At 43.2% G+C, this 72,089-nt stretch overlaps 1 protein-coding gene across 1 annotated transcript; it reads right to left on the bottom strand.

Annotated features, from left to right (window-relative positions):
* Positions 1-23,362: 23,362 nt before the first annotated feature.
* Positions 23,363-68,507, bottom strand: SHISA2 (shisa family member 2). Its single transcript, XM_082248553.1, has 2 exons — positions 68,179-68,507; positions 23,363-24,577 (listed from the first exon to the last, which is right to left on the bottom strand). Exons 1-2 carry the CDS (start codon positions 68,489-68,491, stop codon positions 24,018-24,020), a joined length of 873 nt encoding a protein of 290 aa, XP_082104679.1. The 5' UTR covers positions 68,492-68,507; the 3' UTR covers positions 23,363-24,017.
* Positions 68,508-72,089: the final 3,582 nt, after the last annotated feature.

Here is a 72,089-nt window from a genome sequence, read left to right as displayed (position 1 = left end):
TGGACACAAAGGGTGTCCATCATTTTTCTAGCAGTGGCTGCTGATCTGCTGGATGGCCAAATGTCATGCTCAAAAATCACTATGAAGTCCTAGCTTGCCAATATACTACCCTAGCCTGCCCCTATACTACCCTAGACTGCCCCTATACTGTCCTAGCCTGTCTATATACTACCCTAGCCTGTCCTTATACTGTCCTAGCCTGTCTATATACTACCCTAGCCTGTCCTTATACTGACCTAGCCTGTCTATATACTACCCTAGCCTGCCCTTTTACTGACCTAGCCTGCCCATATACTTATCACATATAGGAGGGCCCACTGTACTGACACACACAGCACCAATAGATGCCCTGGGGAATGGGGGAGAGGTAACATGTGGTATGTCATACAATTTTGCATATAGACAAGTTGCTGTTGCATGTAAATCTGACGTCCTAAAAAAATTACATTTTAGCTTTAAATATCATAATATGAAAAAATGGATGTGGGGGCCTTTTGGTGGGCGTGATTTATTATTTTATTTTTTTTGGGGGGGGGGGGGCAGCATTTCATTCTTAGGCCAGCCCTGCCTATTCAGCATAACTCCCAACTGTCCCGGATTTTTAGGGATTTTCCTGATTTGGAACAAAGTCCCTCTTTCCTCCTCATTTGTCCTTCATTTTGGTCTGATCCATATAGTTGTATATAAAGTTCATCCAATTTCTAAATTGCTGCATTTGTACATTTCAAAAGCCAGTAAAAAAAAAAAGTGGGGCGGTATGTATTCAGATTCACATTGCATATGCATACAAACAGCTATTACTAAGGTAGTAATCTGCAACAAAGTTTGTTAAAATCCTTGCAATGTACATTTATAGCCCAGAGGGGGATATTTTTTTCTCAAAAAAAGTGGAGTTACTCTTAATGATAGTCACAGCAGTTATGCACAGACCTGAGGGCTCTCTCCCCACCCCACATGGTAGCGTTGGGTGCCTAAGCTGTGGGAGAAAGGGAATTTCTTTTTGCTCCCAAGGGTCTATCCATGAAATGTTTGAGGGTATTTTTGAAAGATTCATGAATAAGAAATGCAGAGTGTACATCTTTAAAGTTTAGTTGCAGAAGGTAAATATTACCTATTCCGAAATCCACATAAGAAAGACAACATAGAGAATAGGTTTGGCAGGGAAAAGAGAGGCTTCAAAAGTGTGTATAAACATCCTCGGCCAAGAAAGCCCTATTGAACTTTGCAACATTTACATTTTTGGCATCCCAAAATATTTGATGAAGACTGTTCGTGCCAAAGAGCTCCATTACCAATGTAAAAATAGCAGAAGGGAAAATGGACACCCTGGCAAGTTCCATTATTTATCGGAACATCGTTACATAACTAACTTAGTAGTTTCAATTGAGCCATGGGTAACATACAAGCTTATACCTGCAGTAAGGATAGAAATAGATGTACCAAATGAAAACAAAAAAGACAACTAAAGTGCTTTTTGAAACGTCGACACTGCCAGGCCAGACGAGTTGATTTTTGAAAAATAAAAATGAATCCGAACAGTGGCCTCTTATAGGTGAGCTTGAAAGATTAAGGGCCAGGGGATGTTTATGGAGATTATGTTGGTCAATTACAAGTAGGTCTGGTGAGAGAGTTCAAAATAACCGACTCCTGCCATAAAAAATACAGTATAATTAAAATGAGCATTGACTCAATTGAAAGAGGGAAAAAGAGAAAAGGGCACTGGAGCTAAAAGGGGAGGTCAGGAAGAGGGGAAGGGAGATTAGTTGCCTAGAGGGAAATTATATCAGGGAGAGAACAGAAAAAGACAGGGAATAAAATAAAAGGGGGGTGTTAAAAAGATAAAGGATAATTTCTATAGAGAGTTGTTGGACAGGTTGGATCCATTGGGATCACATTATCGTTGAATGAAGTCCTTGGATTCCTGAGATTCTCTGAACACTAGGGATGAGTTTGACTCAAACATCGCTTGTTCGATCGTTCGTCGAATGACGAACAAATGTGCTTCTTTGCGGGAAATTCGAGTTTCCCGCAATGCACTGCACGCGGGCCGCGCGTGCAGCGCGTTATGTGATTGGCCAAAGCATGCACCCTGACCTCATGCTTTGGCCAATAAAATGATCTCTGCCATGATTGGAATAAAGGCAGGCTGCCTTTAGCCAATCATGGCTCAGGGGCCAAATACACGCCCCACACTACATAAAGGCTGGTCGCGCAGCAGCAGCATGTAGTATCATTGTACGGGCGATGTATGAGACAGGGACAGGCACGCGATTGAGGCAGGGAGAAAGTATTTTTTTGGAGTTTGTCAGACAGTGCAGAGACATTGCTAGCAGTGTAGGGAGGGCCAGGTACGTGTGTGAGGTAGGGAGAGATTTCTTTCTTTACATCAGATACCAGTCAGAGTATTGTTCATTGGTCAGTTGTGGAACATTCACTATCATCACAGACCTATAGGATTATAGATCACTTCAGATATCAGTCAGAGTATTCATTGGTCAGTTGTGGAACATTCTATAAGCATCACCGACCTATAGGATTAAAGATCACTTCAGATATCAGTAAGAGTATTAATTGGTCAGTTGTGGAACATTCTATAAGCATCACAGACCTATAGGATTATAGATCACCTCAGATGTTAGTCAGAGTATTCATTGGTCAGTTGTGAAACATTCTATAAGCATCACAGACCTATAGGATTATAGATCACTTCAGATATCAGTCAGAGTATTCATTGGTCAGTTGTGGAACATTCTATAAGCAGCACAGATCATCCATCTATAGAATTATAGATTACATCAGATATCGTGAGAGTATTGTTAATCGGTCACTTGCGTACATTTATAACCACCACAGCTCATCTATAGGGCTTTTAATTAAATCATATCAGGTCATTGAGTATCTATTGGTCTGTTGCGTATACCCTATATTGATCTGTATCAACATCATGCCTGAAAGGCCGACAAGGAGAGGCTGAAGCTCACAGGCCACTAAAACAGGGCAAGCTGCCTCTGTGTCCATTGTGAAAAGTGGTGGTCACAGTCGACATAGTTCATCCTCTGCAGGCGGGGCACGCCTATCCTTTATTTCCAGTGCTGCCCGTGCTATTCATCCACAACATGTGGAAGAGTTGGTGGAGTGAATCAATAACATCCTCATCTTCCTCTTCCTCTGAAACCCACGCTTCCAGTAGTTTGCCTTCCACCGCAGCTGCCAAAGCGGCCCATTCCACAGGCTTCTTCTCCACAGCTACTCCTTCAGTCGCCCCACCATCATGCGTGAAGGAGTCACCTGAACTATTCGATCATAGTGTCAGTGACATGCTCCTAGAGGATGCGCAGCAATTTGAAAGCTGTGATGTTGGTTCCCAGGTTGATGAAGGGAATAACGTGAGCCTAGAGAGAGGGGGTGACAAAGATGGACAAGAAGCCAGCAGTCATGTTGCCACAGCTGAAACATATTGCCAAGTTTGCTCCAGTGACAAAGAGGGAGGGGATGATGAGGTCACTAACTGTACTTGGGTGCTTGACAGGATAAAGGAGGAGGAGGAGGGGGAGGATGAGGAGGACGCACAACTCCAACGAGGCAGGATGTGCTCCAGGGACCGCCATAGCAGTAGCCAACCTATTGTGTCACAGCACAGAGCTACACAGGTGCAGGGTGCTGCAAAAACCCGCGGACTCCAAAAAGTTCATTAGTGTGGGCTTTTTTCAGCATCTGTGCAGTAGACCGCAGTGTTGCTGTTTGCAACATCTGTCTAAAGCAGATCAAGCATGGCCAGAACACCAGCCGCTTGGGCACCACATGCTTGACAAAGCATATGATAACCTGCCATGCAGTCTGTTGGCAACAGCACCTGAAAGAGGCACCAGATCAAAACAAGCATACATCACCTTGCTCCTCATCTGCGATCTCTAATCCTACTATACCTCATGCCTTCTCAAATACCAGCATTGAGAGGGATGATGGTAGAGCAATGAGTGGCACAGAGACTTGCACAAAATCTGCCAGCAGTACACCACCGCTTGATTTGAGCACCAGGCAAATTTCACTACCCCAGTTTTTGAACCGTAGAAAGAAATACTGTCCCAGCCATCCACATGCTCAGCGTCTTAATGCTAGCTTGGCCAAATTGCTAGCATTACAGTTGCTGCCTTTTCATCTGGTAGACTCGGCTCCCTTTTGCAAATTTGTGGAATGTGCTGAGCCACAGTGGCAGGTCCCAAAAAGGCATTTCTTTTCGCGTAAGGCACATTACTGCTGACTCTTGGTCCAGCAGGCATGAACAGGGACATTACATTTTTTTTCTCGACGCACTTGGTAACTCTGCTGGCAGCTTAGAAGGATGCAGGACAGGGTTCGTGTTGCAGCTTGTTTTGCCACCACACCTCCAAAAAGCTGGTGCTGGTTCTGCCACATCTGGCTACTCCACCACCTCCTCCTCCATGTCCTTTTCTGCTTAATTCTCCTCTGCAGCAGCAGTGCTCCCTAAGCGTTCAAGGGACTACGCAAGCAGTCAGGATAAAAGATGCCATGCTGTGCTTCAGTTGGTCTGTCTAGGGGATAGGAGTCACACCGGTGCAGAGATTTTGTCAGCTCTGCAAGGGCAGGCTCAGAGATGGTTGACGCCATGACAGCTTGAGCCAGGAATGGTTGTATGCGATAATGGCACAAACCTTCTCTCCGCCCTCCGACAGGGACACTTGACACATGTTCCCTGCTTGCCACATGTTATGAATCTGGTGGTGCAGCGTTTCTTGAGCAGATACCTGGACTTCCAAGATCTCCTGAGGAAGGCCAGGCTGCCGTTATTTCAATGCCAGTGCTCGCTTATCTGACATTTAATGGGAATTCAACCTGCCCACCAACTGCCTCATTTGTGACATGCCCACCAGGTGGAACTCAACGTTGGCAATGCTGCAGCGGCTGCACAGGCAGCAGAGGGCCATCAATGAGTACCTGTGTGAGTATGGCATAAGCACAGGGTCAGGGGAGCTTGGCTTTTTTTCACCATGTCAATGGCTTTTGATTAAGGATGCGTGCATCGTCCTCTCACCAATTGAGGAGGCCACAAGGATGGTGAGCCGGGATGATGCATGCATCAGTGACACTATCTTGCTAGTCTACCTGCTGGAGCACATGCTTCGTAGAATCATGGACAGGGCACTTGAGGCAAAGAAAGTATGTTTTAAAGCGCTCACAAGGGGTGCTACTCTCTATTGTGGCTGCTAGTAAAGGCAAATAGTCAGGCGGGTGTAAGACAAGGCACTGGTGCTTCCAAAAGCTGTTTAGCTGGAGCAGCCTTGGGGGGATGTGGGATAAATAAGGTTCAGGTGCCTGGAAGCTGAGAGTATTGGGCTGACCTCGGTTATGAGGAGGGAGGGGGGAGGGGGAATCCGGGTGTGAACAATCCACTGTTCTGTAGGTAGAGGGGGAGGGTGAGGGTGGGCGGCACTCCAGGCTGCTCTCCGGGTGAACGAAGCAGCTCAATGTTAACCATGAAAGAGAGGGGGGAAAAAAGCGCCAGTGGAGTGCAGTTTAAAAGAAGTTTTATTAAAAAAAGGACAGGTTATGGTGACTCGGTACTGGACTCACTTCTGTGCAGTCACTGTGGTGCCCTCCGTGATGTTGTCAGGTAGCTCGGTGCCTGCTCTGGGTCCTGGTGCGGTCCAATCGTCCGGGAGAAGTCCGGGGTCTCTCAGGCGACTTCCGGGTCGGATCGGCATAGGAGCTGTAGAGCGCTGTGGAGGCTTCGTCCGGCTGCGTCTGACGTCACGGGAAGTCTGGGCTTTAGTGGGCGTATCCGGGCATCACTACATGTTTCGGAGCATGCGCAACATGCCGCTGGCGGGCATGCGCACTCCTTTGTCAAGTGCTACCAGTGAGTAACTGCGAGGGCTTGGTTATGGTGTTCAGACACCACCTACGGCAAAGGCCCAATTTCGGCACTTGTATAGCACATGCAATTTCAAATTTATATAGAATTCTTACCAGCAGGTCCCCTTCCTGCTCCCAGCAAGAGTAATGGTGAGGGCTTGGTTACGGTGTTCAGGCACCACCTACGGCAAAGGCCCAATTTTTGGCACTTGTATAGCCCATGCAATTTCAAATTTATATGGAATTCTTACCAGCAGGTCCCGTTCCTGCACCCAGCAAGAGTAACTGCGAGGCCTTGGTTAAGGTGTTCAGGCACCACCTACGGCAAAGGCCCAATTTTTGGCACTTGTATAGCACATGCATATTCTAATTTGTATGGAATTCATACCAGCAGGTCCCGTTCCTGCACCCAGCAAGAGTAACTGTGATTCCTTGGTTACGGTGTTTAGGCACTTCCAATGGCAAAGGCCCAATTTTTGGCACTTGTATAACACATGCAATTTCAAATTTGTATGGAATTCTTACCAGCAGGTCCTGTTCCTGCTCCCAGCAAGAGTAAATGTGAAGGCTTGGTTACGGTGTTCAGGCACCACCTACGGCAAAGGCCCAATTTTTGCCACTTGTATAGCACATGCAATTCCAAATTTGTATGGAATTCTTACCAGCAGGTCCTGTTCCTGCAACCAGCAAGAGTAACTGTGAGGCCTTGGTTACGGTGTTCAGGTACCACCAACAGCAAAGGCCCAATTTTTGGCACCTGTATAGCACATACAATTTCAAATTTGTATGGAATTCTTACCAGCAGGTCCTGTTCCTGCACCCAGCAAGAGTAACTGTGAGGCCATGGTTACGGTGTTCAGGTACCACCAACAGCAAAGGCCCAATTTTTGGCACCTGTATGACAACTACATGCAATTTCAAATTTGTATGGATTCTTTAGCAGCAGGGCCCGTTCCTGTGCCCAGCAAGAGTAACTGCGAGGAATTATGGTGTTCAGGCACCACCAACAAACAAGGCCCAATTTTTCTGCACCCGTATGACAAGTACATGCGATTTGAAATTTGTATGTATATTTGTACTGTATATGACATTTTTTGCTGTAGAAATGTCAGTATTGCTGCAGCAGGCTAAATACATCGTAGAGATGCACTACTTTACAGGCACATTCAGGGGACCCCCCAGGCACGATATTTTAAGGAATTTTTCATTTTTATAGTTTCACTTTAAGCCTCATTAAAATCAGTAAATCAGTGCTCCTTTAAAAACTTTTTTTTTCATTGCTACATGTTCCCCAGGTCAGGACCCAGACCACCATACACTTTTTTGGGGCAATAACTTGCATTTAAGCCTTTAAAATGAGGCCGTTTGATTTTCGAGGTTCGAGTCCCATAGACTTCAATGGGGTTCCTTTGTTCGAACAAACTTTTCCTCTGTTCACGGTGTTCTGGTGCGAACCGAACTGGGGGGTGTTCGGCTCATCACTACTGAACACCTTCCAAGACACCCATGCCTGCGTATACTGTTCTTGAGTATCTGTTTCCTGGGCTAAGAGTGACTCCATGCATGCAATGTGATCTAATTCAGTGGCCCATTCCAGTACAGTAGGAACCTATGTTGACCACCAGTGATGTAGAATAATTGCCTGATGAGGTAAAAATGCATTATGAGAGGTAATGTGATGGATAGAATATGGGCACTTGCACCAGCACGAAAGGATTTTGAGGGTGGTCATGTAAGCTCTTTGGCAAAGGAACGTGCACCCCACTAGACTTCAGGAGGAACAAGATCGTCCCCAGTATTGGGCAATGACCCCTTACAAATTTGGTGAAGGCGGTCTGACCATTTGGCAAAGATTTTGGTGAATATTTTAATTTAATTGTTTAGAACTGATATTGTCCTACAGTTTCTAGAATGAAAATTTTCTTTACAGGCTTCAGGAGTACTAAAATATGAGCTCTGAATGTTAGGAGAGATAGCTCTACAGAAAAGAATAGAAAGTCCTTCAAGGTAGAAGACTAACATTCTCACACTGTAAACTGTGCAGAATTTTCCAGGATGCTTAATGATGTCACAAGCATTCCTGCCTCTTTGTGTACATGAAACTGCATGGTCGGCGATCCCCCACCCCCAGCTCATTTGTCTGGCTCTCAAAGCTGCCCTCTGGGTTCTATTGAACCCGGGTTTGGCCAAACCCAAGCTCATCCTGACAGGGAAATAAAAAATTGAAGAAGCTTTAGCGGCACCTCAAATGCAAGTTACCCTGTGTACATAAATCCTTGAAACCTGGTTCTATTTTTTTATTTTTTATTTAACAAAATCCATTGCCCAGATGAGAAATTCAGCTCTCAATGCAATACTCACCTCCTTTCCAGTGCTGTAATTTTCAGACTAACTCCTCTGAGATTCAACAGCAGTTCTCTAGGTTGAACGATGCCCAGTTTCATCCAACCTACTTCCTCTGAGCTAAGAACATCAGGTAGCCACACTCTGTGGTCATGTCCTCAACCTGCTTAGAGCTTTCAGAAGAACACAGTGCTTATGTACAGTCCTCTCTACCCACGGCCTGCTGACTGGACATTGGAAGAGCAGTGAAAGCCTGATCAGGGTATCCCTCTATTCACTCTGCGTTCTTCCGCTATCAAGATATTTGTTGGCAGCACATTCGCATGAGGCATACCTATTTGTTCCCAGTACTGCTCTTACTTTTCTTATTCTGTATTCTGCATTCTGCAGTACAGCAGTTTGAAATAGACTGATATCAAGTCAAACTTAGGTACTTTCACTGGTTGCATGTAAACAGATACATTTAGGGCCTGTTCATACCAGTGAGCTATGCTGAACACACAGCCACTGATGTGTGTTGTGTGACACTCTGTTGACGCATCATACCGTTTACTTATTTTAAACAAAGCTTTATTTAAATGCCATGAGTGCCAATGAAGTACCTGTACGTGGGCACCCTAGTTGGGTTCTTTTCTGAGTGTCTATAGACAAACACAACTCCGGAAATGCCCACCCACACTTCCTCCTCACAGGAATTTAAATGATAGCAGCAGGAGCCTTTGGCTCCACTGCCGTCAGTTTCTCTTGTGAAACCAGGAAGCAAGAAGAATAACGATGGAGCCAGTGGCAGTGACATGGTAGTGGGGAATTTTCATGACATGGTAATAGGACAGGTAGTGGGGAATTTTCCACCTTAAAGCATAACTCCACTTTTGATAAGAAAAAAACATTCCCCTCTGGGTGACCTCTGTACATTACAAGGATTATAACAACCTTTGTTGCAGATTCCTACCTTTTGCTATTCTGAAGAAATTGCTGTTTGTTCCTCTGTGCACTTGTGTTGAGTGAGTCTAATGGGAGTGGTTTCATAATTATCAGTCAGCTGTGCAGCTGCATGGCACTAATGTGGAAATCTATTGGACCTGCATCCCTTTAGATGTGATTTTCTATTGGGAGTATCTCACAAAAAATATATTTTTGTTGCAGGGGATGCCTGAAATCTGACTTGTATCTTAGGCAGACTTCTGGGAAAAATTGGTGAGCCAATCACACAAGCAAGAAATTATGTTTCTGGGGGGCATTCTGTACAAATTCTGTGTACAGAGTAACTGCAGGTAGCTAAATTGCATTTCAGAAAATTACAGAGCTGCAGATTGAAAAGGAAAAATCATTTTTAATAATATTTAATTACAATATGACTTGTGCCGCAATTTTATATGCTTTATTATTTTTTCTTTGTTTGCTATTTTTTTCCCCATGAAAGTGGAGCTATCCTTTAAAGCAGAGCTCCACCCAAAAGTGGAAGCTCCACTTGTTTGCTTCCTCTCCCCCTCTGCCACATTTGGGGGTAAGGGGGACTTTTTCTTGACGGATACCCATCTCCATTTCTGGATGACCTCCCTGCGGCAAAGTACCCCAGAAGTTTGAGCCCCCTCCTCCCTCACCCTCTGCCCAGCCAATAACAAGGGCACTTTGTGCATGCGCAGTAGGGAACCGGCTGTGAAGCCTCAAGGCTTCACTACTGGTTCCCCTTACAAGGAATAGTGGCGGCAGCACTGGAGAGCCAATTGAAAAATCATCTGGGGGGCCAACATTGCGGGATCCCTGGATAGGTAAGTGTACTAATATTAAAAGTCAGCAGCTACAGTATCTGTAGCTTCTGACTTTTAATTTTTAGGTGGATGGGGGACAGTGGTGTATTTAGGTTTTGTGCAACCCTAGGCCTGACTAAACTTGTGCACCCCTGAATTTAAATATGACCCACCCCTTCCTGTAAAGGCCACACCCCTTCCTGTTTATGACCCACCCTGTCATCTGTAAACCACAGACCACAACCACAGTCTATCATTGCTCATCAGCATAGTCTCATCAGTTCCCATAAGTTCAGCCTCATCAGTGTAGCCTTATCAGTGCCGCCTCATTACTGCCCATCAGTGCAGCATATCAGTCTGGCCTCATCAGTGGCCATCAGTACAGCCCCATCAGTGGCCACCAGTGCAGCCTATCAGTGCCCATTAGTGTAGCCTATCTGTGCATCATATCAGTGCCCATTAGTGCTTCCTTATCAGTGCAGCTTATCAGTGCCGCCTCATCAGTGGCCATCAGTGCAGCCTCATCAGCGGCCATCAGTGCAACCTATTAGTGCCCATCAGTGCAACATATCAGTGCCCATCAGGGCAGCATATCAGTGCAGCCCCATCAGTGAAGCTTATTAGTGCCGCCTTGTGCCCATCAGTGCAGCCTCATCAGTGCCCATCAGTGAAGCATAGCAGTGCTGCCTTATCAGTGCAGCCTCATTAGTGCTCATCAGTGCAGTTTATCAGTACCCATAATTGCCGCCTCATCAGTGGCCATCAGAGCAGCATATTTCTTGGGTGCCTTGAAGCCTTCTTCAAACATGTGTGTTGCCAAGGTTCACCATCACTGACCTAGGCCAACTAAAAAGGTATGAAAAAAAGTGGTGTGGATAATCGGACATTCATATGTTTTTTGGGCAAGTAGAACAGAGAACATGTGGAATGAATTTGGGATTTCCGCCTTCCGTTGTCAAAATATTTTGGTTCTGTTCTAGAGTTAGTGGCAAAGAAGACTGTCCAAAACCTTACCTACCTGACCCTGAAGAGTACACCTGTAAAACATCTCAGGTTTCATATGGCGCCTCCCCAAATTGCCTAGAGCAAGCATTAAGGGAATCTGCAGACTTTTTGAATGATGGTAGTGTATTTCTCTGTGAATACAACGCTTGTAAGAGAAGTGAAAACATTGAGAATTATGCAGAAGCGGCTAAAAAGTTTGTATATGCATCGGTAGGCATTGCTGTGTCACACATTTTACAGAGACTGCCTTCTGAACTACAGAGTAGGTGAGAGGAGGAGTTTCAGGAGGCAGAGTCAGTACATACACGGCTCCTGACCCTGACATTGGTGGAAGTCCATGTGGTATCCGTGCTGCAAAAGTTCAGGATTTGCTGGATATCGTGGGGAAAAGGGCTTATGCAGCCTATGCATACACGCTCAGAGTAAAGTGATATCTGGTGAGTGTCCATTCTTAAGTGGAGCACTGAAGGTGTGTTGACGGCTTTTAACAACCTGCCTAAGGAACACTGGTGTTATTTTGCTTGAAAGACTGTCTCTATACAATCACAAGTATACCCATATGTGGACACTCTGGATATGTATTTATTTACGATATTGGATGGAATATTGTATGGACTATTTTAGACTATTCAAATAATTGGATTTAAGCGCTGCTGAATGTGAATAATGCTATACTAGTTGTGTTCAGTAGAGATTGCATTTTTTACATTTTTTTTTTATATGGTTCATATTTTTACAGTGGCTGCTAGTGTGTACACTGAGGTGCTATACATATATTTTAATATTAAAGATCTTTTAGATCATTTTTATAAATTCTGAGACCACCAGCGCTGGGCGGGTGCATGCAAATTTTATCTTCATAATTCATAATCTTCATAATCTTCATTATTATTGTTCCTTTTACAAATTGCTGAGGTCCGAGGGCTGTACATGATATACCAAAGGGCTGCGGGCTGGGCAACACAGAGTTAGTGCATTCAGACATTTAGCTTAACAATTTTTAAATATAATTTTAATGGAAAAAAAAAAAGAGAAATGGTGCAGAAAATATTTACAGAAAATGTATAATAAAATAGTTATAAACAATAATGAAATAAAAGGGTTTGGGGTCCAAGCACACCAGCAGCTGCAATGAACTCATGGCTGCTGGTATGCACTAGGAGGCTACAATACTGAGGCTCCAATCCTGCATTGTTTACCTTTTTCATTTTGCCAATGAGAACTTTATTGAAATGTCACAAGTGACATTTCATTAAGTACTATTCACACAGTGGTTTTGGGATGTGGTGGTTTCTGCTGCAACCCACTACTGCATGCAGTAGTTTTTACTTTAGTACACACCACCGCAAAGTGGCTTGATCTGACACCATTGGAAGCAAGGCAAATAGCCATGCATTTTCATTGGGACTACACAACGCAAATGGTGTGAATGGACCCTAAAGTTAAAAATACTTACGTGAGGTTCAACTGGTCTTTGGTTCAGTGCAGTTTAGATTAAATTTAAAGTAAGTTTAATTTAATGATTGCAAGAGTCACTGGTCTTTAGTAACTCTCAGTATCTTTAGTGGTTTTAGCTCTGGTTCACACCGGTGCAGCTTTAAAATCATACTACTTCACCGCAAGCCACACATCAGTGCGATTTGTACATCCGATTTCACTGCGGCTTGAGACTTCATTTAACAGAAGTCAACGCAAGTCACAGTGAAATTTGAAAAAAGTACTGTAGGAACCTTTTTCAAAGACGCCGCTACTCATGTCAACGGTTCCATTGCAGGCAAAGAGGCACGATTGTCATGCGATTTGGAACTGTCAGATCACATGACAAATCACACCGGTGTGAACGTGGGCTGAATGTCAAATGAGGAATTCAGCTGCCAAGTACAGCCATCTTTTCTTGTCCCTGGAGAGGGTGTCAACTTTTCTGAGAGGTGGGCTGTTGGTGTCAATTCGTAATTTATAATGTTATAGGGGACAAACCCTTAGTGCCAACTATCCTGGACACAATTATATTTCAATATGACAAAATTTCACAATCCAAGGACCAATATATTATTCAACAGAATAAAACTATTTGTTAATCACCAAATAGGATATACTGTAGGTCTTATGCATATTTCTCTCAGGTGGTCTAATGGGTCCTAGTAGCCTTCTGGGCCTTGAAAGTTAGGTATGATTGGTGTCTAAATAATTGGTATCTTCTTATCTATTAGTGTAGCCACTTTTTAGGATGGTAACTCCATTGCCATAGGAAGTATGGAATATGAATTAGAGATGAGGATTTTAGAGGTATATTGAGTTTTTGGTCAAAAACCAGAAGTGTATGTTTGCTCAGGGCCATTTACAAATGGTCCTCCTTGGTATTTTTTTTTGAGGACTCTGGCTGGTGGAGGTTTGTCATATTTTAGTTTTTTGTCAAATGTGTCTTAAGATGGGCTGTGTTTTATCAAATGTGACATCTTCCATTAATGCCTAGCACTGACATGACATTTAAATCTGCACATTTTTGTAACTCGGTTGCAAATTTTGGTGAAAATGAGGGTGACCTGTGTTTAGTAGGACTTCCCATTCTCTCCACACACTTCGGGATTCATCAAACCTCACTATTTTCACACCAGATACATAGTGCTTTTGCAGTGCGCCAGGTGTATTAATCACTGTAAAGTAAAAATTTAACTATACTTGTGTGTTTTTTTTTTTTTTTACATGACAAGATCAGTTTACAACACACATAATAATTAAATTCCTCTCTCAGTCAATGGTTAAGAACAATTGAGTATATTCATATTAATATTATATATAAAAATATATTTCAAATAATCAAAAATCAAAGTAAATATATATCACACCATAAAACATTTATTAAAAAACAAAAACACTTTCTAAGTGCCCTTTTTTAGAAGAATTATGGCAAAACATGTCTTTTTTTTTCTTTTACACTATTATACAATACACACAGAAAATGTGCAAAACACCACATCTCAAATTTAATTGTTTTTAAAACTTATTTTCACTCAAAACATGGAAAATAACTTTTACAAATTTAATTTGTGTTCTTTTTTTTTTTTTTTACAGTATACAATATACAAATGATTGCTCTCTAAATTTGCCTTATCAGAGCCAATCTATAGCAGGTACATGTGGTGAGTGCGTTGTGTGACAATAGATGTAGGCATTTCAAAATGTATCCTGGTTAACAGAAATAGGCAGGAATACACAAGTCTAAAAAATTTTAGTTTTTGATGTCGTAACGTTGTAGCATTGAGCTTTTGTATACAAAAAACAATGTATGGAACACTGTAGCCCAAAGCAAAGCGATCAACGAGTATTTTTTATTATTTTGCCTGTGTGAGAAGCAAAGGTGACTTGACTGCTGTAATTCTTACACATCATCATTGGCCTGTGTGCTATCCTAATAAATAAACCTGAAAACATGGGCTATAAAACTTGGAACAATGAAAGGACAATGAAATCCACATGTCATACAGCTAAAAGAGGCATGTAGATAAAGTTATATATTACACTTTATTTTGTATTTAAACTGCACCTAGGTATAAAAATGTTCAGCACAGAAAACACATACTAAGAAGGAAAAATAATAGTTGAAGAGCTGCTAAACATCTGTGTTACCAAGGTGAGCATTAACACCGCTGATGATGATTTGTCTCCCCCTAGTTCAGAGTAATACAGAATATATGGGCTTCCTTAGGTCAGCTTCACTAAATGGATTAGATAGAGGGGTTTACTTGGTGAAATCACACACTAGACCAGGGTTTCTCAACCAGGGTTCCGTAGAACCCTAGGGTTCCTCCTGAAGTTGCTAGGGGTTCCTTGAGCAATGGGCAATTTCTGCCTCTCAGATAAGTTCCCAATGACACCATTGTTCCGTATAGCTATCTGTCGGGTAGTAATTATTCCCAATGATGACAAGAGTAAGGAGCATTCATCCCACTGACTGTCACACTAATGTGCCATGAGTTGTAGATTTTAAATTTTTAGCAGGGGTTCCCCGAGACCAGAAATTTATTTCAAGGGTTCCTCTGTGTTGAAAAGGTTGAGAAAGGCTGCTAAAGACAATCCATGTTCTCAAACAGTAAATGGAACCCGTTGTAAATGTTCCATGGCTGCACAAACATCAACACGAACAGTAATGATCACAAAGGGCCTGGATTCATCTCGCTGCAATATCACATAAGGAGTGCTAAATAGTGCTAGAGGAATGCTAAACTGACATTCAATAATACTGCATGAAATGCCACTTCAGCATGCCGTAAGCACATTCTAAGGTGCATTAAATAATGTTGCACTGCGATGAATCAGGGCCAGTCATTATGAGATATTACAGACCACTCCCATTACTTTATGTTAAATGCTATGGACTGCCTTTTGTCTCATTGCCTACCTGAGAGGTGAATGCTCATTAATGACGTCTGCAGTTCACAAAGAAATGCATTCTCATGGGATATCTATGTGTGTCTATGTGGCACTTAAGCAGAGGAGAGGTATAATAGTGGTACTGGTAGATAAATGAAAATCAGCTACTAAAAATTCAACTGCCCCTGTGTTGTAAACAGAAACTGGACAAGGGGACCTGGCTGGTTGTACTGCATTTGCTTGTAGAATGGCCTGATCTGCACAGAATTCAGAGAATCATGATTTGCAGATTGCATGATTTTTTTTGTGCATAATTTCTGAATAAAGTCTCGTACACACTATAAGAATTTTCGTTTGATTTTCGTATAGTGTGTACACAACTTTTGACAGCTGATTCCGATTTTTCTTACAAAAAATTTCAGAAGGGAGAAACTCTCATATTTTTCTCTTCTAGGAACAGAACGTGTGTATCGTTTTAGTACGATTTTCGTACAAGGAAAATAAGAAAAAAAGACCGCATGATCAGAAAAAATAAACAACAAAAAAAAGCCTTTGTCGTACGAGAATTTTTATACTAATTTCCATTTATCGGTTTCGATTTGCTGTGAAACAACGCTGAAAATCAGACGATCGTCCGGTTTTCTTATAGTGTGTACCCCACTTTACATATAGGACAATGACAGTCTAAGGCCTCATTCACATGGCTGTAAACATTTTATTGATGTTATTACATGTGATTTCTAGAAGAAAAGTTCCTGCATAATGAGAATTAAAAAACTTGTGTATAGATGCATTTAAATGTATAAAGATGTGTATGTGTTGCTTCATTTGTTTTTTTTTTGAGAATTTATTTTTTCCTTTGCTTAGACTTAATTTATGCACTTAGAAGTATACAAGTTCCTACATGTAAGCGTGTAAAGCACATGTTCTTAGACCCAGGTTTTTGGATTCTGTGTTACAGATCTGAAAGCAGCTCATGTTTATGCACCTATGTGGATGGCTCCTTTGAAAACAATGCAGCTGCATTCAGATCCGGATTTAAAAACCATTTGTATTTGCGTTTTTTTAAAAAGCATGTGAATGAGGCCTAACAGCCACAAAAGATGTTCACTCAGATAACCGAGGCCAGCCATATAGATTCAAACCGTGCGTGGGCAGGCTGAATGTACCTAGGTTGATCAATTGATCGTAGACAAGTTTATTAAACATAACACGTACTAAAAGCACTCACATGTTCCATAGATTCATGAGCCTGAATTTTCCTGTCTGGAACAGACACATGGGAAGAATTATAGAGAAGAAGTTGCTGGAAGCAGGAAGATAATGGACCACCAGATCTGCTATAAGCACAAGAACTTTACTGCCCAGGTTGCCACAGAGGGACTTTTTACCCCCTAAATTCAGGCTCATGAATCTATGGAACATGTGAGTGCTTTTACTATGTTTTATGTTTAATAAACTGTCTACAGTCTACACTTAGAGGCGCTTAGTTGTTTTCTTTTTCATTACATATCTGGGAAAAATTGCTTCAGTCTTTTCCCCCCACCTGCTGATGGCTGCCTAGAGACTTGTGGACTCATCTCCTTATGGTGCCCCAAAATTCTACAGGACACTGTAAGTTCCATCAAGGACTTGATAATATTTAGAACTAGCACCGATCCATTCTGTATTGTGATCAATTGATCAACTTGAGGACAACCTGCCTCCTGGATTCACGTATGAATATCGCTAGCAGCAGCTATAGCCGCTAGCAAAAATCACTTTCTTCTCCCGCCAGGGAAGGCTTCCTCCGTCCACCCGCAGGGAGCAGACATTTGCTTGGCAGGAGGGATTACACATGACTGTGTACAGCTGTCAATATAAGTAAATGTGGCCATGGTTGTGTAAACACCAATTGCTTTTGCATGCGTGTACAGCATATTTCTCCAAAGGTACCAGTAGCTCCCCAGGCGCGGGAAAGCACTGGGAATTTTTCACTTGGGGAGTTCTCAGCTAACAAATGTCCTTGTGCAGAAGGCATTAACATGTGCATTATGTTGCATGTTAATATACAATATGTTACACATATGCAATATGGATATACAATAGGTTGCAACATGGAAGCACATTTAAATTAATGGGCTGCCAATGCACCATGCTGACCAAAAAACTGATATGTGCTTTTTTTTTCCAAATGCATTGTCAGGTGTTATAATGAGCTTCTGAGGTGCATTCCCTTGATTCATTGGGGTACCATTGAAAATGAATGGCACCACAACAAACAAACGTGAATATGATGGGTTGCACGTTACCACATTACAACCCACAGGTGTTAGTGAGCCTATAGTATATCAAGCCCACCAATTCAGATGTGTAACTAGTCGTGAACTGATGTTGGAACAAGAAATATTGAACCAGAAAAGAAAAAAAATTATACCTGTATATGTGGCCCAACAAGCCGTAAAACGAATTCTGTTCTACTAGGACTGTCACTGCATGGGTAATATCACATGCCTAATGCAAATGAGGTAGTCATCAACAAGAGGTTAATCTTGGGCTGTTAAGGGTAGGGGAGAAATACATTTTAAGGTTGAAGACCCAATCTGTTTTTAAAATTAACCAAATGTGTCTGGAGGCATCAAGGTTGAGGTCAGATATACTACACGGTGCATAATATACTCTCTTGTATTAATTCAGCAGGGGAACCAATAAGAATGTCCCCATTACAACGGTTTTCCAAAATCATAGTGTTTTTGGATGTTAATATCACCACCTCAACCCTGTATACATTACAAGCTTTTTGGGTTGAAAAAAAAAAAAAAAACGGAGAGATCACTGTAAAAATAGCGATGTTGGTGCAGTGATTTCTCCCACTGTGTTATTGTATTGACTGCCAGTGTTGATTGGATGCTGGTTTTCCAGCACGTCCCTTCAACAAAAGCTGGTCGTCAGACAGACTGCTGTACACTCTTCCGGTTCCTGCTGAAGCATAGAGCCATGTCTATTTATTTCATGCCAAGAAGATGGTATGTGCTAAAGCCTAATATCAGACCAGAGGCAATATGTATGTTATTTACTTTGGTCATATAATTTATGTTTTGTTTTAATGAATCTTTTTTTACAATTTTACTTTGTTACTAAATACATTTTTTTTTTTTTTAAATTTTATTTTATTAGGTTTATTCAGTAAGGTATCAGAAAAAATGGAGGATAGTTTGCTGCACTTGCACATTGCACTGTACCTTTTCAGTTTGCCTACGTATTTCAAAATTTTTACTAATTTTGTAAAAAATTTTGTAAAAATTACTTTTAGCATTTTACTTTTTTTTTGTGTGTGTTGGTTTCACAACTGAGAGTGTATATTAGTTATAAACTTAAAAAAAAAATCCCTGTAGTATTAAAAAATATATATATTTTACATAGTGGTGACAATGTGGCTGCTTTCTGCACCATTCAACTATAAAACAATAATATTACAATGCATACATTTTTACTTAATCCATCAGCTACATTCATCTTCTGTAGAAATCCTGAGGCTTTCAAGAGCACATGTCACTTACACACAGTAGTGTCAACCCATTTTTTGTGCTAAACCAATGCTCATGAATAAACAGCATATCAATACAGTGAGAATGAAAAGGTGTATAAAACTTACAGAGCACCTCAGTTACATGACTGGTTACCAGTTTTTGGATTTTTATATTCACTGGTTTTGTCCTTGTTGGCATACCCAATTTAAAACCCAACAGATCAAGCTCCTCCCACCTCCACACCCCGCTGTACTATAATTCCTCCAGTTTTGGGCAAAGCCTCACCCTCGGTCCTAGGAACATAAGGTTATCATTGGGTTTCCTTGGCTGTTGGTCAATATGGGCAATTGTTCCAATGAAACACAAACAGTTTATACGGTATAATATTAGCTTAGCCCATAAAATGAATGTCTCCATTGTGCATAAATAACTATGAACTCTAAAGGAGAACTCCAGAGTGCCAATAAACACATGATAATGACAAATCTACCAGAATTCTCACTTCTATTTAACTGTCTCTGCCCAGACACAATGCCCAGTGAAGGCATCACACTGCCCCGATGGCTTGCCCATCCAACAGAATAAATTGAGGGTTTCAACTGCAACTGAATGACTATTTATGGTGTCAATTAAATAAAACAAATTTTTTCGTTAACACTAAGGCTTTTTCGTTAACGCTGGCTATGTACGCATAGATTTTTTTCTCGTTCTGCCCACAGACTGAACAGGAGAACTTTAATAGATTCCTCCATTCATGTGGTTGGATGAATCTTTGCTGTTGGCTATTGTATTCAAGTAGCCATGACACCCACGGCAGCTTGAATTTTTTAAATCTAAATTTGTCAAGCCAACGGGGCCACCCACAGCTCATGGGCAGGAACTGGCTGAAACTAGTGCTGTGTATGGTCAACTTTAGTGAACCGTGTGAGTTATAGGGTCTGCAAGCATCCACTAGTCTGATGAACAATGTTACTGATGTATCAGAAGACATCCTCACAAACAGTGTTAATTTTGGCAGCAAATTTCAATTTAGTTTTAGTCTTACTCTTAGGACTAAAATGGCATTTTAGTTTTAGTCCCATTTTAGTCTTCTGCAAGTGTTTTAGTTTTAGTCGTATTTAGTCGACTAAAACTCCACTACATTTTAGTCGACTAAAACTCATTTTAGTCATCTATAATCGAATGGGTGTAGTTCAATTGTAATTTGTAATGCATTATTTAAGCATTTCTCTACAATTTCCAAACTCATTATATACTACTGCTGGTCCTGGAGTGAAAAATCTAATATGTTATTATTTATGGTATTAAGCTTTGAGCATGCACCAGTGTTAATCTTGGCAGCAAATTTCGATTTAGTTTTAGTTATAGTCTTTTAACTAAAATACCATTTTAGTTTTAGTCGTATTTTAGTCTTAAGACTAAAATGCCATTTTAGTTTAAGTCATATTTTAGTCATCTGAATTGTTTTAGTTTTAGTCGTATTTTAGTCGACTAAAATTGTGTTAATTTAGTCGACGAAAACGTTTTCGTCGGTTTTAGTCGACGAAATTAACACTGCTCACAAAGCAGCTGATTGTAAATTAGAACCATGACTGTGAACCTTTCAATAAAATGAATCTATATTGCATTAAAAACAAAGATCAAGCAAGGCTCAATTAACAAATTCATTATTCTATATATGGTCTCAACTGATGTTCTCCTTTAACCACTTCTGGACCGAAAGGATTTGCCCCCATAATGACCAGGCCATTTTTTTGCGATACGGCACTGCCTATTTAACTGACAATTGCACATTTGTGCGACGCTGTACCCAAATAAAATTGATGTTCTTTTTTCCCCCACAAATAGAGCTTTCTTTTGGTGGTATTGGTCACCCCTGTGATTTTTAATTTTTTGCGCTATAAACAAAAAAAGGCAATATTTCTGAAAAAAAAAAAATATCTTTCACTTTCTTCTATATAACATTCCAAATAAAAAAGAATTAAAAAATCAAAATTTTTCCTAATTTTAGGCCAATTTGTATTCTGCTACGTTTTTGGTAAAAAAAAAAAAATCCCAATAAGTGTATATTGTTTGGTTTGTGCAAAAGTTATCGCATCTACAAACTAGGGAAAAGACATATGTCATTTTTATTTTTACATTGTTTTATACTAGTAATGGCGGCGATCAGCGATTTTTAGCAGGACTGCGACATTGCAGTGGACAGATCGGACCCCTGACTGACATTTTTGACACTTTTGGGGGGACCAGTAACATTACTACAGTAATCAGTGCTAAAAATATGCACTGTTACTGTAATAACGACACTGGCAGGGAAGGGGTTAACACCAGGGGCAATCAAAGGGAAAATGTGTGCCTGGGGGTACTTTCTAACTGAGGGGGGGATGGGCTTGCTGCATGAACACAGAGATCTGTGTTCCTAAATAAGATGAACACAGGATCCCTGTGTTCATTACTGACGTTCCTGAACGTTACTGAACCGCCGTTCTGTCTCCAATAGGTACGATCGTGGGTGCCCGGTGGCAATCGCGGCAGCAGGACCCACTGATTGGATCCCCCTGTGGCCAATGGGGGTACGTTGTTTTGTGGGACAGAGCCGACCTGCCACAGTAAAACTACGGCAGCTGGTCGGCAATCGGTTAAAGTAAACCTGTTGTGAGAAACACATACTACCGCTACAGCTGACCTCCTTTTTAAAAAGCTAGTTGCCTGGCCATTATGGTGACCTCTCAGATCCAGGTACTATGTGTCACAGAGTGGAAGGAACATACAGATCAGGAATGTCAGACTGAAGTCAAACTCCTCATCTGCATACTTGTTACATGTAAATGTCAAAGGGGCTGATTTACTAAAGAAATAAATTGTGTGAAGATTCATTTCAATGAATCATTAAAAAAAGCAAATCCCTGTGTTCTTATTTCATCTGCACATGAGTTGAAAATTAAAGTTAAAAAAGTGTATGAATATTCTTAGCTCAGCCTCAAAGCATTAAAGCCAGGGGGTCAGCAAGAAAGCCAGGGAATTGGCATTGTCAAAAGAAATGGTCTACAATAGCAGCTTCTACTTTTAAGTTTAATTGCGTGTCATTTTATAAACCATCCTAATAGTAAAAATGTATTGAGTCTCATTTTAAATTTTATTTGAATCCTTAAAATTAAAGTGTATATAAAGGCAAAACTATTTTTTTTTTACTTTGGTACAGAGGATGGAGGAATTAAAGCATATCTAAACCCAAAAACAAAAGTGTAATACAATGCAGCTTATCCTTCCTTACATGTGGTTTTCTTTTTTTCAAGCTTGTTTTCCTTGATTTGCACCCAGTGATTCTGCCAGTAACACACATCTTGTCCTATAGTGACAACACTCACTCACCTATCTGTAAAAAGACACCAGGAAGAGGACAGGACTAAAGAAAATCACAAATAAAGTTTACGTTTTATGTTTTTTTTTTTGCATTTGTCCCCACTGTTAAGCCTGGTACACACGCAACAAATTTCCGCCGACCGGTCGTCCGTCCTTTGTCCAGAGTGGTGTCTGTTGGTTGGAATGTGCCTAGACTGCACACGAATTTTCCCGCACGACAGAATTCTACTTCAGAAGTGATGTCATGTGTTGGATTGCTTTCTTTGTGTTCTTTTATCTCTGAGCATGCCTAGTCTTGCTCATAAGATTTTTTCCCTACCGAAATCTGTACTAATGAGACGAAAATCGGACGTGTTTTGATGGTCGAGAAAAATTATATAGCCTGCACACCAGGATTTTTTCGGCTAAAAAGTCGGAGTCGGAAGCATCATACTAACAAGCCGAAAATCGGCAGATCGGTCGTCGGACAAAATTTCCCGGCCGAATTTCTACTCGTGTGTACGAGGCTTAAGATTTGCGCCTGTTTTCCTGGTAATCATTTTCTTACAGACAGAACTTGATGGGAAATCTAACATTTAGAGCTGACACCAGAGAAAAATGTTAATGGTAAATGTTATGATGACAACTGTGTAAAATTTCCTTCAGTTTGGTTGGATATCCTTGCATGTCCTGTTGCGTTTTCAGTTCAAAAAGTGAAGGAAAACCCCCGAGTAGGACACAGAAAGCAAAATATAACCTTATAGAGGTTTTAACTCTTTTCTACTACATCCAAAACTAAAAAAAAGTTTCGGCTATACATACACTTTCGGGAATTTTTGTTAATTAGGCCTACATAAAGCTTTAAGTCTAAAGCTTGTGTGATTGCACTGTGTTTATGTCTGATTGTCTGCATGATTGTCTATGATAAATATACATTGTTTGCACCATAATTATATCACAATAAAAAATACAACCTGCTATAGGAGAAAATACTAAGGGTGTGTTCAATAAAGGAGTAATTTTTACACTGATCCACCGGTTCCAGTTAGTTTTGGAGGAAACTTTTTGGGAAGTACTATTGTTTGATTTATTGGACCAGTGTTTGAATACCACACAATCCTGTCTGCATGGGGCATGTATTTTCTCCCCCCCCCCCCCCAAAATATGTTCTTATATGTTTTTTATGACTCATCAAACTACCGCTAGGCAGCATGCATATGAGTTCCCATATGCTGATCAGGGGTTTGAAATCAACACGGTTTCACTGGACCAGACCAAAAATTACTTCTTTGGCAAATCACATCCTTAACCAGGTTTTTGCTGAACCTGGATATCCAAGTCCAGCAAAAAGAAGATTAAAGGGTGTCTTTTACAAAGAGCAACACTTATGTGGGAAGCCTCAGATGAAAGCTATTTTTTTCTCCTGTATTCTAGATTACTTCCAGGACTATATCTCCACTCACAGTGACATTAAATAGGTCCGGATTCATTCCATTGGAGCTAATGTATAAGAGAATGCTTTAATCAGGGGCTTTCCACATAGGTATCCTCATTTGTGACAGATTCCCTTTAATGGCTCAGGCATGTTAATTAAAAATATATTCCCACTCCAACCCAGAAAAAAAAGGTCTATGCACATTCGTAAAAACTTTTTGTCACTTTCTGTTTGACCATGCATTTTACAATAAAGCTATTTGAAGTCTCTTTTCATTCCAACAGTCTGGGTTCCTGTAAAATGCACTGTTTCCTGTACTTCTCATTTAGCCTCCAAACAGAGACCCTGATAAAGTTCTCATTTTTAGTCCATTAAATAAGACTCAGCTTAAACAGTCACTGCTGGGTACATCATCTGTTCTGGATTGGTGTGAGGAGGGTATGGTGACTGCATTGGTCGGTAGCCACCTTGAAGTCCGTCCATAAAAGGTGGAACAGGAGTCATGGGGACAGAGTCATGATGAGGTACAGCGTAGCCAACAAACTGGGGGTGAAGGTATTGTCCTTGGTGAGGGACGAGCTGTGTGGCTTGTTGACAGTTCAACACAGAGTAGTTGGTGGGCATATTTACATAGACATTATTCATGGCTCCTTCTGGCAAGCAGCAGTTGGTTTGTGATCTAGTGGGAGGTGCCCTGGCACCAGAGTTGGCACTGGAGCTAGAACTGGTGGCTGTACTGGACTGGCGAGAGGAAGAGCCACGTGAAGTGCTGGCACTTGAAATCATCGGGATTGTCTCCATGAGCCGATTCCCACCTGGCGCTCGGCTCTGCTGGGGCTCCTGCTTCGGCCGCAGACAGCGACAACAACACACGGCTACTAGAGACCCCAGGATGATGAAGGCAACAAAGACGGATCCAACAATTAGAAATGGCACGTAGATGGGCACTGCAAGAATGAAAAAAAACAGCGTTATTATTGGGAAATAATGCTGTTACTTTAAACATTTAGCAAACAGATTTTTGAGTTTACCAGTCAACCACTGAAATTCTATAGATTACTGCGTGTTGTCCTTTTAGGAATGCATAATGTCCAACTTGACATACTGTAAATACACACATATTGGTATCCACTTCCAAAATAAATAATGGATAGACCGATTGAGTGAATAACACTAATCTATAAGAAGTACTGTGTGCTAAATATATCACAATATAAGATTTCATATCAGAATTGGTACCAAATAATAAAGTACAACATCAGGTTAATAAAATAAAAAAAAATTATATATATATATATATATATATATATATATATATATATATATATATATAAAAAATATAATAAATAAATATAATAAAATATAATACTAATAAATTATATATATATATATATATATATATATATATATATATATATATATATAAAATTCAGTGGCTACACCACTCAACTTCATTCCAGTGCTGTCCCCTAAATACTGTACACAAGACTCTCTGATTCAGCATGACTGTCATCCAACCACAACCAACGCCCTGTGAGCCATGGGGCATGTCAACATGCTTGGGATCACAGGACTCCTTAACAGAATGGGGATTACATGTCATCATATGAGTACTACGCAATACAGGGCGGTCTGCCCACCATCATTGCTGGAGAGGAAAAAGGAAGGCCCTGTGATGTTAGAAAACTTGCCAGAAGACTATACTAAGTTCAGGAGGTCGGCAATGGCAGAATTTTTATTTCTCCTGGTACAGGTTGGGCTAATCCAACCTGTGATACTTGGAACATAATAGCACAATTACATTTCAGTAACATTTGTGCATTGCCGGTCTTTGGTGCCATTTATTTATAATGGCACCCCAACGCACTTGCAATACACACAGTAATGCGCAATGCACAGACAGCTATCCTCCATCCAACTGAAATACTGACACTTTCGTTTCAGAACTATATATGAGAGTGGCATTTTTTTTTTCTTCGCTGTAGACAAGCAGCCATAACCTCACTTGTGCTTAGCTAATTGAGAAAGCTCCAATTGCAAATCCCAAAATGAAAACAACATGCCCAAACGCAGGCCGTAATTATAAGAGGGGATTGTGCGCGCTGGACAGGTGGCATCCGCACTTGCTGAAGCAATTTTTTCATTAGTACACGGCAGTTCATGTGACACAGGAAAGGCAATGAATCAAATGACAGGAAAGGAATCTTAATGATAACAAGAATGTTTCCACTCCTATTTCAGCGTGTGAATGATAATTGTGAAGTCTGGGCAGCCCGTACTGATGTGTCCCCATTGTACAGAGCAGGACTGGCTGTTTTTGAAGCTTAACCCTGACTGACAGCAATGGGGTTTATCCAGGGAAATCAGGCCTGAACGCCATACTGAATATGGAACACGACACCCCATACTGATATTTAATATCACATCCAATATCTGGAATCCCACTAATGCTCAATTTGGCTAGCATGTATAATACAAGGATTACATACGCAGTATTCCATTTGTTTTGTTTCACTTAGTTTGATAAGAATTACACATGTACTACAATGTATGTCTGAATTAATATATTCTGTGTATAATGACAGCTGGCTTCATTTGAAAGTCCATAAAAGATCTGTCTGTGTTACTTGTGTTAACCAATGAGATATTCCATTTAATTTTCTCTCCTGTTCTACTAGAGGAAAAACATGGCTCTAACAGGTACATTAGCATATCTTTAAGATACTTTTATCACTTTTATTAAGTTTTATTGAGGGAAATTTAAAAAACTTGCAGCCTAAAAGCAGGGCAATTGTACAGCTACTGAAAATGGATCCTTTTGCGAAATACTTACCCAACTGAAGAGGAAAAAAAAAACAAAAAACAATAATTTATTTGTAGTATATATTATGTACAATTAAATTATATATGAACTATATACATAAAACTACAAAGAACATAAACTGCCTGTATCCATACCCCTTTTATGTCATAATTACAGATGAGCAAAACATTACAAAAAGTAATTATGTGTGCGGGTATGACACACAGCGGCTCCAACACTAAACTGTATATCTTCTGTTGGTAATCTAAGATACTGATTAACTTTATGTAAAAAACAACAGCCTACCATATATTTTAATATTTCCAACACTATTCTTAAGCCCCGTACACATGGGCCGAATGTCGGTCGGCATCGGCCGCTTCAAAAAAAACAAAAACGCTGACATTCAGCCTGTGTACTGCAGCTGGTCCAACAGATGAGTCACGACTGAAAAAAAGTCTACTGACCGGTTCCCTCTCCGGGCTCAATGGCTGAGAGCGCTGACCGGAGTGTTCTGGTGGGTGGATGTCCCCCCTATCAGAACACAATACAACAGCAAGAGAGATCATTACACTAATATCGGATTGTTAGTACAGCGGCTCGGACCTGAGCCATCAGTTTTTTTTTACTCAACCAATTGGGCTAAACGAAAAAAAACTATCAGTATGTACTAGGCTTTACTGTCCATAACATGAAATGTAATGTATTGTGTTCAATTATCCATGTACTGTCTGTATAATAGTTGTTTCATGGTCAATATATGTGGCAATCTGATAGAAAAAGCAAACTTGCAATTACATTTTTTGGCAAAAAAAATAAAAAATTGTCAAAAATAATAATCAGAGACATACAATGTTTTTTTGATTGGCCGCCAAGAAAACCGAAATGATTTTGATTGAAGCCAGAGGAAAAACCTGATTGTTGACTCAATCATCACTGCTCACTGAATCCTTCAAGTTACAAAGTGATCCAGCGTGCAATACACAAACACTTTCTCAGACCTGTCCTCACCAGGGCTGCCTCTAGGCAACTAGATAAATTCTCAAGAACCAAACTAGGGAGACATCAAGCTGTTCTAAAATGTGCCTATAAAGTACCAAATCCTGCCTCTATACACAACCACAGCAGCTCATACATGGTTAATTAACCCTCTCCTCTTCTGTATTAAAAAAAAGTGAGATTTTTCAACAAGGTAGAACAATTTATCAACCTCTAGCAAGTTAAGAAATGGTCCACCAATAATAAGCAGCAATCAGATCACTTGTGATCATCAGGTTATATAATGACCAACCTATAGGTGAAAGTTCTATGCATAGCCCAACAAAAACACTGCACCCTTGGGAGGAAATCCAGAAGGCATGAACTGTTAATAAGGCAGGCGATCAGGCTACAGACCCATCGGCAGAGCACATCTCCTGTCCTGGAAGGCCCGCTAGCAGTTTTCCCCAAAAACTTGGAATGGACACAGGTGTGCACATTTGTAATCTGTCTAGAACTCTAGATGGTCATCTTCAGGGCCGCTGATAGGGGGGGACCACCAGCCCTCTTGTAGGGGGCCCGAGCACACAGGGGGGCCCACACAGAGAGGGGGATTAGTGATGGACAAAAATACAGAAATCTTCCTCCAGCACCTGAATCTGATCTGTCCCTCTCCCTGCTATCAGCTTTTATCTGTTGAGAAAGAGACAGTTGTCCCTCACTAATCCCCCTCCCTTGTGTGACCCCCCTCCCAGCACTTATCTCTGCTCAGGAGTTTATTTGTGAATTGTAACTTTGTTTCTCTCTCTCTGTCTCTCTGATCACTGAGCTCCAACTGCCCAGCCTCTATATTTTTCTCATCTCATCTTCTTTTTAATTTAACAGTTTTTTTTTTTTTTAGATTTAGCAGGAATTATGCAAGTTATGTTATATTTGTGTCTGATAATAGTGATTTTGTTTTAATTTTAGCTAAATATATCTTTAATATTTTCTTGGGGGGGCCCTGCCAGGTATTTCTAACAGCAGCCCCTGGTCATCTTAAGAATCTGTGGATCTGTAAACAAAACTGCTGCATTTTCAGCAAGGCAGAGGTATGGAGGTGAGCAACAGTAATCTAGATTGTATTTCACAAAATGTAACAGCTACTTCTGCCACTGTCCTGCCCAAGTATCACCTGCAATCTAACCGTAAAAACATTCTATGGCAGAATCTTAGTAGCCATGGCCTGTACATGAACAGAAGTCAAAACCTATATCATCGGCACATCATGGATCTTAAAAATAGTGTGCAAAAATGTATTAAAGCAACCACATGACAGCATGTGAGAAGTCCTGCATGGCCCCAAAACATCACAATTAGTTGCTATTTTGTGAACACTTTAATCAATTTTTGGGTGCCATTTTGAAGATCCACAGTGTGCTGGTGATATAGGTTTTGCCTAGTGTTGATACCAGTTTCCAGCTGGAAGTTGCTACAGCACCCACTTGCTATAAGCCATCCCAGGAATGTGTGTTGTGGGAATATTCTATTGGGTTGTCCAGGAACATAAATTCCGATACAATCTAAATGATCTTGGCACAACTAAACAACAGGTTGACTATATAAAAGGTACATAGATTGCAATAGGCTTGTGATAACGGTTATCAAGTCCCTGAGCTGGAGAACTAATGACACATTTTATACTCACAAACATTTCAGCGTTTGATCAGTTCTAATGGAACAGTCGAATGTCCTTTTATACAGATAGTCATTATTGCTGCCGCTTGAAACCATGTAAAGTTCTTACACCCTTTCCCTCATTACAAATCTATTTCTGCTCTTTCATTAACAAATTTCCTGCATCAGAATAAACATCACAAAGTGGACCTAAACAGATATCAACCCCATTTTGCACAATCCCACTGTCCAATCACTAACTGATGTGTTATACAGTATGTGTTATTATCTGTTAGAAGCTGTTACAAAGTTTCTTGCCTGGAAATCCTTCCAGTAACAGCACTTCCTTCTTCGGCTGGCATTGGGCTGCTACCAGCTCTGTAGGAGACGTGTGAAGACCTGGCAGACAGTCCAACAGCTGACCCCAGAAGTGTGCATGGCAGGCTAACAATGCCAAGTTGCTGCCTTGCAATTAACAGCAGGGTTATAAGTCTTCCTTGGGTACTCCTGCAACCAAAGGAATTTGCTGTCACTGGTAGGATCTCCCGGCAATCAGAATGGATACTGTATTGATCTGTACATCAGTACACTGAATTCTGACTGAATCTGCTCTTAGGAATTAAAAACTCTGATTACATACACTAGTTTAACAGGTTGCCGACCGCCGCACGACTATATACTGCGGCGGTCAGCCCCGGCCAGGCAGAGTGACGTAGGGGTACTTCACTCGCCTGTCACTGACTTGCGAGCCAATTGCGGGCGGGCGCGCGCCCGCCCCGGCTCATTCACTGACAAGTCAGTGCGTGTGACCGGCGGACCCGATCGTCCGCCGGTCACTCACAATCGCTCCGGTGAAGGGAGAAAGGCGGACGGCTCATGTAAACAAGCCGTCTGTCATTCTTCCCTGTGTAAAAATGAAGATCAGACGGTTCTACTATGTAGGACCGTTGATCTTTGTTTTTACACCAATAGCCATGTCCCTTTACAGTTAGAAACACGCCCCTAGGACACACTTAACCCCTCCCTCTCCAATACAGTTAACCCCTTCCCTGCCAGTGTCATTTTTGCAGTAACAGTGCATATGTATAGCACTGATTACTGCAGTAATGTCACTGCTAACCCCAAAAGTGTCAAAATGTCAGTCAAGGGTCCGATCTGTCCGCCGCAATGTCGCAGTACCGCAAAAAAAAAATCACAGATCGCCGCCATTACGCGTTAAAAAAAAAAACCACCAAAAATGACAAAAATCTTTCCCTTTGTTAGTAAACGCGATAACTTTTGCGCAAACCAATCAAAATACGCTTTTTGCGATTTTTTTTACCAAACATAGGTAGCATAAAACAAATTGGCCGAAAATGTTAAAAAATTTAGATTTTTACATTTTTTTGGGGGGGAATTTCATATAAATAAATGTGAAAAATATTGTTATTTTTGCAAAATTGACGCTCTTTTTTTGTTTATAGCGCATGATCAAAAAATCGCACAGGTGATCAAATACCACCAAAAGAAAGCTCTGTTTGTGGGAAAAATTTGTTTAAGGAACAGCGTCGCACGACCGCGCAATTGTCCGTTAAAGTCACGCAGTAAAAAATCGCAAAAAACCTGGTCTTTTAGCAGCCAAATCCTCCGGGGCTTAAGTGGTTAAAAAAAGGCACTGTTTTCTTTTAAAGTGGCTTCTGCAAAAAGAATTGTCAGGCATTTCCATTCTTTGGTGGAAATCACCACCTCTAGTGCCTGCAAGATGCCCCTAGGAATGATTGTGTTCTCAACCATTCCCTTATTTAATCACCGAGCACAGTCATGTATCTTATACTATATACCTATACAGAGACATAAAGTGTGTCACCAGCCATTGCTACATACCCTACACAGTACAGTATAGCAAATACAAAACAATAGTGGATTTTCACTATTGGCTTGGGTCCTGTAGCCAGATCATTCTTTTTAGCAAAAATATTCCTAGGGGGTATTTTCCTGTAAATGCGTACTAGGTGTAGACATCCAAAAGTCCTGAGACTGCTACTGGGGGTAGACTCACAGCCGTCACTCAAGTGACAAGGTAAAATATTTTATTTAATTTTTTTTTATTTCAGGTACTTATATAGCCCTGTCAATTTACGCAGCGCTTTACATATACATTACACATTCACATCAGTCCCTGCCCTCAATCCCTCCTTGCTGCTCTCTGAGCAGATATATATATATATAACTTCTGTTTTATATGTATGGAGGAGTTTCTAGGGAAGAGGTCAAAGAGCTGGGCCAGCACAAAGAGTAATTAGACAATCCCAGGAGAGGAAAATGCTATCATTTGCAAAGGGGGGGGGGGGGGCTGTGCTAGGGATCCGACTCCTCTTGGAGTTGTCATATTTTCTAGTAAGTCAAAAGGCATATTGCAAGTTAATAAAAATAAACTGTGGAAAAGACAACACTGCAATTAGGCATCCAAAATGCTAGATTATGCATTGCTTTACCAGCCATTTTTTTTTTTTAATTTGGTGACAGGGTCTCTTTAACTGCTAATTTTGACACAACATCCTCTCTAACCACAGTTGTATTTAAATGAAAACTTAAAGTCACTGTAACATAATGGCCACTAGGCCTCACAAGCAACCCCCCCCCCCCCCCTTACTGTTCAGTAGTGAGTGAAATAATAATTTATAAACAATATTTCATCGTCAAGTTGACCTTCATATAAATAAAAAAAAAAAATGTCCAATTTCCCCATGTCAGAAGAACCCCTTCCTGCCCAGCCCTGGCATCCCTGTAAGAAGGTATTTACACTGGGGTGGGGGGGTTGGACTGCCCAATCACATGACCACTGTGATTGGCTGTCACAGTGCTGGAGGGAAAACGACTCGGATCACTGTGCTGCAGCAATTTCGAAGGTGGCAACACAGTTCTGAAGGAGAGACCTGGTTCTGTGTCATCAGGGGGTCAGCTGCAAGAACCAGGAAGGGACAGCCAGCTCCCGGTGATGTAGAGACAAAGATGGCAGCGCAAGATCAGACGTGTGGCAGCAGAGCAGGAAAATTTAGAAGAAAAATGCTAGATTTGCTGAGCATGTGAGTATGTTAACTGCGGCTAACCCAGCATATAAGATAAGAGGCAATAAAAAAAAAAATAATAATAAAATTTAAGGGTGCAGTTCCTCTTTACTCGCTTTTAGTCCAAAAGCGAGTAAAGAGGAACTGCACCCTTAATTTTTTTTTTTTTTTTTTTATCGCCTCTTATCTTATATGCTGGGTTAGCCGCAGTTTAGTAAATTACATCACTATAAATATAAACCAGACCTGTAACAAATCAAAAGAGAGGCTAAAGTCCAAAAAAAGAACACTGCTTATGATGCTCTGAGAGGTGAAACTAATCTTACATTTGGCTTTTATATTACTATTTAGGTGTGAGAAACATTCTTTATCCTTCCAAGTATTGGGTAAAGTTTACTATGAGCAGGTGTCCCTAAAATCGCTCATCAAGAGGTCACCGCAGAGAGCAGAAATGTTTAAACACTCGGCACAACAGCCGTAACCTCCGGAACATTTGTTAACACAATGGCAGTGAAGGTGGGTGGTGCTGGGGTCGAGGTTACACCCATTTTTAGGGCTTTTCCATATTAGATGCACAGTTATATATATTTTTTTATTTTCCAGCAGTCAAACTGAATGGGGCATGTACACATCTGCACACTCCACAAGTCAAAAGAAAAATTTAGCTGGAACAAAAATTCAGTGTGATAAATCTCTACAGCAGGTATGTCCAACCTGCGGCCCGGGGTCCCCATGCGGCCCGGAACCGCGGGCAATGCGGCCCACTGCCCTGCCCCCTGACAATTTTTTTTTTGCTGGGGAGGAAGGAAGTCGGGTCGGGGGCACGGCCACAGCAGCTTCCAACTAACGGTAGGCAGAGGCTGCCTCGAAGAGGAGGGGGGGGGGGGGGGGAGGCGAGAATGTGCAGTGTTTCTGACTCCTAACACCATGACCACTTCAAATCACTTCAGTGGTCATGGTGGTTCCTTTATTATCTCTCAAAAGAAGTAAACCTCTGTATACTGATTCCATTTCATCTGATCATCCTCTAGTTGTGCTAAATTAGTGCGGGGGGTGCGGCGGCGTGAGAAGGGTGCGGCGGCATTTTATTACTTATATACATTAACTATAGTATATATTTTATATGTGGCCCAAGAAAATTTCTCTACACTTAATGTGGCCCAGAGAAGCCAAAAGGTTGGACACCCATGCTCTACAGCCTTTGAGATATACAATGGGGGAAATTATTATTTGATCCCCTGCAGATTTTGTAAGTTTGCCCACTTACAAAGAAATTAAGGGTCCATAGTTTTTTTACCATAGGTGTATTTTAAATGATAGAGACAGAATATCAACCTAAAATCCAGAAAAACCACATAAAACAAATGCTATAAAAAAAAGTTGCAGTTCAGTGAGTAAAACAAGTATTTTATCCCCAAGCAAAACATGACTTAGTACTTGGAGAAACCCTTGTTGGCAAGCACAGAGGTAAGACATTTCTTGTAGATGGTGACCAGGTTTGCACACATCTCAGGGGGGATTTTGGCCCACTCTTCTTTACAGATCTTCTCTAAATCCTTAAGGTTTCTTGGCTGTCACTTGGCAACTCCAAGTTTCAGCTCCCTCCATACATTTTCTATAGAAGTAAGGCCTGGAGACTGACTATGACACTCCATGACCTTAATCCCTGCAATTCTCATTGTCCGCCTTTTACCATGTTCACCGCTGTGCAGTTTACCTAGTTTTACAACAATGAATTTGCCGTGGAAAACTAGGTTATTATAAAAGGTTTTACAGATAACTACCTATTAGTGTCTGTGTAAATTAGAAGAACATCCTGTTTGAAGCCAAGATTGTGAAGAGTCAGTAGGCGGCCGACTGCACATAAAAAGGCCACTCTCATTACTATGATAATCCCCTGTGCTTCTCCATGTCTGCAGCCCCCTTCATCACCTCAGAGGTTAGACCAAAGAAAGAAACACTCAAATTGCTGGCTGCCAGTCTGATAATTGGTGTGTGCCGCTGTGCTTTAAGGATAATGCTGTCAGGTTCCAGGCACTTCATCAAACATTCCTTAAATTCTCCAATTTGTAGTGTTGATTTTTCTAAAAAAAAAAAAAAAAAAAGCCCAGTACAGACAGGGCTGGTACACACATTGGGCCCCATTGGTGATTAACCTTTTCATTGTCTTTGCTGGAAAAGTACAGCCATACCTGCCTATCACTAATTCATATCACCCTGAGATCAGATAGAAGGACTTCTTTAGCACAAGGTATGTAGGCAAAGGACAAAGGACATGGTTTTCTTTACATTGGTGTCCACAAATTGGCAACACCACCATTTGGAGGTTTAGTGCACATTAACATTTCTGGTAGTTGCAGTGTATGCCATGGCAAAATAAAATAAAAAAAATACATCTCTGCAATACACGCACATTTCTCCATGTTTTTTTCCTTTAAAAACACAAAAAATACTTGTTGATCTATTAGAAATGAGTGCTCCCCTTTATGCTGACAACATAACGGTTTTGCTGACCTGAAATCCTAAGACGTGTTGTCATTCCTGCATGCTAAACTACAGAACTCCACCTATCCCCACCCCTCTCTGTCCCCCATTCATCTCTTTCCCAGCAAAACAATGCTGCTGCTTTGACTCCTTAGTACCGGCCCACACACAGACAATAGGAAAATGGCTCTTGGAAGATGTAGTTCTGGAGAACATGCTTATGTCAATAGGAATTGGCTTCCCCTGCAAGGCTTTTATATGCTTGGTGGTGATATCACAAATGATTGGACATGATTCTATCTCTTTGAAACACTTTACTTGAAGCCTCATCAACAATAATATGTAATACAAGTTCTATGGGATTCCTGGCTGTGAACTTTGATTGGTGGAGAGGATAGAGGTAGCATGGCAGAGTGGACTTTATTCCACCTGTAGACGGGGCCCGCTGTTTGCTACCCAAAGTGGAGAAATTGAACACGGAGGCCAAGAAGTGCAGCACAATGTATTAACACAATGTTCCAACAAAGTGGCAACAGGGGAGTAACACGGCCAATCCAGCACAGCAGTATTTTAAAGAAGGACTTGCAAAACACGGTCTCAGGATTACAGAAGACACTCTAAGAGGCTTACGATGCCCGGCAGCAACAATGAAGGAGGTGATTAACAGGTGGTGTGGTAGCAGAAGCAACTGAAAGGCAGACGGAGTTCCTGGCTGGTGTCTCAGACATGCGGTCCCTCCTTTGTCCCTCCTCCACCGGAACCTCTCTATATGCTAGTCACAATGTCCCTTCACCAGTGGGTTTCTGTTCCGGCCCTAGCCACTCCACAAATGCGCGCCAACTGCAGGGGGACAGTGCTATTTATTAGCACTGCCCTCGATAAAGATAGCCGCAGAGGTTATTCAGTACAGCAGCGTCCAATTGGACTGGGGCCCCCCAGATGCCTACGGAGGTCTCAGAGGAACAAAAGCTTCCCTCTTCTCTGCATGGCGGCTGCTGTAACAGCGCCACCTGTGCAGGGAGGCCGGACTACACACCAATGAAAGCACACACCCAGGATTATTAGAGAACATGCTGTGCAGTAAACATATAATAAGAATAATAATGAAAGTAACATATTAAGTTACTGCTATTAAAATAACTTTTATCACACAGTTCACAATCAGGTTACAACTGTAAAACGACAGCAGGAAACTGATTATTGACCTTCAGGAAACAATCAGTTCTCAGAGCTGATACAAGTTTCATGGAACCCCTGAGGCTTCAAACTTGCAATCCTGATGAGAGCCGTCCATGCAAAAGGGAACAAACAGCTATAGGATGATTGTTTTGAGATAACGTGTATTCCTTATTTTCTTTCTAAAGGTGGTCATACACATCGATTAGTGAGCAATCCAGTCAGCAACAGGGCTGAAAAAATAGATATTAAAAAATACTTCTTTATTGTAACATAGGGTAATCCCAAAAAACAGATCTGCTTACGCGTTTCAGCCTATTCAGCATTATTCATATAATCATATAATTAATAATATAATTAAGGCCGAATAGGCTGAAACACGCAAGTGGTCTGTTTTTTGGAAATCTTACTCTATGTTTCAGTAAAGAAGACTTTAATATCCATTTGGTCCAGCCATCTTGCTGATTGTTTGGACACTATTGCTACAAGTCAGGGGACAGGAGGCTAAGTAAATGATAAGAGACCAACTAGTAGAAAAGACAAATTCAGCCCATATTAGATAAAGATTGTTCTTGTAACATGATTCAACTCAAGCAAAGGCTATTATAATTTTAAAATGTTCTCCCTGTGTCTGCGTGGGTTTCCTTCAGGTATTCTGGTTTCATTCCACACTCCAAAGACATGTTGGTAGCCTAATTGGCTCCTGTCTAAACTGGCCCTAGTATGTGCATGTATGAATAGGAGTTAGGGACCTTAGATTGTAAGCTCCTTGAGGGAAGGGAATGATATTAATGTACAATATAAGCGTAAAGCACTGGGAAAATTGACACCACTACACACTATAATAACCTGAAAAAAATAAATAAATCCAAAAACACCCCCAGTCAGGGAACTACTAGCACCATATAGGCTGTGAATGGAAAATGAGCTATACATGAGCAGCTCAATGTACATTCTGCAAAGGGCTGGAAACAGGTAGGGAGGATAACTTTATTGCAGAAGAGACATAGCTGGGGTTCTCTCATCTAATCACCAAGCAGAGGCATTCACAAAAGTAAATGCACCCCAAGGCCCTGTTCACACTAGCACTTGAAACTGGTGTTTTAGGCGCATTTTTAACACTTCTCAAACTCCTAGAAAAGCAGCCTGCAATGGATAACATGAACAGTGGACAGAGCTGTTCAGATTTGAAAAACATGTAGCATTTGCGTCACTGTCATTGCTGCGCTGCAAAAACTAATTTACACGTTGAGTATGGGAGAAGTTAAAGCTCATCAGCTCCTTTTGTTCAAGCCTATAGTAACACACCGTAAATGTGCCTGTAGCGTTTACAACACATTTGACAAGTGTTAATCAAATATCAGCGAGGTGACAAAAAAAATCACTTTGGGGGAGTCTGAGGTGTTTTTTTTTTTAAATGCACATTAAACATGTCAAAAGTGCGCGTTACCATTACAGGCATGTTGGTTTGTGTTACTGTCAGCGTTCGTATTTTTAGTAAGTGTGAGCTTTGCCTAAATCTGCAATGAGTGGATGGTCTTATCCAGTGGTGGGATTCAAAAATTTTAGTAACCAGTTCCGACTTTCCCAGCAGAATGACTAGCGTGCCCCCTTTTAATGCAGAATGACCAGCGTGCCCCCTTTCAATGCACAGTGACCAGCATGCCCCCCTTTCAATGCACAGTGACCAGCGGGCCCCCCCTTTCAATGCACAGTGACCATAGCATTGCCCCCAATGATTGCAGAGTGCCACAGCATTGCCTTCAATCAATGCAGAGTGCCACAGCATTGCCCCCAATCATTGCAGAGTGCCACAGCATTGCCCCCAATGATTGCAGAGTGCCCACAGCATTGCCCCCAATGATTGCAGAGTGCCCACAGCATTGCCCCCAATGATTGCAGAGTGCCCACAGCATTGCCCCCAATGATCATTGCAGAGTGCCACAGCATTGCCCCAATGATCATTGCAGAGTGCCCACAGCATTGCCCCAATGATCATTGCAGAGTGCCCACAGCATTGCCCCCAATCAATGCAGAGTGCCCACAGCATGCCCCCAATGATTGTAGAGTGCCCACAGCATTGCCCCCAATAATTGCAGAGTGCCCACAGCATTGCCCCCAATAATTGCAGAGTGCCCGAAGCATTGCCCCCAATAATTGCAGAGTGCCCACAGCATGCCCCCGATGATTGCAGAGTGCCCACAGCATTGCCCCCAATAATTGTAGAGTGCCCACAGCATTGCCCCCAATAATTGCAGAGTGCCCACAGCATTGCCCCAAATAAATGCAGAGTGCCACAACAATGCCCCCAATAATTGCAGAGTGCCACAGCATTGTCCACAATGATTGCAGAGTGCCACAGCATTGCCCACAATGATTGCAGAGTGCCACAGCATTGCACCCAATAAATGCAGAGTGCCCACAGCATTGCCCCAATGATTGCAGAGTGCCACAGCATTGCCCCCAATGATTGCAGAATGCCCAGAGCATTGCCCCCAATGATTGCAGAGTGCCCAGAGCATTGCCCCCAATGATTGCAGAGTGCCCAGAGCATTGCCCCAATAATTGCAGAGTGCCACAGCATTGCCCCCAATAATTGCAGAGTGCCCACAGCATTGCCCCCAATAATTGCAGAGTGCCACAGCATTGCCCCCAATAATTGCAGAGCGCCACAGCATTGCCCCCAATAATTGCAGAGTGCCACAGAATTGCCCCCAATAATTGCAGAGTCCCACAGCATTGCCCCCAATAAATGAAGAGCGCCACAGCATTGCCCCCAATGATTGCAGAGTGCAACAGCATTGCCCCCAATAATTGCAGAGTGCCACAGCATTGCCCCCAATAAATGCAGAGCGCCACAGCATTGCCCCCAATGATTGCAGAGCACCACAGCATTGCCCCCAAAAATTGCAGAGTGCCCATAGCATTGCCCCCAATGATTGCAGAGTGCCACAGCATGCCCCCCAATGATTGCAGAGTGCCCAGAGAATTGCCCCCAATGATTGCAGAGTGCCCACAGCATTGCCCCCAATAATTGCAGAGTGCCCACAGCATTGCCCCCAATAATTGCAGAGTGCCCACAACATGCCCCCGATGATTGCAGAGTGCACACAGCATGCCCCCAATGATTGCAGAGTGCCCACAGCATTGCCCCCAATAATTGCAGAGTGCCCACAGCATTGCCCCCAATAATTGCAGAGTGCCCACAGCATTGCCCCCAATAAATGCAGAGTGCCACAACAATGCCCCCAATAATTGCAGAGTGCCACAGCATTGTCCACAATGATTGCAGAGTGCCACAGCATTGCCCCCAATGATTGCAGAGTGCCCACAGCATTGCCCCCAATAATTGCAGAGTGCCCACAGCATTGCCCCCAATAATTGCAGAGTGCCCACAACATGCCCCCGATGATTGCAGAGTGCACACAGCATGCCCCCAATGATTGCAGAGTGCCCACAGCATTGCCCCCAATAATTGCAGAGTGCCCACAGCATTGCCCCCAATAAATGAAGAACGCCACAGCATTGCCCCCAATGATTGCAGAGTGCCACAGCATTGCCCCCAATGATTGCAGAGTGCAACAGCATTGGCCCCAATAATTGCAGAGCGCCACTGCATTGCCCCCAATGATTGCAGAGTGCCAGCGATCCCCCCGCGAGACCCATGCACTTACCTCACGGACGGCTTCTCTTCAGTCCCTGGCTCCCCGCGTCTCCGAGTCCTTAGTCCTCCCGCCTCCTCGTCCAATGGCACGGGGTTTGCCTTTCGGCCAATCAGAAAGCGGGAGGACCCGCTCCCTGATTGGCCAGGAGGAGGATCCGTGTGACAATAGCGAATTTTCATTCGCTATAGTCACAGAATGGGCGGGTTGGGGCGCACTGCTCTGCTCCCCGACCGTTACGTCTCATTCAGTTGTACTGCGTGTCCTTAGACGCGCAGAGGGATTCAGCCGGTTCTGCGAACTTGCAGAAAGTTAGTAACCGGTTCTATGAAACCGGTACGAACCGACTGAATCCCACCACTGGTCTTATCACAACAGCTCCAATGGTCCCTATACAACCAATGTCCAAAGTTTTACCATCTCACTGGGCTGTGCAAAGAACTTTGTGAACAAAGCTACTGTGTAACCAGATGTGAAACCAACATGCCAAAAATGTATATAGGCGTTTTCCCAATGGTTCGGAATCACGGGCAGAATCGTGGCAATTCTGCCCGCGACTGTGAACCATTGCAAGTCCCGTAACTTGCAATGGCACCCCAAATGCGGCGTGATTTTGCCACAATTGTGGCGCTACAAATCACGGTAAAATCACGCAAACAGAATCACGAGATTTTACCGTGATTCATCAGGCGACAATCGCAGCAAAATTGCGCCGCTTTTGGGGTGCCCTTGCAAGTCATGGGAATCGCTCGGGCGTCCCGGGACTTGCAATGGTTCGCAATTGCTGGCAGAATCACGACAATTCTGCCCGTGATCTAAAACGCCTATATGTGAATGGAACCTTAAAGTGGAGTTCCGGCCTATTTTGCTACTTTAGTGATTCCTGGAGTGCTCGCTATGCTGATCAACAATTGGGCATTTTCAATTTTTTTTGGGGGGTCCCTTACCTTATTTTCAGGGCATTTTTGATTGTACTTCCTCCTTCTCCTCCCTCTGTGGCCATGGCCACCGACATCACTTCCTCCTTTGCATTGCATCCTGGGAGCTGTTTGTCATCACTCCCAGGAGGCTGGAATCAGGAAGAACTCCCAGAACACTCCCTGGAATCAGGAAGAAGGACACAGCAGATTACACTGCGGCTTCAGATGTCCACGTCTAAGATGGCCGCGCCCAGACATTGTTTTTAAAAGTAAGATTTTGACTAAAATCCAATACCATACACCTTGTAAGTATGAGAATAGTGGTTCTGTAAAGGGCAATGGATTAGTATTATAGGGGTATTTTTAGTTAAAAAAGGTATTTGAGGCCGGAACTCCGCTTTAAGTCATTTCCCAAGAAATTACTAGAACAAGCTTGACTTGCATGCCCAGTACAAGCACAATGATGGGAGACCCTACAAAGCAAACGGCAAACTCAGAAAATAAATTGAGTCCTGTTCTACAACCTTATTATAGGATTAAGCATGTACTGTCCTTAGTTGATGAAACATCTTAAAAAATTGCAACTAGAGTCACAAAGGAATTGTAAACACAAAGCATAGACTATGTGAATGACACTGGTAAGCAGGCACAGATGCCCATGTACTAACTGCCATTTAATGCATTACTTGTCACCACAAACTACCACTCAAGCCACTATTTACCGAATCTGCTTGGGAGAAGCTTGCTATTGATATTGTGGGTCCCTTCTTAAAGGCACCTGTGGACTGCCAATTGGCTATACCATTAAGGTACATACTTAAACGTGTTCCCTCTCCCCTCCTCCTACCTTTCCTGCATTCCCTGCCTAAAAAAAGATCCACATACTTACCTTTTTTTAAAATCTAGTTTGGACTGGTCACATAATCCCACAACTCCAGCTCCTCTGAGTAAGGAAGCAATCAACAATGGCTGTGAATTCGAGGAGCCCTGATGTCACCCATAGGCTCCAATGGCCCAACTATTGTCAAAGCTCCCCCTTCTCTTCTGCAGTAGCCGCTCACTGGCACAGGGGATTAAAAGGTAAGTACACATCTCTATTTTACACAGGGTATGCAGGATAGGTAGGGGAGAAAATGTTCTTAGGAATAGCTAGTTTTTCTTCAACTTTAAAGCGGCAGTAAACCGCCACAAAAATAAAAAATTAAAAAGTCGAGCCCCCTGCAGGTTTAAGTTGTAAAGTACTAATATGCACTGCATACTGGCACATTATGACATACTTACCTGCACACGGAGCCCTCACAGCTCCCCAACATTTTCACTTCCTTCTGGGTTCATGGGCTCCAACTGTATGAATGGCCAGGACCTCAATGACCTCACCCATCCCTGGCCCGGCACAGAGCTCTGAAGGGATGGCATGGATATGCCGTCCCTTCAGAGCGTATTCGTCAGTGACGTCACTGGCTGCATCCTGTGTGAATATCTCCTAAGCAGGGTAAGTTTAGGAGATATTCACTGTACGTGCAGGTAAGCTTTATTGTAGGCTGATCTGAAAAAGTGGACTTTACTTCCACGTTAATAGCCAGAAATTACATTTGCCACAAACATAACATCTGATAGTGTTTTCACATTTCTTTCTGACTACGAACCACAATTTATTGTCATTTATTGTCTGACTACGAACCACAATTTGTTTCATTTTAGTGTGAATCCTTCCTGAAAAAACATAATACAGTACATAAGAATTCCACTGTTTATCCCCAAACAAGTGGAGAGATCAAGAGATTAAACAGAAGCTTTAAAGTGGTAGTAAACCGTATGTTAAAGAGAAAAAAAAAACAAAAGAAGCAAAATGTTCCCCCAGCAGGCTCAAGCCATGATGTACTAGTATGCACATGGATCCCCTCAGTGGCACGCTGTCACCTCTGACAGCAATCCATCTTCACCAGATATTCCTTCCGGGTTCGCGGGCTCCGGCCGCTTAAGTGGCCGAGCTGCAATGACATCACTCCTGCGCATGCATAAAGGCCCTCCCAATGGATGGCATGCCGTCTACTGGGAGCGCAGGCGTCAGTGATGTCACTGGCTGCCACACGTGTACATATCACCTATACGGTGCACATTTAGGAGATATTTACTGTACCTACAGATTAACCTTATTATAGGCTTACCTGTAGGTACAAAACAACAAAGGGAGTTTAATACTGCTTTGAATAAGCTCTTCAGACTGCAAATCTTTCAGGGAAATCTCGGAAAGTTTATTAAAATTCTTACAAGTCTACAGAGTGACTAGTTATACAACTACACAAGTACCAGCAGCTTACCTATAACCAAGTCTATAAAATGACTAGATATACTGTACAACTACACAAGTACCCAGGGCTGCTGTTAGAAATCCCGGGCCCCGTACAGACTACCTGGCAGGGCCCCCCCCCCCCCCCCCAAGAAAATATTAAAGATATATTTAGCTAAAATTACAACAAAATCACTATTAGCAGACACAAATATAACATAACTCGCATAATTCCTGCTAAATCTAAAAAAAAAAACTATGTTAAATAAAAAAGATGAGATGAGAAAAATATACAGGCTGGGCAGTTGGAGCTCAGTGATCAGAGAGAAAGAGAGAGAGAAACAAAGTTACAATTTACAAATAAACTCCTGAGCAGAGATAAGTGCTGGGAGAGGGGTCCACACAAGGGAGGGGGATTAGTGAGGGACGACTGTCTCTTTCTCAACAGATAAAAGCTGATAGCAGGGAGAGGGACAGATCAGATTCAGGTGCTGAAGGAAGATTTCTGTATTTGTTGTCCATCACTAATCCCCCTCTATGTGTGGGTCCCCCTGTGTGCTCGGGCCCCCTACAAGAGGGCTGGTGGTCCCCCCCTATCAGTGGCCCTGCAAGTACCACCAACTTAACTGTAACATGGCAGACAAATACGCAAAGGTACATAATGCAGACATACAACTTTCACAAAGTCTACTGCCTCTGATATAATCAGAATGTTTTTTTCCTGCATTTAGAGGCAGCACAGTTAAAAACGTCCAGTGTGCATGAGGCCTAAAAGGCATAGTACTGTTAATTTATTTTTTTATTTTATTTGCTTTGATGTCTGTTTTTCAGTGTTGAAAATCATACCTCTGGCCTGTTTAAAGTGATTGTAAAGTCTATTTTTTTTTTTTCTTATAAAATAAACATGTTATACTTACCTCCTCTGCGCAGTGGTTTTGCTCAGAGCAGCCCAGATCCCCCTCTTCTCGGATCCCTGGCTGGAGCTCCTGGCCTCTCCCTTCTGTTGAGTGCCCCTACAACAAGCAACTTGCTATTGGGGCACCCGAGCCAAGTAGTAGCTCTGTGTATCCATTCAGACACAGAGTAATGGTTCAGTCCCGTCCCCTCTCTCTTCCCTCATTGGCTAACTGAGTTTGATTGAAAGCAGTGGGAGCCAAAGGCATTGCTTCTGTATCTCAGCCAATCAGGAGGGAGTGTCCCAGACAGCCGAGGCATTCGTGGATATCGATGGATTGAGATGGGTTTAGGTAAGTATTAGGGGTGCTGCTGCACACAGAAGGCTTTTTATCTTAATAAATAGAATGCATTAAGATAAAAAAAAAAAAAAAAACTTCTGCCTTTAGAACCACTTTAATACTTTCTATACTCTGTACAAGTTAGCTCCAGCTCCTGGTATGACATACTTGTAGCCTGCACATGGATTATGGATACCTGAACATGTTAGTAAAGCATTCTATAATTATTCTGCCCCCAAGACTGTAGTGAACAACATCACCCTCTGGTTGAAGAAGTTAAAGTGACACTAAATTCTGGGATAAAAAAAAAGTGTTTAATATATATATATATATATATATATATATATATATATATATTCTTTAGTCAAAAACACCTTCTGTTGCTCTCAACCTCCTCCAAAAAATTTTTTTCAGACTTTGTTAGAGGAGGACTACGTTCATTCATTCTCTATGGTCCTATAACGTAGTCATCCTCACTTGCTCACTCCCAAGATGCACTAGGGACTACGAGATATGTAGTGTGCACAGAGTAGTGCACATGACCACAACTAACATGCACTACTCGTTCCAAATGGAAGTAGAGGGTAAAAGAGGGGCTCGGGAGCTCACAGAGGACAGTACTAGAAGACAGAAAAACACAATAAGAACAATTAAATGATAAATAGTTTGCAGGGCCATTGGGAAGAGGATGTGTATGGATTATTTTTGGACAATAAGGATATCATTTGGTGTCACTTTAATGAAAGTAGCTAAATTGGTTACAGTGATGTCATCCGATCAACTTACAGCCTACACATAAGATGCCTGACCATTTTAAACTTAGACCACAGCAACAATTTTGGTCAGCTCTTCAAACCCAGTTAGAAACACCAGCCCAGAAATAGAAGCCTACATCTGAACGAATAACTGTCATTCTTATTTGCACAAAGGCTAAGAGGTCAGGAGACAGGGACTACACCCAGATTCCACCGCTCAAGTGGCAGCTCAATTCTCAGCATCCTGGACCAAGACAGAAAATACAAATTTACATGGCGAATGTTAGCTGTGTATCAATATGGCTGACACATTATCCTTCTTAAAGAGTCCTCAGAAGAACGAAACAATCAGATATAATAAGGTGTGGACAAGCAAGGACACAAGAAAGAGGTATCCTAGAACACTTCAATCAGGGCTGTCTTTATTATTTATTGGACCCTGGGCAAACATTTTTTTGGGCCCTTCCAAATCTACTTATCAACTATTCTCAGGCAGTGCAGGCTCAAAGGGCAGCTGCTTTAGGCCCCACAACAATGACTGGGCCCGGGGCAGCTGCCCCTTTTGCCCTGCCTTAAAGACGGCCCTGACTTCAATCATGTCTGCGCCACCGTATGGCTCCTCTGTGGCAGATGTTGTAGTTTAGTTGGACTTCCAATCCCAAATTGAATAATGAGTAACGTTTCTTTTATGTGTCAGGTGGATGCAAAGCTTCACTTGTGTTGTGACTGGAGGAACCATGTAAAAGAAGTTTATCAGCCCTCACCAGACCACACATGGGAGGAATGATAGTTCACACAGGAACTGGAAAATGATAAAAGACAATCCAGTCACCTTCTGTGCCCATGCATTGTTAAATGCCAATATCTGGATTGGCTGAGCCTCTGTGTTTAGCCAATGATAAGTCTAGCAGGAGAATGCCTTCCCAAACTGACTAGACTGGCTTACAGTCTTTAGAAAAGTTATTCTAACACGTCTGATTGACGACAGCTGTTGGGCACATTATAAAAATTGGATTGTCACCCGACTTAAGCTGGCCATACACTGTTAGTGCTCAATATTCAATCAGTGAGTGACGATTCATTGATTTCTGTTGATGGAACCTATTGGAAAATTTTTCTTGATCAGCAGCTGCAGGCAGTCAGCTGCTGCCACAGATCAGTATATCCTGACGTCTGCGGGCAGAATACATTGTCCCAGTGGAGGGGGATTCCTCTATCCACCTTGTCTGTGTGGATGGGGTAATCTGTTAGTAAACTGTGTATTGCCATCTCATATCTTTGGTTGCCTTCAGATGCCAGTAATCTTGGGTATCGGCTACAATGCCCTCCAGAAAGAAATGGGTTGAACATTTTAACTCTCTTACTCAGGGAGAAACTTGCTTATCGCCATCGAAATGCGTTAGGCTCCGTTCACATCTAGGCGTTTTGGGGCGTTTTTGGGGCGTTTTTCTGCTCTAGGATCAGCTCTCAAAACGCCCAACAAGACAAATCCTATTCATTTCAATGGCCCCTGTTCACATCTGAGCGTTTTGAGGCTGTATACAAAACGCCCAACGCTCAAAAAAGTACATGAGCTTCTTTTTGGGCAGATTACAGGCGTTTTCCATTGATCTCTATTCAATCTAAAAACGCCTGCACAAAAATCGCGGTAAAATCGCGGTAAAAAACGCCGCAAAAATCGCGGTAAAATCGCGGTAAAAAACGCGCGAAAAACGCTACGCTCAGGTGTGAATGTAGCCTTAAAGAAATCTACTCCTGTGTGGGAGAGCTGGCTGGATTCTTCTTGCCTTGCTCCTACACAACTTGTAATGGATAGACTCCTACAAATCTGAATAATTATAGTCTTTGTTTTATGGCTAAAGAAGCTAGAATACCCCACGTACCTATGATGTTCATTAAGGTAATTTGGTTCAGAACCTATTTGTTATTACTTCAGAAAAACAGAAAGAAATTGCATTGTGCATAGATTACGGCACTATAAGCTCGTGTTGTTCTACTTTATTTTTCCTTTGTGGTTTGGTTTTTCTCCGTTTTGCACCTTGTTTGCAGATTGACCATTGTATTTTTGTATATTTACAATGTTTGATTTATACTGACCATTCCGTCTATGTATTGTTCAGATGCCTTTCTCTTTTATATCAATAAAAAAAGTTTGGATAAAAAAAAAAAAAAATCCACCTGTATTGAGTGAAGTATGTAGGTTGCCATTGTTGACCACCTTATTCATTTATTACAGGTACTTATATAGCCCTGTCAATTTATGCAACACTTTACATATACACTGTACATTCACATCAGTCCCTGCCCTCAAGGAGCTAGTAAACCTGCCCTGCCCTTAAGGAGCTTACAATCTAAGGTTCCTAACTCACATTCATACATACTAAGGCCAATTTAGACAGTATCCAATTAACCTACCAGCATGTCTTTGGAGTGTGGGAGGAAACCAGAGTACCTGGAGGAAACCCACACAGGCACAGGGAGAACATGCAAACTCCAGGCAGGTAGTGTCATGGTTGAGATTTGAACCAATGAGCCTTTTGCTACTAGGCGAAAGTCCTAACCACTACACCACTGTGCTGCATAAATATGCAGATCCAGACCATCTCTATTTTTAATACTTCCTGAGCCACTGACAAGAACAAGACTGCAGCAACTGAAGTAAGAGGAAAACCGATATTCTACTTACTTGTTTCAGATCAGTAAATCAGTGATCAAAGTCTCCGGACTATAACAGCCAGGCAGCAAGCATTTTTAAAAGACGACTTCAGCAATAGCCGCCTATGTATTTTCTCAGTATATCTTTATTTTAACAGAAAAGAAAACCTAAGTTTACAAGACGTTATTCAGAGGAAAGTCATCAGTTTTCTTTATGACTTTAGTTATTGATTCATTAGTTCAACACATTAGTTGCCAGGCTAAGAAATATCCACTTTTATGGAAAATCCCACGATTACACCAAACTTCTGGCATGGCTCCAGAGAGTCTGCTGTCTAAGACAGATAAGAGCCACCAATGTCTATTTTATTTTTCTGATAGCAACTAATGAGTTCTCTACTGTGATGTCCTAATGTTTTCCACTGATATGGCGAGACCAGTGCTAATGACATACCATACAGTTTATTGATCTTTCACTGACCCCATATACTAGGGGTAGATGCAAGCCTAAAGCCCCATACACACAGCCCGAACGGTTGGGAGACAATGGACAGTTCAAAAAAAAAAAACGTCCGACATGTATGTACGGACCGTATGTATGTATGCCGGTATGCCATCCTGTCTAACAGCATTGGTGTCAGCATTCTGTCAGATGAGCATGCTGGAAAACTTGTGGGGGGGGGGGGGGGGGTAATCGCTATACTAATTTTGCATAGTTAGCGGCTTCGACCAGAGCTGACAGTTTTTTTTCCATTTAACCCACTGGGTTGAATGAAAAAAAACCTCCTAGTGTGTGCTTAGCCTTTACACTGTAGCTTTGCTTACAAAGTTCTTTGAACAGCCCAGTGAGATGGTAACACTTTATACATTGGTTATATAGGGATCATTGGAGCTGTTGTGATAAGACCATCCACTCATTGGAGAACAAAGGAAAAAAAAACTCATTGTGTGTACCAGGCTTCAGGCAGACCATAGATGGTGCAAGCTTCTTTCCTGCAACCAGATTGCATGATTTCTCCCATCAACACAGTCTGTGCTGACAGGGGAATCCCTCCTGCCAAGACATTATGTTCTCCCGCTGCGGGGAGGAAAACGGTGGACGGGGGGTTGGTTTGAGCTACCCCTGTCAGGAGAAGCCAGTGATTATTGCTAGAAGCTATAGCAGCCGCTAGTGATAGTTGCAAGTAAATCCATTAGGCTGGTTGTACCCAAGCTGATCAATCAGCATGGTACAATCAGCCTGCCCATACACAATTCGAATCTTGACCGATTCCTGTACCTTGTCAATGGACGTGCGTTGCAGTGCACCACTGTCGTGTGTTGTATTATACTGTGTTACATAAGTTATCTTTTCTGGTGCATTAGGCAGCCTATCTGAAACAATGGGATGTATGTAAAGCGCTGCGCAAACTGTTGGTGCTATATAAATCCTATATATATATATATAATATACAAGACACGTTAACGTGCAGTATTGCAAACTCAGTCTGATGGTTAAACAGGTAAATAAAAGACATTTATTTAAGTGCCGGTTCACACTAGCACGACTTGTCAGGCGACTTGGTCAGCTTGACAAGTCGCGCACCGTCGTGGTCCATTGTGTAGTACAGGAACGGTTCTAATAGGAGCGACACAAGTCGCTCCGACTTAGAAAAGGGGTCCTGTACTACTTCGGGGCGACCTGGAGCGACTTGCATAGACATTAATTTTATGAAGTCCGTGCAAGTCGCGCCGAAGTCGCGGTGCACGCGACTTCACAGGTCGCCCCCGAAGTCGTGCCGCTTCAGTGTGAACCGGCACTAAATCCGGTATTTATAAATATTTGATACAGTTTATAGTTGTTATTATAAAACTTTCTGTAATCTGATGCTCATGTCAAAATATTTTTTTTTGGGTGACAGATTTAAAGCGTCTGCTTTCTGCAAATATTCTTTCACCCGTTCAGTATCTATTATGGTAGCTTAGTGGTTAGCACTGTGGCCTTGCAGCTCCGGGGTTCATTTCCCAGCAGGGCTCTGTCCATGTTGAGATTTTCTGTGGATTTCCTCTCACAGCCAAAAAGCTCAATTTGATTTAGAGTAAAATCAGCTTTCCCAAAATGTGTTTGTCATTGTTTATTAAGTACATGCAGAAAATCAACCGCACGACCTGCGGATAATAAAATAGTAAAACACAGAGTACTGATATTCCGTGGTCAGAATCCATGTGAAAAATTATGGGGGATCCTTTGCAAGGAACTTACTTTGAACTGCTCTTTACTTACTGACCCAACAACATATAATTAGGTTATTTCTAATTATATTGCCTATATATATAAGTGCATTGAATGTTTTTGGCTGGGATTTACATTTGATGAAACGCGTCAGTATTTTGCCTCAGACAGCTAGAACCATGCCAAAGACTGCCTGCATTTTGTGTCTTTTACATGCTGCCTAAAGTTCCTGGCCGTCTGTAAGTGTACCCCTTTTTTGTTTTTTTAATACATTTTAAGCAGTGTTACACCATGTTTGCTTTGTTTTGGATTATTCCTTACATGTCACTTGGGGAATGAGTTTATTACTACCACGCTCATCCGGTGATTGCATACTCAAGCTTCTGGAATTTTAGCCACCAGCGGAAGATTCATCTGCTATTCTATGAGCCCATCTGACCCATTTATCGTACGATAATTTGGGTCCATCTTTTCTGGTGAGCGCATATTAATTGTCTCCTCTGTCGGTGTTGGGATCTGCTGTCCATTTGGATCATTCACATTCACATCACCTTGGAAACTTTCACGTTTTTCACTGGGGACTTTTTCTTTATGGACTTTTTATGCATTTCACCACCTTTGTTGATTTTATGATTTTTTTTACTTATCACCTGTTTAGCGCTGCACATTTGTTTGTATTAATAAAAAATAAATCTGTAAAAAAATAAATAAATAAAAAAAATGGTAAAACAATAATACAAATAAAAATAAACAAAAAAAAACAACTACTGACACTAGTGGCAGAACTACCAAGGTCGCAAAGGTTGCGCTTGCGACTAAGCTCTGGCGTTCCGCAACCGTGGGGAGACCCCAAGACAGCAGGAAGGTGGTCAGGGGGGCCCTTCGTGGTTTCTTGCACTGGGGCCTTGAAGGTTCTAGTTATGCTTCTGCCCTAGGGTATGTCTTATTAAAAACAAAGATCGTGGAGGGACAGTACCCAGACAAAAAGACGATACCAAGTGACCCCCAAACAGTATGAAGAGTCCACAATTTTAGATATGCATATTTAGGATGTTGACCCACACCTTCAAATGGTGGAATAATGGATGTCAAAACGGTCCTACCCCCTCTCCCCTTCCTCCCTAACAAGGAGACCATACTATGTCTTATTAAAGTCTATGGGACATTAGTGCTAAGGGACATGCAGCTGGCCACTTGATTTTTTACTAGCCAGGCTGCAGAAAACAGAAAAAAATAATAATAAATAAATAAATAAAAAATTGCAGCCTATGAATGAATGAAGTAAACAATTGCAAGAGGTGGTACAGCTAAATGTAATGAAGGAGCTAAGCTAAATGCATCCTTTACAGCAGAGGTCTCAAACTGGTGGCCCTCCAGCTAGTGCAGAACTACAATTCCCATGAGGCATTGCAAGGCTGACAGCTAGAAGCATGACTCCCATTGGCAGAGGCATGATGGGACTTGTAGTTCCGCAACAACTGGAGGGCTGTCAATTGGAGACCCCTGCTTTACAGGATTATGCAAACAACTGATAAGGGCCGCATACCCACCACACACCCCTCCAATCTGCATGTTTATGATCAGCCACAGACAAGTAGCCTGTATCGGAGGCCAGTCCAATGGGTGCTCATCCATCCCTAACCACAAGTAATTGCTCCATTTGTGATCATTTATCATTTATTTCGTACTGGCTTCCAGTCCACAGCTCATAAGACACACCTGGCTGTACCCCCCACAGAAATCTGCTGATTTGGATGGTGTGTATGGCGGTGTACACAAGCCCTAAAACTGACCTCCAGATAAAATGGAACAGCTTTGTCTACAATAACCATCTTCTGCTTTCACCTACAGTGCCTCCTGCAACACAGGTAAGCAGGCAAAATGAACACCGAGTTAGTTCCTTAACCACTTCTGAACCGGAAGGATTTACCCCCTTAATGACCAGGCCATTTTTTGCCATTCAGCACTGTGCTACTTTAACAGACAATTGCGCAGTCGTGCGACGCTGTACCTAAATAAAATGAATGTCTTTTTTCCCCACAAATAGAGCTTTCTTTTGGTGGTATTTGATCACCTGTGCGATTTTTATTTTTTGCGCTATAAACAAAAAAAAGAGCGACAATTCTAAAAAAAGAACAATATATTTTACTTTCTGCTATATAACATTCCCAATAAAAAAAAATTAAAAATCAAAATGTTTCATTTTAGGCCAATTTGTATTCTGCTACATATTTTTGGTAAAAGAAATCCCAGTATATTGATTGGGAAAAGATTTATGTAATTTTTATTTGTTTTATTTTTTTTTTTTTTTTAAAGTAATGGGGCAATCAGCGATTTTAAGTGAAGCAGCAAACAGATCGGACACCTAACTAACATTTTTAACACTTTTGGGGGGACCAGTGACATTACTAGAGTATAATCAGTGCTAAAAAATATGCGCTGTTACTGTAATAATGACACTGGCAGAGAAGGGGTTAACACCAGGGGCGATCAAAGGGTTAAATGTGTCCCTAAGGGGTGCTTTCTAACTGTGTGGGGGGTGGCTTGCTGAATGAGCACAGAGACCTGGGTCCCTAAATAAAAGGAACACAGGATCCCTGTGTTCATTACTGACAGAACAGCGGTCTGCCGCGTTTACAATGGCAGACCGTCGTTCTGTCTCCACGGGGAGCGATTGCGGGTGCCCAGCGGCAATTGCGGCTGCCGGACCCGCTGATCGGCTTCCCTGTAGCACACCCCTGCTAGCGGTCCTGCGAAGCGATGTACAGTTACATCGCTTTGCGAGACAGAGCCAAACTGTTGCAGTAAAACTGCGGCAGGCGGTCGTTAGGTGGATAAGAAACGGCCCTATTCACACCATATGCATTGGACGCCATTGTCCAACCCAGTCACAAGGTATGGACAAGGCAATGTGCCACGTTTCCTATTATTTTAGTTCACACTAGGGCCCTGCTTTGGTGTTCGCTGAAAAAGCACCAGGACAGGTTGTATTTTTACTTGAAGATGCACGTTGTGACGCATTACACATCACAACGTGCTACTACGGTGCACGCAGTTAAAGTGCCGGTTCAAACTATTGCGATGACAGACATCGCATGTGATTCGGAGCGCACTGCTCCTAAAATCACATGTGATATTTGTATGGCTGAATTTGCACCACAATCGCAGTGAACTCGCACAGGACCCTTTTTTTGGTCCGCAGCAGAATCGGAACGCATGGTGGTTCACACTAGTGTGATCCGATTAATGTGCGAACTGTCAGAGCGCAGCGCACTGCGATATGAAAACTGATCTGGGGGGTGTCGTTAACTTGGAATTGACACCCCCAGCGTATCGCATATGGCAGTGTGAACTGCCTGTGCTGCGGATGCTATGCGGGATCACGCAGTAGATTCACAGTGTTCCCGCATCGCAATAGTGTGAACCGGCACTAATTGTCATTTCGTAACCTTTTAATATAAAGTTAAAAAAAATAAACAATGCAACAGTGCATTGCACCCCCCCTACAGAACGCACACCAGCACCCCCTTACACAACGCACACCAGCACCCCCTTACACAACGCACACCAGCACCCCCTTACACAATGCACACCAGCACCCCCCTACACAATGCACACCAGCACCCCCCTACACAATGCACACCAGCACCCCCTTACACAACGAACGCTAGCACCCCTTACACAACGCACACCAGCACCCCCTTACACAATGCACACCAGCACCCCCCTACACAAGGCACACCAGCACCCCCCTACACAATGCACACCAGCACCCCCTTACACAATGCACACCAGCACCCCCCTACACAAGGCACACCAGCACCCCCCTACACAATGCACACCAGCACCCCCTTACACAATGCACACCAGCACCCCCCTACACAAGGCACACCAGCACCCCCTTACACAACGCACGCTAGCACCCCTTACACAATGCACGCTAGCACCCCTTACACAACGCACACCAGCACCCCCTTACACAACGCACACCAGTACTCCCTTACACAATGCACATCAGCACCCCCTTACACAATGAACACCAGCACCCCCTTACACAACGCACACCAGCACCCCCTTACACAACGCACACCAGCACCCCCTTACACAACGCACACCAGCACCCCCTTACACAACGCAAACCAGCATTCCCCTACACAACGCACACCAGCACCCCCTTACACAATGCACACCAGCACCCCCTTACACAATGCAAACCAGCATTCCCCTACACAACGCACACCAGCCCCCCCTTACACAACGCACACAAGCACCCCCTACACAAGGCACACCAGCACCCCCCCCCCCCTACACAACGCACACCAGCAGGCACATGTTATCAGGAGCATAATGCCTGCCTGCTGACGTGAATGGGCCCAAGAGTACCATGCCAGTGATGGCAGCTTGGGGGGTTGACAAAGAGAAAAAAATATCCCCATCACCAGCCAGAAAATGGCAAACACAGGGGACCCTCTGCCCCGCACCTGGCCATAATAAGAACCAGGTTTTGGAAGAGGGAGGATTTAAAGGTGGAGCCCATCAACGGACTGAATAGAAAAAACATGTACGGATTCCTCCAGTCATACAAACAAGGTGGATGGAGGAATCCCCCTGCTGGATATCTGCATTGTATTCTGACAGCAGGACTTGGTGCTGTCATACTACCCCGAGATGTGAAATTCTGGAAATTTTAAAGCCATGGGAAAAACATTTTTTTTCCTTGTTTTTTTTCTGGAAAAAAATAGAAATTTTCAGAGAACTTAAAAAAAAAAAAAAAATCAGTGTAGAGTAGTTTTACAGTTATTTGTTATTAGTTATTATTTGTTAAAGCGGAGTTCCGGGCACAGAAGTCATTTTTTAATGAACATACCCCCGGGACAGTCAGGGCTAGCACATTCCACAATGGCTAGCCTCTGATCTGTCCCGGTTCGCACTTACCTTTTAGAAGAAATACTTACTTATAAAATTTCTTCCACAGCGTTTCCATCTCTGTTGTGGGCAGCTGAAGCCGGCGCGGTCCTCTTCTGTGTCTTCTTCCGCGTCTTCTTGTCCCAGAATGCGCCGCACCAGCCCCTCTCGTCACTTCCGGCGCGACGCCGCATTCCTCCACTGCTTCTGGGCATGCCCAGAAGCTGTTTAGCAGGGGAATGCGGCGTCGCCCGTCGCCCAAGAAATGATCCGATGGTTCGGACGATTACTCCCATAGTTAACACTCTATGACCGACTATGGCCTTGGAGGACCAGAGCAATGTCATGATGTCACTTCGGGGTCCAGGCTGGAAAAATCAACTTTTTTTTTTTTTTAAAGCGAACGATCAAAAAATGTTGACTCAAATCTCTTCATAAAGAGGACCTGTCATCCTTATTTCTATTACAATGGATGTTTACATTCCTTGTAATAAGAAAAAAAGTGATCAAAAAAAATAAACGGACAGTGTAAAAATAGAGGATAAAAAGTAAAATAAAAACATAATAATAAAAAAATGTAAAAGCGCCCCATACCTCCGTGCTCACATGCAGGAGCGAACACATACACAAGGTGCGCATGCATATGTAAACAGTATTCAAACCACACATGTGAGGTATAGCTGTGAACGTTAGAGCAAGAGCAATAATTGCAGTGCTAGACCTTCTCTGTAACTCTAAACAGGTAACAGGCATTTAAAGTGCCGCCTATAGAGATTGTTAAGTACCCAATTTGTCGCCATTCCACGGGCATGCGCAGATTTAGAGCATGACATGTTAGGTATCTATTTACTTGGCGTAACATCATCTTTCACAATATACAAATACATTGAGGTAACTATTGTGTTTTTTGGTTTTTTTTTTTAAATCAATAAAGTGTTTTTTTTCCCCAAAAATTGAGTTTTTAAAACCGCTGCGCAAATACCGTGTCAGATAAAAAATTGCAACAATCACCACAAATGTCCTAGGGCTTCTGCTAAAAAAAAAAAAAAAAAAGTATAAAGTTTGGGAGATATAAGTCATTTTCTAGCAAAAAATACAGACTTAAACTTGTAAACAAAAAAGTGCCAGAAAAAGCCTGGTCTGTGCTATATAATGTGAATGGGGGAATCTGTTAAAACAGAATAAAAATAATCTGTTTGTGTACACCCAGCATTACTTAAAGCGGAGTTCCACCTAAAAGTGGAACTTCCACTTTAGGTATTTTAACCCCCTGACATGCCACATTTGGCATGTAATTTTTTTGGGGGGGGGAGCGGGTACCTAATTTTGACAGGTACCCGCTCCCACTTCCGCTCGGAGCGCCGCGGCGCCCTGAACGGAAGTTCTCCTCTCCCCCTCCCTCCCTGCAATCTTCTGGGACACGTCAGAGGTCCCAGAAGATTGCCGGCCAATCAGGACGGGCAGCACGACTCGCGCATGCGCAGTGGGTGCCCGGCTGTGAAGCCGCAAACTGTCACAGCCGGGTGCCCACAGCAGTGATGCCGGCGCCGAGGGAGAGGATCGAGGCTTCGGGCGGCCGCATCACTGGACCGTTGGACAGGTGAGTGAAATGGCTGGAACTCCGCTTTAAAGTGGAACTAAAGCCATCAATTTAACTGTTTAGCAAAACCGTTACATCCAAGACATGCTATGAATGATAACTAAAACAGCTGCTTGTGATCTCAACCAACCGGTGGAGCCATCAATTAGCCGGTGTCCTAACTGATCACGTGTCACACCATGACAACTGCAGATCAAACAGAGGCCAAGATGGCAGGTGACGGTAAAGGTTAGGAGGGTTTAGTTCCACTTTAAGTCATTTATTCTGGGACTTCATGGAACGTTCTTATGAGGCACAGACAGGATGGTGGATGACGTACCAAATAAAATGAAGTAAGCAGACCCTGACAAAGGATCAGAACTTTAAATTGATTTTGGAAACTGTATGAAAGGGTGATTACAGAAATCAAACTTGAGTTTTTCTTCAAAGGAGCATGCACATCGAATCCCCTTGGTCTGTACCTTAATAAAGTTTAAAAGTCCAAGCCTTGCTCAGTGTTCAATCCCCGATTTCTATAGCATATTATTTTGGCAGGTTTTCCATCTAATAACAGCACAAATCTTTCCTCCAGACTCCTATAAGATCAATAGACAGGTTTACCATAGATTGTGGTCACCTGGGTGCTCATACATCTGGAAGGGAGGGAATGGGGTGAGCTGATGGAAACACTCGGTTATAGGGAGATGGGAAAGTTGGGTCCAGCTATGTCACTGGATGTGACTTGGCTGGGGTTGCAGACGGTCGTTCTGAACTATTTGCTTTGGGAAAGGTGTTAGGAGCATGTTGTTTTGGAACTTTTTCCTGGCTGGACGTCCTCAGCACAGAACACAACAGTTGGGGCGTCTGCTCTGGCAGTAAATAGGTGTGATTTCTTCCTACTGCTGGGGTGGCTATGCCAAATATTTCCATTCATTGCTGGAATATCAGAAGCCAGTTCAGTCCGCTCCTCGCATGGTGGAATGAGCTGATCTCCTGTTATTAATATTTCAATAGCTGTGAGACAAGAAGCCTGCCGATTATCTGATTGTTATCTGTTAACCCTTCACACCCTGGGGCCATTGTACCAGAATATAGTGCAGTCACTACGGCGTATGATACTAAAGCAGATAGCAAAGTAAAGCTAGCATAAAGTGTCGTGTGCTTATTGTTTATTTAAGATGTTTGTCTTACAGATGAATGTTTACAAACTTTGTGTGTGCAGAGGATGTCAATGCCAGCACAATATTAATGTCTTCCTTATTACCCTGTATGACCGCTCAGTCATAGGGCCCATTAACGTCTATGGGTGTCCGTAGCGGCACATCATCTGCTGCATTAGGCAGGTGCATTGACAATGTGTTTTCCTTGTGCACTTTGACATGTGCTGATGTGCTATTCTAATGCGTTTTTTACCCACTTGCCTACCGGGCACTTAAACCCCCCTCCTGCCCAGGCCAATTTTCAGCTTTCAGCGCTATGGCACCTTGAATGACAATTACACGGTCATGCAACACTATACCCATCTAACATTTTTTATCATTTATTTCACACAAATAGAGCTTTCTTTTGGTGGTATTTAATCACCGCTGGGGGTTTTATTTTTTGCTAAACAAAAAAAGACCAAAAATTTTGAAAAGAAAAAAAACTTTTCATCGTTTGTTAGAAAATTTTGCAAACAGATAATTTATCTCCTTCATTGATGTGTGCTGATGAGGCTGCACTGATGGACTGCACTGAAGGGCACTGATAGGTGGAACTGAAGGGCACTTATAGGTGGCACTGATGATGGGGCACAGATTGGAAGCACTGATAGGTGGCAATGATTTGCAGCACCGATAGGTGGCACTGATTGACAGCACTGATGATGGGGCACTGATTGGAAGCACTGACAGGTGGCACTGATTGGAAGCACTGATAGGTGGCACTGATTTGCAGCACTGATAGGTGGCACTGATTTGCAGCACTGATAGGTGGCACTGATTGGCAGCACTGTTATGTGGCACTGATTGGCAGCACTGATAGGTGGCACTGGTGGCCATTGATTTGCACTAGTAGGTGGCACTGATAGGTGGCAATGGTAGGCACAGATGAGGCGGCAGTGACTCTTTCTGTTCGGGACAGATGTCTCTCTGACAGAAGCCGATGATTGGCTCTTTTGTTTTTTTCCTCACTCTGTCAGCGTGAGGAGAAAAAAAAAAGAGCCAAATACTGGCTCTGTTTACATCACATGTTCAGCTGTCATTGGCTGACAGCTGATCACGTGGTAAGGGTCCGGGAACGGACCCTTGCTCCGATCTGTGATCAGCCGAGTCTCGTGGACTCGCTGATCACAGAGCGAGCCATGCGCACCCCACAGGCGTACATGAATGCCCTCCTGGCAATTTAGATCCACGCTGTAGCTGTCTTTCATTGCATGGGCAGGAAAAGGTTAAAATATTTGTCAAAGTTTTTTTTTTTCTAATAAACATTATACTTAGCTGCCCTGTGCAGCGGTTTTGCAAAGGGCAGCCCCGATCTTCCTCTTCTCAGGTCCCCCGCTGGTGCTCCGGGTCCCTCCCAATTGCCAAGTGAATGCTCACTCCCGAGCCAGCTCTGGGTGTCCATAAGACACAAATCACTGCTCAGCCACCACCCCCCGCGCTCATTCCTCACTGGCTCCTGCATCTCAGCCAATGAAGAGGGAGAGACCCGGGACAGCCGCTCCTCTCATGCACATCGCTAGATCGCGATCAGGCTCGGGTAAGTTTTGGGGGGTTGAGGGGAAAGCTGCACAATGAAGGTTTTTTAATGTAAATTTAAGGACCGCCGTCACAAAAATATATTTTGAGAACGGTATGTGGTTAACACATCTAATAACAGTATTTTCAGCTATAAACACTGCCAGGGGCACTTCTTATTCTCAGGTTTTAAATCTTTCTTTGTAAGAGAAAAAAAAAAAGAAGAAACAAATATGGTTACTGTCACTGCTCAGGGGGGTTAAAGTTGATCCTCACACCTGTCACTGTCACTTTTGCTGATCAGCTTGGTCTGCATGTATATATTAATAAAAGTAAAATAACATTTTGTGAAATGAAAAGGAGAATTGATATATTTAACACCATCATTGCACGAATTAACTGCATACAGTTATCAGAGTACAAGAGTTTACACGGCAGTGGTTCTTTTCACAAAGCAGGGCTATGGTTGAGGTTGGGCATGATCAAAAACAACAAAATCTCTACTAGTCCAAGATAATCCCCTAAGTGCGTAAAATGAACTTGTCAAGACAGAGATTTGTGCACTTTCAATTTTAAAACTGCAGACTTGGGTGCTGCCATACTTCACTACCAGAGTTTGCACCTTTAAAAACCCTAAAGCAATGGGAAAGTGCATATTTCTACCCATACTTTCACATCAGTTAGAGAGCACTGAAATATGTAAGCATACAAAACACAGCGGACTGGAAGAAGTCTAGCATGGAATGCAGAAGATGGTTTGCACAAATGGATTAGGGTGATAAGCACCTTAAACAGGGCAGAAGTGATAAGGCTTTAGTGCAGATAGCAAGGAGAGAACTTCTGGAAAATATTTTGTGGACACCAAGACTGGGTTCAAACTGGTGCGATGTTAGGTGATTCGCACCGCACTGCTGTGCAGATCACATGCGATGCCAATTCAGCCATACAGATCTGAATTTGTATTACATTCGCAACAAAATGGTGCAGGACCCTTTTTTTTGGCCTGCACTGAAATCGGGTCGCATGGGTGTGAACACCCATGCGACCCGTTTCCTGCACCATTTGGCATTTCGCACTGTGATCTGCCAACCGTTTTGGGGAGTGTCAGTAACTTTGCATTAACAACAAGAAATTGCAAGAGATCCGGCGCCCGAGGTATTTGTGGCAAAGATAAGAGGATAAAGGAAAAGGAATTGGCAGCACTCCAGGTTGAGTCAAAATCCAGATTTATTGACTGGACATCCAAATTATGACAATCGTGACAAGGTAGACGCGTTTCACACACTAACTGTGTGCTTAATCATTAAGTAAAGTAACGATTAAGCACACAGTCAGTGTGTGAAACGCGTCTACCTTGTCACGATTGTCATAATTTGGATGTCCAGTCAATAAATCTGGATTTTGACTCAACCTGGAGTGCTGCCAATTCCTTTTCCTTTACCAAGTTTTCACGGTGGCGAGCCGGGGCATGCACCGGTGTGAGTCATCAGGCAATTACACCACCTTGAGCAGTGAGTCCTTGTCTGTTCAAAGATTAGAGGATGCAAGATCGCTGCTGCCTGGCTGCAGGTGGGAAACCAAACAATGAAATGAAAATGGGATCAATTAGCGCAGATCTATACTCCCCAAACTAAAAAAAGACATTTTTTTTTTAATTATATCTATTCGTGCTAAAATTGTAAAGTATAATGAGTCCTACCTAATTCTATCATGTATCCCAATAAGGTGCTAATAAAATATTTTGTGTATATTCATCTTGTAAACCATCATTGTCATAAAGTGCAAATGCTGAAAATGAAGTTAAAGTGCAAGAAGGGCTGTGAAACTCCAAAATTCGAAAATGTGCAAACAAAGAAAAAAAACTGTAAAACAAGTTAAACTAATTAGGGGATTGGAGGACCTTAATTATGAAGAGCGTCTGCAATCGCTTGATTTATTCTCCCTGGAGAAGAGACGCCTGAGAGGGGACATGATAGTAATTTATAAATATCTCAATGGGGATCTCAGCATAGAAAAAAAGCTATTCAGTCGAAAAGAATGCATGAGGACTAGAGGGCATACAATGCGATTAGAGGAGAAGCGTTTTAACCTCAGACAACACAGGGGGTTCTTTACTTTTAGGGCTACAAGATTGTGGAATTCTCTACCACAAGAGGTGGTTTCTGCGGGAAGTATGGTGGCTTTCAAAAGACTCTTAGACGTACATCTCAAGGATCAGAACATTCAGGGGTATAAGAGATGATTAAGGCCACACACACCTACAGAGGTTTAACTAGATAGGCTATTGTCTTTATTCAACCTCACCTACTATGTAACTATGTAATCTGAACATGATCCAGAAACACTGTCACTCATTTAAAATGGTCTGGTATAAAGTGGAAAAAACTTTTCTGTGGTCAGACAAATCGAAATTCAACATTTTTTTGGGAACTAAAGAGGAGAGGGACCTTCTGGATTGTTATCAGCGCTCAGTTCAAAGGCCTGCATCTCTGATGGTATGGGGGTGCATTAATGCGGATGGAATGGGCAGCTTACACAGCTGGAACAACACCATCAATACTGAAAAATATATCCAGGTTTTAGAGCAGTATATGCTCAGGCAAGAATGGGACAACATTGCTTTCCCGAAACTCCAGCAACTGGTCTGCTCAGTTCCCAGATGTTTACAGAATGTTGTTATAAGGTGAAGGGGTGCTATGCTGTGGTGAACCTGGCCCTGTCCCAACTTTTGAGACATATTACTGACAATTTTAAAATTATCTTAATTTTTTCCTAAAAATTGTACATTTTCACACTTTAAAACATTTGTTATATTTTCTATTTTTTATTGTGAAAAAATATGGGTTTATGAGATTTGCAAATCATTGCATCCTGTTTTCATGTAGATTTTACACAGCGTCCAAGCTTTTTTGAAATTGGGGTTTTACCCTGAAATAAACTTCCCATACCTTGGAATAAATTCTCATACACTAGAATAAGCATCTCCTACTCTGGAATAAATATAAACATTAGAAAAAAATTCTACCCTGGAATAAACTTCTCATACACTGAAATAAAATTATCATCTGCAGTTCTCTAGATGGGTTTTTTTGTGGAACGCAGACAGTAGTAGTGTGGAACTGAACTAAACATCCCCTGCAGTTCTCTAGATGGGGCTTTCTGGGGAATGCAGACAGTAGTAGTGTGGAACTGAACTAAACATCCCCTGCAGTTCTCTAGATGGGGCTTTCTGGGGAACGCAGACAGTAGTAGTGTGGAACTGAACTAAACATCTCCTGCAGTTCTCTAGATGGGGCTTTCTGGGGAACGCAGACAGTAGTAGTGTGGAACTGAACTAAACATCCCCTGCAGTTCTCTAGATGGGGCTTTCTGGGGAACGCAGATAGTAGTGGTGTGGAACTGAACTAAACATCTCCTGCAGTTCTCTAGATGGGGCTTTTCGGGGAACGCAGACAGTAGTGGCGTGGTAATCTAATACGGATGTACTGGCGGTGTTTGGCAAGCAACTGGTTAGTCCCACGTGGAGGCAGGCCACGTACCTAGACAGGTTTTGTCAGCCTTCTCCGAATTTCTCAAGTGGGTGTGGCTTCTCCTACTTAATCATTATACCCCCTACAATTAATTCTGGGACCTGATTTTTGGTCCTTGTGGGTGTTACACCAACAATACAGACTAAAGTTTTTCAGTCTATAGTATGTGTCCTTTTTCTTGTCCTTAGACAATTTTGATAAATTAAAGTAGATGATTATCTTCTTCAAAGGCATTTACCTCTGAAAAAATGTTTGAGGTTTTTGTGCTACTATTTGCTTCCATTTCAGCCATCGGATATCTCCGATTATTTCCATTCACAATGTTTTTGAGCAGATTTTCCAACATGTCTGCATCTTTTAATACAACTTTTCTCAGTTCCATGATGACTGCAGCAATTTGAGCTCATTATTCAATTTTGCAAACCAGAAGATTAGAGAGTGTGAGACTCCTATGTGCCACTATCTGCAACTGTCCTCCAATCACAGGCACTTTAAATGTACAATATGTAAAGAGTGCTGCTGTGTAAGTTGTCAGCCCTATATAGTTGCAATAACAAAATAAATACATAATAACCAAAAGTCAAATTTGGAGATCCCTAACATGCACGACAATGATAATGTGATTGATGTCCCATGCATTCTGACATACACTGTGCCACCGTTCTGTTAGATACAATTCAATAACCACCACGAGTGGGATCACTCAGGGTATAGCACCAAAAATGCAGCAGCATATAAAAGTTTTCATTAACACACCGCAATACAGAAGAATTAGGTTATATGTTTAAAATGATTCTCCGCTTTTTAATACTTTTAAAATACCCAGTCATACAACAACAATATGGATGAATCCGCTCATTTTAAACTTGTCTACTATTTAAAAAAGCAGCCCCCCAACTCCTAATTCCCATGCAACAAAATGAAGTGGTCCCCCCTCATAAGGTACATGCTTCACTGTGATTTATAATAAGAGTTTAAAATAAAAAAGAATTCAGATTGCGTTACCAGTGTTACTGCAAGTGAAATTGGATTGCATCCAATCCAACAAGACGCTTATTCAGATTCAGGGTAATAGTAATGATCAACTTTTATATAATAATAAAAAAAAAAAAAGGGAAAGCTCTTTAATAATGAAAAGAATTACATGTAAATGTTAAAAACATTTTAAACCTTCTTTGCTTTATCCAATGCTACAGATAAAAAAAAAAAAAGTTTTGGCTTTACATATACTTTAAAGGACTCAAACAATTCATTTTTACAAGTTTACAAGTTTAGCGTGCTTAACCTAAACTGATGTGCTCCAAGGTATATCTGTTCAACACTTTACGCTGCAGAGGGGTACATAATACACGATCATAAAACACTCATCTAAAGTTTTGTGGGCCAAGAGTGTGCACCTGGCTGTGAAATCAGACACTGCCCCAATACCAGAGGAGACAGGAAGACCTGATATCTTTATTTACAAGTCATATTATACACTGAGTGCTACAAGCAAGGTCCTGGGGTGCTGGAATTCTATAAAGCAGGGATATGCAAACTGTGGCCCTCCAGATGTTGCAGAACTACAAGTCCCATGAGGCATAGCAAGACTGACAGCCACAAGCATGACACCCAGAGGCATGATGGGACTAGTCTTGCAACAGCTTGAGAGCCACAGTTTGCATATCCCTGGAGGGCCACAGTTTGCATATCCCTGGAGGGCCACAGTTTGCATATCCCTGCTATAAAGCAATCATGTTTAAAGCGGACCTCCACTCTCTTGCTACAAATTCCCTAAAATATTTCATACCCTCCTTTGATAGAATTGCATCTAAATACCTTTTTTAAGCTCCCCCCTCTACTTCCATACTGAAGTTGAAAAAGACGTTGCTGGTACCGACCAATGCTTGCAAACTAGATATGAATGTCATATATCCTGAAAGTCATTATGCAGCTCTGAGAACGTGGAGTGCTCATGTGCCATCATCAATCCTGCACATGCACACCCAGTGCTCTATGGGTAGAATTATATTATTAGTGGCGATACCATGGCAAGGTGTAAGTATGACTCCCTGCCTAGAGTGCTGAGTGTGGTGAAAGCACCGTCCAATCCTGCACATGCGCACCCAGTGCTCTATGGGCGGAATTATATTATAATTGGCGATACTATGGCAAGGTGTAAGTATGATTCCCTGCCTAGAGTGCTGAGTGTGGTGCAAGCACCGTCACATCCTGCACATGCGCACCCAGTGCTCTATGGGCGGAATTATATTATAATTGGCGATACCATGGCAAGGTGTAAGTATGATTCCCTGCCTAGAGTGCTGAGTGTGGTGCAAGCACCGTCCAATCCTGCACAGGCGCACCCAGTGCTCTATGGGCGGAATTATATTATAATTGGCGATACCATGGCAAGGTGTAAGTATGACTCCCTGGCTAGAGCGCTGAGTATGCAAGCACCGTCAAATCCTGCACATGCACTCCCAGTGCTTAATGAGTGAGATTATATTAATATTATTGCAGATACCATGGCAAGGTGTAAACAATATGACTCCCTGTCTAGCGCGCTGAGTGCACATGCATGCAATCTTCATCTTGGGGAACCACAAAGAATGCCAGAAAATAAAGGGACAAATAATGCTCTAATGCAGGGTTTCTCAACCAGGGTTCCTCCTGAAGTTGCTAGGGGTTCCTTGAGCAATGAGCAATTTCTACCTCTCAGATAAATTCCCAATGGCACCATTGTTCTTTTTAGCTATCTGTAAGGGGGTAATTCTTCCCAATGATGACAAGAGGAAGGACCATTCTTCACACTGACTGTCACACTAATGTGTCATGAGTTGTAGATTTTTCATTTTTAGCAGGGGTTCCCCGAGACCAGAAATTTATTTCAAGGGTTCCTCTGTGTTGACAAGGTTGAGAAAGGTTGCTCTAATGCAAATAATCACAGGATATGACCAGGAAAAATGAATGCTCATAAGTATATACAATAACAGTAGACTGCGTTACAGAGTAAATCTTTTTTTTTACATTGACATTTTTAATGGTGCTTCTATTTTTATTTTCCCAATTTGGATGCAGTTCCTCTCTTTTTAACTTGTGTCCTGTGTGACAGCTTTTTTTTTTTTTTTCCATCTTACAAATTGTTTTATTAAGGAAAACCTGATTTTAAAAGGTCTTGTAACTATGAAAATATCCAGAAATCACTAAAGAGATAAATAATATGTGTGTGTGCCAGGGCTGTCAGTGTCCGGATGACTGTCATTAATAATCTGGATTGAGCCCCCATGCAGCTATGAATGATCGCTGGTAGAGCTGTGCTGTGAGCAGCAGAAGAACTCTTGCAGCTTTCTATCAACATGTCAGAGTTTAGAATGGAGGGGAGTGATAATCTGCACTGCTGTTTACTTGGTGATGACAACATGAGTTTAAAAGGAAGACAAATATCTTTATCTGCCTTTTTCTGATCTACAAACACAGAGATCTTCTCAGGTGTAAGAGATCATCCTAAAGCAGTATGGGGGTCATCAGGTCCCATCTACAGAAGGGGTTCCACCCTCCCCCTCCCTGCCTTTGTCTGGGAACCCTCTTCATGTACTTTGTATATATATTCTGGATTCCATATAGCAAATGCTGAGTGTCTATATACATTCTATTTACTAAAAGGCAATGTTGTTAATAAATACTCCTTCTTTATTTGAATTTGTTACATGCCCATCACTGCTAGTCCTGAGCCTCTTCTCTGGCTAGAGATCTGCTAAACTCAACAGCTGATTATACAAAAAGTGGGGGACTAGAGTAGTAAATATAAATATTGAACACAAATGTTCAACGTCTTACATTTATTTTAAAAGCAGTATCAAAATAAATATACAACATAAATGAATGGGTTTCAATGAGCTCAATGTACACCATTGCAGTGCTTCCATGTGCGATTAAAAACAAATAAAGCAACAGCATTTATTTATTTTTTGCAATGGATCACATTAGAAATGCATGGAACTGCAACTTGGTACAAGAAGAAAAGAAAGAAATATTGCAAGAAAAAAAAAACACACCGCAAGCGCATTACCAACAAGTGTGCGGTGTGCGTTAGGTGTGTTGTCTTTTTCATGCATTTTAGTTGCTGAATGCTATACATGCGTTTAATGCAGCAAAGATGCAGCAAGTAGGAATTTTTAACACATCACACCCGAAGCTCTGGAAAAAAAGCAAAGATGTGGATGGGGCTTTAAAAGAGCAATTAGTCTAGGTGCACCTCTAGCATTTTGTGAATGGGGGTTTTTGCACGTGTTTTCACACGTAGGGGGCAGCTCATCCAATTCAATAGGCTGCCATGTGCGCAACAAACACGCCAAAGAAGTGCATGGATCTTTTTGGATGCTGAGGAGTTTCACATGTTTTTCAACCATGTATGAAAACATGAATCTGTTTCCTTTTTTCGGGGTGCTATTAATAATCTATGACACTGCAAGCACTTTGTGCGTTTTTTACACGTTCCAAGAACAAGTGTGAAAATGCGCACTTTTGCTTGTGTTCACGGAACGCATAGGTGTGAATGAGATTTGTGCACAGATCTTGTGGACCTGGAGAAGTCTCCCAGCCAGAAAAAGATACATTGTATTTCTGACTTCTACACACTTCTACAAAGTTACCACAATGTCCCCATGATGAAGATACAGAGCTCCTGATCCTTCACATTAATGATGTATGGAATCACACACTAAGCTGACAATTATGGAATAACATGTTTCAGAATATGACAATTAGGGCTAATTCAAAAAGTGATCAATCCGAATTCTTCATGTCCCCATCAAATGAAAAATGACATTTGATAGACAGCTACTGACAACATCTGCAGTTGTCTTGGTTTTGCAGCTTGGACACTCATTCCAGTCCCTTAATAGTCATAGGCTTGGCCCCCAATATCCCTACATTTGCCCCCTGATACCCCCAGACTTGGCCCCCAATTCCCCGTACATTTGCCCCCTGATACCCTCAGACTTGGCCCCCAATATTTTCCCAGATTTTCCTCCTAATAGCCTTAGACCTGGCCCCTGATACCCCCTAGACTTGTCTCCTAATATCCCTAATCCCCCCCCCCTAATACCCCCAGACCTATCTCCTAATATCCCTAGATTTGGCGCCTAAAATTCCACAGATTTGGCTCCTAAGACCCCCCCAGACTTGTCTCCCAATATATGCCTAGAATTGCTCCCGATACCCCCGTTTTGACCTCTAATATCCCGTAGACTTGCCCCCCGATACCCCACAGACTTGTCTCCTAATATTCCCTAGATTTTTCTCCTAAAACCCTCCAGATTTGCCCCCTGATACCCCCAGACTTGTCTCCTAATATTCCCAAGATTTGGCTCCTAAGACTCTTCCCCAAGATTTGTCTTCTAGCATCCCTAGATTTGCTCCCTGATACCCCCAGACTTGGCCCCCAATATTCCTCAGATCTGCCCCCTGATACCCCCAGACTTGTTTCCCAATATTCCTAGATTTTCCCCCGACTTGACCACTAATATCCCATAGACTCCCCCCAAGATACTCCCCAGACTTGTCTCCTAAAATCCCTACACCCCCCCCCCCCCAATACCCCCAGTCTTATCTCCTAATTAATATCCACAGTTTTGAGCCCTAAGACCCCAGATTTGTCTCCTAACATCCCTAGATTTGCCCCCAATACCCCCAGACTTGTCTTCCAATATCCATAGATATGCCTTGGATACTTCTGATTTGACCTCTAATATCCCTAGATTTGCCCCTGATACCCCCCAGACTTGTCCCTTTATATCCCCCACACTTGACTCCTAATATTCCACAGATTTGCCCCGATACCCCCAGACTTGTCCCCTAATATCCCTAGACCTGTCTCCTGTTCCCCCCAGACGTGTCCCTTTCCTTCCCATATCAGTGCCCCCCATCCACCCTCCGGTCCCCCTGGCAGAGCGGTGCCTACCTGCAGCGGAGTCCGGGTTCTCCTTGTCGGACCTGCCGTTGTCTGGCGCCCCCTGCTGCCTGTCATTGTTACACACCCCCTGATCCAGCCGGGCTTCAGCGCTGGAGCAGCAGTAGCGCAGTACACAGGTCCCGCAGCAGATGGTGGCGTCCTCCCCATCGAACCTCTCCGGGCACTGGAAGCCTTCCCTCCATACATCCTGAGCGTCCGTCCAACCGTGACAATATTCCCCGCTCCCCCGGGCCGCCGCCAGCACTGCCAGCAGGAAGGAAGCCGAGAGCAGCAGTGCCAGGGGGGAGCCGTCTACCCACATCACTGACACCGGGCACACCGAGCTCTGATAATCCCTCTGTACCTATCCCGTGCCAGCCCACCATAGAGGAGCTCACACCAGGCGGGGCAGAGGGGTGCACCGAGCTACGTCCCCCCCGACACCATCTTCACACAAGTCCGAGGAGAAGAGGGCAGAGTCCGGGGAGAGGAGGGCAGAGTCCGGGGAGAGGAGCGCAGAGTCCGGGGAGAAGAGCGCAGAGTCCGGGGAGAGGAGCGCAGAGTCCGGGAAGAGGAGCGCAGAGTCCGGGGAGAAGAGCGCAGAGTCCGCGGAGAAGAGCGCAGAGTCCGGGGAGAAGAGCGCAGAGTCCGGGAAGAGGAGCGCAGAGTCCGGGGAGAAGAGCGTAGAATCAGCGGAGAGGAGCGCAGAGTCCGCGGAGCACACTGACAGATAGAGAGCAAAGTGACCGGCTGGAGGGAGGAGATCCCTGTCACCCCCGGCACCTCCCTCCTCCTCCATCCATCCTCCTCCTCCTACATACTCCTCCGACAATACCACACCACAGCTGCTGGGGACACCACAAGTCCCAGCACACACCTTGTCTCATCAGCTGCCCCAGCCCGAAAACTTCCACTTTATCCCCCCCCCCCCCCCCCCCCCTTTGTATGCTGAGTGAGGATGGAATGATAAAAGTCCGACTCTCAGGTTTGTGCTGTACATCGTGTCCTCTATTCATATCTACAATCCACATACATTTATCATTTCCACAATGTTCCATGCATCAGGTGTCCCCAGCACAGAGCCCCCCCTAACATCAGGTGTCCCCAGCACAGAGCCCCCCACCATCAGGTGTCCCCAGCACAGACCCCCCTAACATCAGGTGTCCCCAGCACAGAGCCCCCTAACATCAGGTGTCCCCAGCACAGTGCCCCCTAACATCAGGTGTCCCCAGCACAGAGCCCCCTAACATCAGGTGTCCCCAGCACAGAGCCCCCTAACATCAGGTGTCCCCAGCACAGAGCCCCCTAACATCAGGTGTCCCCAGCACAGAGCCCCCTAACATCAGGTGTCCCCAGCACAGAGCCCCCTAACATCAGGTGTCCCCAGCACAGAGCCCTCTTGCATCAGGTGTCCCCACAAGGGAGCCCTCTTGCATCAGGTGTCCCCACCAGAGAACCCCTTTGCATTACGTGTCCCCACCAGAGAGCCCTCTTGTATCAGGTGTCCCCACCAGAGAGCCCTCTTGTATCAGGTTCCCCACCAGAGAGCCCTCTTGTATCAGGTGTCCTCACCAGGGAGCCCCCTTATATCAGGTGTCCCCACCAGAGAGCCACCTTACATCTGGTGTCCCCACCGGAGAGCCCCGTTATATCAGGTGTCCCCACCAGAGAGTCCCCCTATATCAGGTATCCCTACCAGAGAGTCCCCTTATATCAGTTGTCCCCACCAGAGAGTCCCCTTTTATCAGGTGTCCCCACCAAAGAGCCCCCTTATATTAGGTGTCCCCATCCCAGAGCCTCTTTTATATTGGGTGTTCCCATCACAGAGCCCCCATACGTCTGGTGTCTCCATCACGGAGCCCCCTTATATAAGGTGTCTCCATCAGAGAGCCCCTTATATCTAGTGTCACCCCTAGAGAGCCCCCTTACATCTGGTGTCCCCACCAGAGAGCCTTCTTATATCAGATGTCCCCACCAGGGAGCCCTCTTGCATCAGGTGTCCCCACCAGAGAACCCCTTTGCATCACGTGTCCCCAACAGAGAACCCCCTTGTATCAGGTGTCCCCACCAGAGAGCCCCCTTACATCTGGTGTCTCCACCAGAGAGCCCCATTTTATCAGGGGTCCCATCAGAGAGCCCTCTTACATCTAGTGTCTCAACCAGGGAGCCCCCTTATATCAGGTGTCCCCGCCAGAGAGCCACCTTACATCACTTGTCCCCACCAGAGAGCCACCTTACATCAGGTGTCCCCACCGGAGAGCCCCGTTATATCAGGTGTCCCCACCAGAGAGCCCCCTAACATCAGGTGTACCCACCAGAGAGTCCCCTTATATCAGGTATCCCTACCAGAGAGTCCCCTTACATCAGTTGACCCCACCAGAGAGTCCCCTTTTATCAAGTGTCCCCACCAAAGAGCCCCATTATATTAGGTGTCCCTATCCCAGAGCCCCTTTTATATTGGGTGTTCCCATCATAGAGCCCCCATACATCTGGTGTCTCCATCACAGAGCCCCCTTATATAAGGTGTCCCCACCAGAGAGCCCCCTTATATCAAGTGTCACCACTAGAGAGCCCCCTTACATCTGGTGTCCCCACCAGAGAGCTTTCTTATATCAGATGTCCCCACCAGAGAGCCCCCTTGTATCAGGTGTCCCCACCAGAGAGCCACCTTATATCAGGTGTCCCCACCAGAGAGCCCCCTTATATCAGGTGTCCCCACCATAGAACCCCCTTATATCTGGTGTCCCCACCAGAGAGCCACCTTACATCTGGTGTCCCCACCAGAGAGCCCCATTGTATCAGGTGTCTCCATCAGAGAGCCCCTTTATATCAGGAATCCCCATCAGAGAGCCCCCTAGCATCAGGTGTCCCCACCAGAGAGTCCCCTTATATCAGGTATCCCTACCAGAGAGTCCCCTTATATCAGGTGTCCCCACCAGAGAGCCCCTTATATCAGGTGTCCCCACCCTAGATCCCCCTTATATCAGCTGCCTCCCACGAGAGCCCCGTTATATCAGGTTCCCCCACCAGAGAGCCCCGTTACATTAGGTGCCTCCACCAGAGAGCCCCGTTATATCAGGTGCCCCCACCAGAGAGCCCCGTTATATCAGTTGTCCCCACCAGAGAGCCCCACTTTATCAGGTGCCCCCACCAGGGAGCCCCGTTATATCAGGTTCCCCCACCAGAGAGCCCCGTTATATCAGATGCCCCCACCAGAGAGCTCCATTATATCAGGTGCCCCCACCTGAGAGCCCCATTATATCAGGTGCCCCCACCAGAGAGCCCCGTTATATCTAGTGCCCCCACCAGAGAGCCCCGTAATATCAGGTGCCCCCACCAGAGCCCTATTATATCAGGTGCCCCCACCAGAGAGCCCCGTTATGTCAAGTTCCCCCACCAGAGAGCCTGGTTATCTCAGGGGCCCCCACCAGAGAGCCCCATTATATCAGGTGTCCCCACCAGAGAGCCCCCTTATATCAGGTGTCCCCACCAGAGAGTCCCGTTATATCAAGTGCCCCCACCAGAGAGCCCCGTTATATCAGGTTCCCCCACCAGAGAGCCTGGTTATATCAGGTGCCCCCCCCCCCAGAGAGCTCCCTTATATCAGGTTCCCCCACCAGATAGCCCCATTATATCAGATGTCCCCATCAGAGAGCCCCCTTATATCAGGTGCCCCCACCAGAGAGCCCCATTATATCAGGTGCCCCCACCAGAGAGCCCCGTTATATCTAGTGCCCCCACCAGAGAGCCCCGTTATATCAGGTGCCCCCAACAGAGAGCCCTATTATATCAGGTGCCCCCTTCAGAGAGCCCCATTATATCAGGTGCCCCCACCAGAGAGCCCTGTTATATCAGGTGCCCCCACCAGAGAGCCTCATTATATCAGGTTTCCCCACCAGAGAGCCCCGTTATATCAAGTG

The sequence above is a fragment of the Pelophylax lessonae genome, assembly GCF_965119305.1.
Source record: "Pelophylax lessonae genome assembly, chromosome: 2".
Taxonomy (NCBI): Eukaryota; Metazoa; Chordata; class Amphibia; order Anura; family Ranidae; genus Pelophylax; species Pelophylax lessonae.
This window is presented reverse-complemented; position numbering and strand designations above follow the sequence as displayed.

Bases quoted from the DNA above. Each gene is read 5' to 3' on its own strand.
- SHISA2 (XM_082248553.1), bottom strand. From the start codon at position 68,491: ATGTGGGTAGACGGCTCCCCCCTGGCACTGCTGCTCTCGGCTTCCTTC. The intron at 24,578-68,178 runs GTAGGCACCGCT...TCATTCTTGCAG, and splicing joins GAACCCGGACTCCGCTGCAG to TGCCCATCTACGTGCCATTT.